Source organism: Capra hircus, chromosome 18, assembly GCF_001704415.2.
Source record: "Capra hircus breed San Clemente chromosome 18, ASM170441v1, whole genome shotgun sequence".
NCBI classification, from domain to species: domain Eukaryota; kingdom Metazoa; phylum Chordata; class Mammalia; order Artiodactyla; family Bovidae; genus Capra; species Capra hircus.
In genome coordinates, this window is record NC_030825.1 from 60118688 (window position 1) to 60190776 (window position 72089).

The 72089-nt window shown below is 42.3% G+C and overlaps 1 protein-coding gene across 4 annotated transcripts; it reads right to left on the minus strand.

Moving 5' to 3' along the window:
* On the minus strand, positions 2860–49030 carry LOC102191785 (zinc finger protein 665-like). 4 transcript variants are annotated; one of them, XM_018062969.1, is made up of 5 exons: positions 48945–49030; positions 47551–47637; positions 21836–21918; positions 16505–16631; positions 2860–6171 (listed from the first exon to the last, which is right to left on the minus strand). In XM_018062969.1, exons 3-5 carry the CDS (start codon positions 21848–21850, stop codon positions 3089–3091), a joined length of 3225 nt encoding a protein of 1074 aa, XP_017918458.1. In that variant the 5' UTR covers positions 21851–21918; positions 47551–47637; positions 48945–49030; the 3' UTR covers positions 2860–3088. The 4 variants fall into 4 exon arrangements, with proteins under 4 accessions (XP_017918458.1, XP_017918460.1, XP_017918459.1 ...); XM_018062971.1 differs by lacking the exon at positions 48945–49030 and adding an exon at positions 48174–48330; XM_018062970.1 differs by lacking the exons at positions 47551–47637; positions 48945–49030 and adding an exon at positions 41166–41255.

Below are 72089 nucleotides of genomic sequence, written 5' to 3' on the forward strand. Positions count from 1 at the left end.
ATGTATTAATGTTAGTCGACAGACATAGGCTTTCATCCTGCCTCCAAAAGAGAACTTCCACACATTGCTTAGACTGTTTACTGCCCTGTCCTTTTATGAGAACCGTGCCAATAGGTTCTTGCCTAGGACAAGGACAAAAGTTGGACTGTAAGGGGTTTACTTATAACAATTTTAAATATACTCCTGTTTATTGAGATAGATGTCAAGCTAAATCATGGAAATTCATGTTTGTGGCCAATTACAGCATTGTTGATTGGTGTAAAACCACCTATGGTATGTGGTTATCTAACTGCTCAGATGATATTAACAGTCCTATGTGTGATTATGTTACTCAAGTAACATGGAAGATTACCAACAGTTCAATGGAACACTTCCATGACAAATGACTCCTTGGCTGACTTGACGGTGAAACAGCACCTCCTCGCCCTCAAATTATCCTCAGTAAACAAACTGGGCCTGAACAATGGGACATCTGGAAACTTTCTACAAACACTGAGAACTTAGAACTTGGACTGGATATTTCACAGGGACGAGTCATAGTCATAACTATTCCTTCCATTATAATCATTCATATTTTATACAAGTTTGCGTTCCCCTTCGTTACTGCCATAGGAAACTTACAATTTAATAAGACTTTACGTTCTGTGATTTGTATAGACTGCAAACTGTACACTTCTCTTAATTCCTCTATTTCTCTAAAAACACAAATCCCTTTTGATTCTTCGATCTCAATGTAGTCTGTGGTTGCCAGCAGATCTCCAACGACCCTGGAAAGAGGATCCCATGTCAAGACTTACCTCCCAGTTACTCACTAAATTACTCTGACGATCTAAGTGATTAATTAGATGCTTGATTCTTGGCATTTTGGGATCAACAGCCATTCGTACCACTGCCGCTGTCGCAGACACTGCTTTACAAACTTCAAACACAAAACTTTACTTAAGATTGGACTAAAGATGCTCATACTATATGGGTCACTCAGGTTCAGAAAGATGAAAAAGTTCAAGATAAAAATCAGGACTTAAAAAACAGCCATCCAATGGGTTGGAGATCAATTAGCAGATTTACAAAAACAAGTATTATTAAATTGTGATTGGAATTTTACTCAATTTTGTATCACTCCTCTTCGGTTCAACCACAGTTCTTACAATTGGGAAAAAATCAAATTTCATTTGCAAGATATGCATAATAATGCTTCCTTAAATGTACAATTGTTGTAAAAGGAAATCCTTGAAACCTTAAGAGTCTACCCTCTTCCAACAATTTGGAAACCTTAGTTGAACAGCTAGCTGATCAATTATCTGGGCTAGACCCTCAAAGATGGTTTCAAGGCATTACACATAGTATTGGATCTGGAACTATAACGGTGATAATTACCCTGGTGATTATAATTGTAACATACCGATGCCTTTCAACTAAAATTGTTGAAACTAAACAAACTCACTTGCTCAGGACCTTTTTCACAAAAGTATCTACAGTCATCCCCAATTATGAAAAAGTAAAAAAGGGGGAACTGTCAGGGGACATTCAACTTTAAAGGACCCAACATGATATTTTCTTGTTTTGTGTGCCAAATCTCAAGGACTCTATTCTTTATCAGGTCTGGAAAACAGGAACAAGCAGAGCTGTATGCAGTTCTCAGGACTGAGGTCATGAGAAAGAGCATCTGCTTGGATTCCCTTCAGTGACTCCCTTCAGTGACCTTTTACTTGAAGGTAATCTATTCAGTTATGCCCCTCTTCCTCAGGATATGGAATGCTTTCTGGCCCTTTCAAGACTCTTATTTGCTTCGCTTTGTTTTTCCTCAATGTTTTTACTGCTTAAAGTTACCTTGTATAAAGATATACAAACATGCGTTTTTGCAAATAAAGCACCCCTGTTCACTCGAGACTTGGGGCGCCTGCTTCCTTCTTCTCGTGGACTCCATTCCTCAGGTCCCGGTCTACAAAGACCATGACAGCTCTGTCTTCAATTTCCACAAATAAGAGTAACTCTTCTTTAATGACACATACAACAGTTATTTCTATCCAATGGAGAACATGACCCTATTCCTATGCATTGTTCCTAGCACACCATCAGTCCCTGGTAACTCTCCCTCTCCTCCTACGAAAAGCCCAGGCCTTTTAACATCTTGCCTACTCTGTTCAAGGTCAGTTGGTAGAACATTATGTTTTATAACAGGCTGGACTATGTACAGAAGGGCTTCCTGATCCTACTGACAGTGATGAGTCATGTCCTATTACATTATTTTCTCCCCTCCCTGTTGCTAATTCACACAAACTATTGAATTTTGTAATTCAGGCTGTGTGCTTTTCCAGGAAACATAGATGTGAATGAATTGTATCTAATGAAGTCGGTCCCTACATCTCATTGAATCCTTCCCAGAGACCATCGGGAAACGCATGTAGCAAATGCATTTGATCAATGTATTACCAAAGCCAAGCTCTTAGAGCTCACCACACAACAGGCCAATAAACTGAGAGACTACTTGTTGAGCAAGGAATAGTGACTTTATTCAGAAAGCCAGGACCAAAAAGATGGTGGACTACTGTCCGAAAGAATCATCTTTGCTGAGGTAGAATTCAGGTTTCTTTTACACAAAAAGATCTCTATAGCTTCTCTTCAAATATGGACTTATTGCAGTTGCAGAGTACCTGAACTAAAGTCATCAGAGAATACATAGAGTGAAAAAGGTAAAGGATTTGCCACAACCACTGAGTCTGGGAAGTATGGCTCCACTATGTTCCTATCTGGTGACTTTTGGGTAAGATCCTTGCCACACACATTACATTGCTGTGTGTTTTCTCCAGGATAAATACTCTGATACTAGTGGTGAGATCTGAGGATCTGAGGATAGGGTTTTTTTTTTTTTAAACATTTGTGGAATTGGTGAGGAATCTTTCATAAATACATTTATATCTCCCTTCTATCCAGTATGAATTTTCTCATGAAGCCTAAGATGTTGCCACATTCATGATATTTGTATGGTTTTTCAGTAAGATGAATTCTCTGAGCAACTGTAGGGTGTGAATTTTGAACTTTGAAATTTCAAGAATTCTACCATATATCACATTCACATGAGTTTCTCTCATGTATGGATTTTCTGATGTTTAGTGAGTGCTGAGACCTGAATAAAGGATTTTCCACACTCGAAACATTTGAAAGGTTTCTCTATATGTATTCTCCAATGTTTTTTAAGGTGTGAATTTTGACTGAAGAACTTGCCACACTCATTACATCTGAAAGGTCTCTCTCCATTATGAATTCTCCAGTGAAGTTGAAGATGTGGTTTTCGACCGAAGACTTTTCCACACTCATCACACTTGTAAGGTTTCTCACCAGTATGAACCGTCTGATGACTTAAAAGGGTAGACTTTAGACGAAAGGCCTCGCCACACTCATCACATCTGTAACGTTTCTCTCCAGTATGAACTGTCCGATGGCTTAAAAGGGTTGACTTTAGACGAAAGGCCTTGCCACAATCATCACATTTGTAACGTTTCTCTCCAGTATGAACTGTCTGATGGCTTAAAAGGGTTGACTTTAGATGAAAGGCCTTGCCACACTGATCACATTTATAAGGTTTCTCTCCGGTATGAACTGTCTGATGCCTTAAAAGGGTTGACTTTAGACGAAAGACCTTGCCACATTCATCACATTTGTAAGGTTTCTCTCCAGTATGAACTGTCTGATGACTTAAAAGGGTTGACTTTTCACGAAAGGCCTTGCCACACTTATCACATCTGTAAGGTTTCTCTCCAGTATGAACTGTCTGATGCCTTAGAAGGGTTGACTTTAGACGAAAGGCCTTGCCACACTCATCACATTTGTAAGGTTTCTCTCCAGTATGAACTGTGTGATGACGAGCAAGCTTTGACTTTCGGCTGAAGACTTTGTCACATGTATCACATTTAAATAATTTCTTTCCTGTATGAATTTTCTTATGTCTCCTGAGGTATGAGCTGTCAGTAAAGGCCTTACCACACTCATCACAAGGTTTCTCTCCAGTATGAACTGTCTGATGACTTAAAAGGGTTGACTTTAAACGAAAGGCCTTGCCACACTTATCACATTTGTAAGGTTTCTCTCCAGTATGAACTGTTTGATGCCTTAAAAGGTTTGACTTTAGACGAAAGGCCTTGCCACACTCATCACATATGTAAGGTTTCTCTCCAGTATGAACCGTTCGATGACTTAAAAGGGCTGAATTTTGGCCAAAGACTTTGTCACATATATCACATTTAAATAATTTCTTTCCTGTATGACTTTTCTTATGTCTCCTGAGGTGTGAGCTGTGAGCAAAGGCCTTGCCACACTCTTCACATTTGTAAGGTTTCTCTCCAGTATGAACTGTCTTATGACTTAAAAGGGTTGACTTTACACGAAACGCCTTGCCACACTCATCACATTTGTAAGGTTTCTCTCCAGTATGAACTGTCTGATGACTTAAAAGGCTTGATTTTACACAAAAGGCCTTGCCACACTCATCACATTTGTAAGGTTTCTCTCCAGTATGAACTGTCTGATGACTTAAAAGGGTTGACTTTACACAAAAGGTCTTGCCACACTCATCACATTTGTAAGGTTTCTCTCCAGTATGAACCGTCTGATGACTTAAAAGGCTTGACTTTACACGAAAGGCCTTGTCACACTCATCACATTTGTAAGGTTTCTCTCCAGTGTGAACTGTCTTATGACTTAAAAGGGTTAACTTTACACGAAAGGCCATGCCACACACATCACATTTGTAAGGTATCTCTCCAGTATGAAATGTCTGATGTCTTAAAAAGGTTGACTTTACATGAAAGGCCATGTCACATTCATCACATTTGTAAGGTTTCTCGCCAGTATGAACTGTCTGATGACTTAAAAGGCTTGATTTTACACAAAAGGCCTTGCCACACTCATCACATTTGTAAGGTTTCTCTCCAGTATGAACTGTCTGATGACTTAAAAGGGTTGACTTTAAACGAAAGGCCTTCCCACACTCATCACATTTGTAACGTTTCTCTCCAGTATGAACTGTCTGATGACTTAAAAGTGTTGACTTTAGACGAAAGGCCTTGCCACACTCATCGCATTTGTAAGGTTTCTCTCCAGTATGAACTGTCTGATGCCTCAAAAGGGTTGACTTTACACAAAAAGACTTGCCACACTCATCACATTTGTAAGGTTTCTCTCCAGTATGAACTGTCTTATGCCGTAAAAGGGTTAACTTTACACGAAAGGCCATGCCACACTCATCACATTTGTAAGGTTTCTCTCCAGTATGAACTGTCTGATGACTTAAAAGGCTTGACTTTACACGAAAGGCCATGCCACACTCATCACATTTGTAAGGTTTCTCTCCAGTATGAAGTGTCTGATGAATTAAAAGGGTTGACTTTACACGAAAGGCCTTGCCACACTCATCACATTTGTAAGGTTTCTCTCCAGTATGAATTGTCTGATGACTTAAAAGGCTTGACTTTACACGAAAGGCCTTGTCACACTCTTCACATTTGTAAGGTTTCTCTCCAGTGTGAACTGTCTGATGACTTAAAAGGGTTAACTTTACACGAAAGGCCATGCCACACTCATCACATTTGTAAGGCTTCTCTCCAGTATGAATTGTCTGATGACTTAAAAGGCTTGACTTTACACGAAAGGCCTTGCCACACTCATCACATCTGTAAGGTTTTCCCTTGCGCGCTTTGAGTTCTTGTGTTGTTACTGAAGGATTCATAAAATCATTCCCATATATATTAGGAACACTGGTTTGGACACAAGGAGGAATTCTTTGAAGTGGTGAAAATGAGAAACTGTTGTTGACAGAACTCTTAACTTGATTATATTCAGAAATTATTCCACCAGTTTGAAACATCTGCAGTTTATCCTGAAAGTTAAATCCAAACCTGTTTGCAAAGGGCTTGATGCCTGCATCCTTTCTATCATGCAAATCTCTTCCAGCAGGCACATTTCCATTAAGGCTTACAGGTGTGCCTTTGTAATTTCTTTTGTCATCTCTCCCCTGACACTCAAAGTCACACATATTTTCCTGACTTTCCCAAAGATGAACATGTTTGATTTCACAGCTTTCAGGTCTTCCCAGCATCAATGTTTGGAATGTTTCTAGTTTATCTCTGTTCGCTTTGGGTTGTAAAAGCTTGATCACATGTGTAGGTGAGATATCTACAAGATAAAAAGAATCATAGGTATCCTGCTCACAATAATTCAAAAATAAATGTTTCATGTTGAATACGTATTACACCAAAAGTAATACTTACATCAGGTTATGAAACACCACAATGATCACCTTAAGTGTTTAGAAACACTAAGGGAATATAATTCTTAACTTAAGAAAGCATAACATAAATTCACCATTACAGTAGCCTAGTATTAAAAACCATATGCCAAACACACTCACATTGGACAATCTTATAGCAACTCTCAAAAACAGAGTGTTTTTCTACCAGGACCCTTAGGAACGTATTGCTGGGAGCCAGCACCAGGAGTCCCACCAGTGACAAAGGTCATGAGGTTAAGGGGTCCAACAGGTAAAAGCGAGTCAGGCCGTAAGGGAGCCTTGTTGGATTTTCTTGAGCATCTACCCCCAAAACCAGAGTCTGCCTGCCGTAGTGCATTATGGTTTTCGCTTATGCTTCTGACATGAACAGGGGCTGTCCCCCACCACCTTCCCCTAAAAAGAATTAACATAGAGTTCCAGTCAATAAGTCTCCTGGGCGTAAAAAGAATGTCTCGGCTCTGATAGCTTTCTAACTTACCTGACCCATCTGTCCTGACTTTTACAACTACGCATGTGATTGTTTACAGCCCCATAACCGCGAGAGGCATGAAGCTTAAAACATCTTAAAGATACAGAGCCTTTTTTGAAGAGCTAAGAATTATATCAGTGTAGGTTTTCATTGTTGAGTTAAAGACTGCTGCCAGGCCTCCATATCCTTTATCTTTTAGGCACCTGGAGGATATTAATCAATGTAATTAGGATGTAGAAAAAAGAACATAGTAGTTTTGATGTTAGCAATACTAGACTTTTGAGTTAATAAATTTTCTCTTTGTTATAAATCACTGTACTACTCTTTCCTTGTTATAAATTGTTGTGTCCTTGCTATGTAAGAATGTAACCTTAATTAGTGCTTTCTGAGAGTGACACCAGACTTTAGTAAGAACAACACTTTTAGGGAAAATAAGTTTTCTGCTTGACGGACCCTTATCAGAAAAGGGCCATGAAATGCTAATAGGCCTCTTGGCCAGATGATGTAAATCACCTAAGACCTGTGTATACAGCTAAGCATGCAGAGAGAAAGCCTGGTGTTGATAAGGGTCAGGGCTGCTGACCCTGCATGACTTTGTATTATCCATTGATATCTATGTACAACTAGAAGTATAAAAGCTTTTCCTGGAAAATAAAGGACGGACCAGTTTTTCGGACCAGTTCCTGGAAAGACTGGCTTCCTTCATGTCTTCTTTTCTTTCTTACTCTATTTTCTGGCTGATTCCCGGCTGGGGCAGAGAGACTCATCATGTCTACTTATTTGCCTGGGCTTCTAAGACCCACATGAGAGCAAGCCCAAGGCAGGGCACTCTCCGCTATTCAGGCAGGCACCTGTGGCCTTACACAGACGGTGAAAGTCCCTTGTCTGAGGCTTTATTGTCTTTCTATGTAAACCAAGGAATACAGCCTCTTTCTCTCCTCTCTTCTCTTAACTGCAAACTCTTCTCTCTCTCTAAATCTATATATCTCTTTCGCCACGGCGTCCTCAGTTTGAATTACCCTGGATCAACTGGGGCTGGTCGCCGGCAACATATCAATCAACAATTGTCTCAAATTGAGAAGAAAAATACAACACTATCATTGTATTCTGCAAACTTACTGTACATAAATACATTCTAAACAATATAATACATATTTTAACAGTAAATAATCCAAAACCAAGCTTACCCAATTAATAATTAACTTTTCATAATTGGTTGTTTATAATTGAAAACAAATGGGAAAATGAAGAATACGACTAAAGCAATTTTTTGGAAACAACATAGTTTTTTAAATCTGCTATAGAAGTACATATCCAAAAAGAAAAGGCATTTTACAATGTTAACAAGTAGTATGTGTCAACTGTATTGCAAGAATACACGCTAAAAGACCATCATCTGTAAATGACACATAAATTAAGATGTAAAATATTCACTGGTTTTCTAACAACCAATAAACAATGCAGTCTCCACCTATGTTGTTGTTGTTCAGTCGCTCAGTTGTGTTTGCCTCTTTGCGACACTGTGGACTGTAGTGCACCGGACTCCTCAGTCTATGGATTTCCCAGGCAAGAATAGTGGAGTGGGTTGCCATTTCCTTCTCCATGGGATCTTCCTGACTCAGGAATCAGGAAGCATCTTCTGCATTAGCAGGCGAATTCTTTACCACTGAGCCACCAAGGAAGGCTAATCTCTAGCCATGTACTATTCTTAATTACCTAGTTTAATGGCACCAAAATATAACAAATAAAAAGCGAGTGCTCTGTGTATTGATTGACCAGGGTCAGACACAATATTGCTGAAAAACGTTGCAAGTGAAATGCATACAAGATATAATGTAGTTGAGGTCTGACAGAAAACAAAATTTGGTAAAGCCATTATCCTTCAATTAAAAAATAAATAAAATTTTAAGAAGATATAATGTAGACCTAGAACAAATAATTTCACAATTTGTATGGAAATACAAAAAACCTCGAATAGCCAAAGCAATCTTGAGAAAGAAGAATGGAACTGGAGGAATCAACCTGCCTGACTTTAGCCTCTACTAAAAAGACACAGTCATGAAGACAGTATGGTACTGGCACAAAGACAGAAATATAGATCAACGGAACAAGATAGAAAGCCCAGAGATAAATCCACACATCTATGGACACCATATCTTTGACAAAAGGGGCAAGAATATACAATGGATTAAAGACAATCTCTTTAACAAGTGGTGCTGGGAAAACTGGTCACCACTTGTAAAAGAAGGAAACTAGATCACTTTCTAACACCATACACAAAAATAAACTCAAAATGGATTAAAGATCTAAACAGAAGACCAGAAACTATGAAACTCCTAGAGGAGAACATAGGCAAAACACTCTACCACATACATCACAGCAGGATCCTCTATGACCCACCTCCCAGAATATTGGAAATAATAGCAAAAATAAACAAACAGGACCTAATTAAACTTAAAAGCTTCTGCACAACAAAGGAAACTATAAGCAGGGTGAAAAGACAGCCTTCAGAATGGGAGAAAATAACAGCAAATAAAGCAACTGACAAACAACCAATCTCAAAAATATACAAGCAATTCCTGCAGCTCAATTCCAGAAAAATAAACGACCCAATCAAAAAATGGGCCAAGAACTATATAGACATTTCTCCAAAGAAGACATACAGATGGCTACCAAACACATGAAAAGATGCTCAACATCACTCATTATCAGAGAAATGCAAATCAAAACCACAATGAGGTACCATTTCATGCCAGTCATAATGGCTGTGATCCAAAAGTCCAGAAGCAATAAATGCTGGAGAGGGTGTGGAGAAAAGGGAACCTGCTTACACTACAGGTGGGATACAAACTAGTACAGCAACTATGGAAAACAGTATGGAGATTCCTTAAAAAACTGGAAATAGAACTGCCTTATGACCCAGCAATCCCACTGCTGGGCATACACACTGAGGAAACCAGAATTGAAAGAGACATGTGTACCCCAATGTTCATCACAGCACTGTTTATAATAGCCAGGACATGGAAGCAACCTAGATGTCCATCAGCAGATGAACAGATAAGAAGGCTGTGGTACATATACACAATGGAGTATCACTCAGCCATTAAAGAGAATTCATTTGAATCAGTTGTAATGAGGTGGATGAAACTGAAGCCTATTACACAGAGTGAAGTAAGCCAGAGAGGAAAATACCAATACAATATACTAACTCATATATATGGAATTTAGAAAGATGGTAACGATAACCCTGTATGCAAGACAGCAAATGAGACACAGATGTATAGAACATTCTTTTGGACTCTGTGGGAGAGGGAAAGGGTGGGATGATTTGGGAGAATGGCATTGAAACATGTATAATATCATATATGAAACGAATCGCCAGTCCAGGTTTGATGCATGATACTGGATGCTTGGGGCTGGTGCACTGGGATGACCCAGAGGGATGGTACGGGGAGGGAGGAGGGAGCGGGGTTCAGGATGGGGAACATGTGTATACCTGTGGTGGACTCATGTTGATGTATGGCAAAACCAATACAATATTGTAAAGTAATTAACCTCCAATTAAAATAAATACATTTATATTTTCAAAAAAGATATAATGTAGATAAAGTCATATCATAAAGAACATGACAGAATATAGATATTACCTTTTTTAGACAAATAAATTTTGAGTATTTACTATAAAACATGTACTACTGACAGCACTAATTTGCTTTAAAAGGCTTGAGGTAAACTAACAAGCTTTCCTCTAATCAGAGTAGGAGACACACCCAATTGGCCCACAAAGTGGTAAGAGGACCAGGATATGAATCTGAACCTACTGGGACGACTGAAAAAACTTATTTGTAAACATGACCACTCACCGAATGAATAGACTAGAAAATATTAAAAAATAAATACAAGGAACTTAGAAAGAAAATATCAAAGAAGATACAAGACAGAAGTAGTCTGTTTAACTATTATTCAACCACCCCATCTCGAAATGGGTTGTGAGTCATCATGGATGCACAGAGTGATTTAGGTCATGTCCTGAGAAACATGTTCAATAAATGATCAGACATTATCTTTACAGTGAGAGTATGTAGAAGGTGGAGGGATGTGATAGGTAAGAACAATGTTTCCATCCATATCAAGGTACTATGTGAGGACTGGTCAGGACTAAGAAAGGGCCTGTGTGGAACATAGGGTACACAGGTTTATGTCAGATATCAGCTTGTGACCGCATGTCTTTGTGAAAATAACGGACAGCGTAAACTTATATACTGACTTTAAAAGAAAAGAACTGGTTCAGCAGGTTTATGGGCATTATACTATGGGTATGGGACAGAAACAAGAGAGATTTTAAACGTGTGATATATGGAGAAAGCAGGATAATACCTGTTATACTATTTACAATGTGATGTATCCAACTCTGATTTTGTAACTTACAATGGAATGCTTATATTCAAGAAAAACATACACAATATTCCAGGATATTGTGTAAGAATCTTATTAGCAGAAATCAGAAGGAAAATCCAGGAAAAGGCTATCTAAACCTGGGTTCCTCTGCCAAGTATGATTAACCTCTCTATTGGACATTTACTTCGTTTCTTCTTCCAGACATGGTCATCTCAAGATCGAGGAGTATCAAACGAAAGGAGGGATTGACACTGACTCTGGAAGGCCTTCCCAGTTAAAAAAGCCTTTCTGAGGCATCCAACTCTTTTTTGTAGAAAAAGGCTTTATTCTCCTAGACATTCCCTGAGTTCAAAAGAGCAGATTCAAACTGTTACTAACACATTAAAGGACATGAAATGATCATACCACGATCAAGTGGGATTTATTGCAGGGATGCAAGATTTCTCAATATCCACAAGTTAATCACTATGATACACCACAGTAACAGTTGAAGACTAAAAACCATATGATCATAAATAGATGCAGAAAAGGTTCTGACAAAATTCAAGTGCCATTTATGATAAAAAGACCCTTCAGAAAGTCAGCACAGATGGACCCTACCTCAACATAATTAAGACTGTATATGTCAAACACACAGCTAACATCATACTCAACAGGGAAAAACTGAAAGCACTCCCCTTAACAACATGAGTAAGACAAGAATGTTCACTATTGCCACTTTAATTGAACATATTTTTGGAAGTCCTAGCCACAACAATCAGAAAAGAAAAAGAAATAAAAGGAATTCAAGGTAAAAAAAAAAATAAAGGAAAAGTAAAACTGTCACTATGATGCTACACACAGAAAATCCCGAAGATGCCACCACATAACTACTAGACCTCTTCAATGAACAGGGTAAACTTGCTGGATACAAAATATATAGAAAACGGCTGTATTTCTATACACTAATAATGATATATCAGAAAATGAAATTAATGAAACAATCCCATTCACCATCTCAGAGAAAACAATACAATTCTAAGGAATAAACCTACGTTAAAAGTCAAAAGAACTGTACTCATGAAACTATAACATGCTGATGACTGATACCAAAGATGACACAGATGGCACAAACATATACCATATTCTTGGACTGTCAAAATGACCATATTATCCAAGGCAATCTACATATTCAATGCAACCCTTATCAAATTAACAATGACATATTTCATAAAACAAAGAAAAACTTAATTTGTACCAAAATACAAATAATACAAAATACAGATACAAAATACAAACACAAAATATCTAAAATGATCTTGAGAAAGAAGTACAGAGCTGGAGGAATCATGTTCCCTGAGTTCAGACTATACTACCAATTGACAGTCAACAAAGTGAAAGTGAAGTTGCTCAGTTGTGTCCAACTCTTTGTGACCCCATCGACTGTAGACTACCAGGTTCCTCTGTCCATGGGATTTTCCAGGCAAGAATACTGAAATAGGTTGCCATTTCCTTCTCCAGATCTTCCTGACCCAGGGACTGAACCTGGGTCTCCTGCATTGTAGGCAGATGGCTTTACGATCTGAGCCAGCAGGGAAGTGGTATAATGATGGCACAAAACAGAAACACACATCAGTAGAACAGGACAGAAAACCCAGAAATAAACCAATTTACTTAGAGTCAATTATTCTATAACAAAGGAGGAAAGAATATAGAATGAAGAAGTCTCTTTAATAAGTGATGCTGGGATAAATGGATAGTTACATGAAAAAGAATGAAATTCCAACATTCTCTAACACCACATACAAAAATAAACTCAACATGTGTTAAACATCTAAATGCAATACCAGATACTATAAAATTCATAGTGGAAAACAAATGCCAAACACTGACTAAATGTCAGCAATTTTTTTTTGAATTTTATCTCTTAGGCTCATGGTAATAAAAGCAAAATCAAACAAATGAGACCTAATTGAATTTAAAACCTTTTAGCAAAGCAAAGGAAAGCAAAAAAAGAACAAAAATTCAACTTGTGGACTATGAGACTACATATGCAAATGATGCTACCTATAATAAGGGATTTATCCAAAATATACAAACAGTTCATACAGCGTAATATCAAAACAAATAACCCAATCAAAAACTGGGCAGAAGATCAAAACAGACACTTCTCCAAAGGAGACAAACAGATGGCCAACAGTCACCTGAAAAGATGCTTGACGTCTCTACTTATGAGAGAGATACAAAACAAAACCACAAAAATGTATCACCTCACACTGGTCAGAATGACCACCATCAAAAAGTCTACTAACAATAAATGCTTGAGAGGGTGTGGAGAAAAGAGAACCCTCCTACACTGTTGGAAGGAACATAAATTGGTACTGCCACTTTGGAGAAAAGCATGGAGGTTCCATAAAGAACTAAAAATAGAGCTATCACATGAAGCAGCAATTCCAATCCTGGGCATATATCCAGAAAGGATGAAAACTAATTCAAAATGATACATGCACCCCAATGTTTTTAGCAGCACTATTTATACCAGCCAAAACACGGCACCTAAATGTTCACTGACAGACAAAGGGATAAAGAATATGTGGTACATATATACAAGGGAATATTGTGAAGTGAAAGTAGCTCAGCCGTATCCAACTCTTTAAGACCCCATGACCTGCAGCTGCCAGACTCCTGTCCATACAATTCTCCAGGCAAGAACATTGGAGTGAGTTGCCACCTCCACAGCATAAAACACAATGAAGTAATGCCTTTTGCAGCAATATAGACAGATTTAGGGATTAGTCTAAGTGAAATCAAACAGACAAAGACAAATATCATAGGATATTATACGTTAAACTGAAATAAATGATACAAATGAACTTATTCACAAAATAAGCTCACCAGAATAAAAAATAGACTTATGGTTACCAAAGGGGATAGTACAGGATGGTGATGGCGGCAGGAAAGGGAGAGATAAATTAGGACTCTGAATATTTACAAACTAATGTATATACAAAATACATAAACAACAAGAACCTACGATATAGCTCAGGGAACTATATTGAATATATTGTAAACTGCTGTATACCTCAAACACAAAATTATAAATTAACTATACTTAAAAAGTGGAGAAGGAAATGGCAACCCACTCCAGTATTCTTGCCTGGAGAATCCCAAGGACAGAGAGGCCTGGTGGGCTGCCGTCTATGGGGTCGCACAGAATCGCACACAGCTTAAGCAAATTGGCATGCATGCTTTGGAGAAAGAAATGGCAACCTAGCCAGTGTTTTTGCCTGTAGAATCCCAGCGACAGAGGAGCCTGGTGGGCTGCCGTCTGTGGGGTCACACAGAGTCAGACACGACTGACGCGACTTAGCAGCAGAGGCAGCAGCATACCTAAAAAGAATGGTTAAAACAAAAACAAAAACACCTCTTGCGGAGATGTTCCTAAAAGATGTTTCACAAGGGTATAAAAACTACTAAATGGGGGCAGCAGTCTATGAAACAAGACATGTTGACAAAACTGAATACCCACCAGCAAAAGAATTTACTTGGAACATTATCTTACACTACAGACAAAAGCGAACTCAAAATGGTTCAAAGACCTAAACCTAAGTCCCAAATGTATAAAACTCCTAGAAGTAAATGTGCAGGAAATGTTTCTGCAAATTGGACCCACAAATGATTTACCAGATATAACACCAAAAGCACAGGCCACAAAATAAAACCAGATATTAATAAATTAAACTGTATCAAAATTATAAACTACTCTGCATTACACTGCAGTGAGTCTGAAAAGACAATCAACAGTAGAAGAGAAAATATGTAGAAATCATACATCTGAGAGTAAGTGAGTACAAAGAATATATAAAGAATTTTAAGAGGGACTGATCACCAGTTCCACCATAGGGACCATTCCCCAATCAAACATCCAACGTGTTGCAAATACAAAACAGAAACACAAAGAGTAACACAGAAATTTGAACTCAGTGATAAATTAAAAAATAACTACAACGCACAGAACAACAGTGCAGCGAATAGCCTCATAGATACGAGAATGTGAACTTGGACAAAGTTGTCCTGGGATAAATTCCCGTGCCATTTACAGAGGCTAAAATATATGGTCCTTGATACACAGCAACAACACTGTCATGGTGCCCTTGACAGAGTCTCCAAAGCCAGAAAATAACCTGGAAAGATGTATCAGGCTCTCGTGATACTTTCTCTCTCATAATCCAAGAACTAACCACTCTACAGGATAGCTTCAAGTGGAGACTTCAAGTGGTGACTTTGTACAGAGCAAGAAAATAACATTAGGAATAGTGTCTCCATCACAGTTTTCTGTTACCTACTAAATCCATTCCACAGAGACTCACCAGAGGCTGACAATTAAACATAGGTGGATTATCAAAGCAAGGAAACCAGATAAACTTTCAGACCCTCAGGAATAGATTTCAAAGAAGTTGAAGAGGTAAAATGATACAAAGTAAGGAGGATGGAACATCAGGAACAGTTGACATTCCCAGACGGGGCAGAGCAGCACAAGAGTAAAACTAACACAACATGAAGGTCAGACATTACAGCATCTTGAGATGGGACCATGCGCTCAGCCTACAGATGGCAAGCTAAGAGCGTGAGAGTCACATATGCTCCCCTTGCAGGATCTAAGATCAAAAAGATGATCTCCCTACCCACTCTTACAATTTACTAAGTAACAACCACAGAGGATCCAATCCACCAACTTGTTCCAGTTCTAAACAGAAAAAAACAGCCCTTTTGAGATACTCGTTTTTCTTTATATGTTGTAGTTTTGGCTACTTTTACATCACTCCCCACTGTCCAGAGCTTTTTCTCATGCTCCAATGTGGAGATAATATTCAGATCAGAAACAGAAATTCTGGGACTCCCCTGGTGATCCAGTGGTTAAGACTCTGCATTTCCAATGCAGGGGGGGAAGGTTTGATCCTTAGGAGGGAACTAAGATTCCACATGTAGAATGGTGCAGCTAAAAAAAAGTAAACAAGTAAGCAAAAACAAACCAGTAGATATTCAGCATTATCAGAAGAAAGAAATCTAAAGTGCTGTGGATTTTTTTAAACCCTGAGCCAAAAGTCAAAAGGTAGAAAATAGGAAATCGGGTTTTTTGGTATTTTTTTGTTAACATTTGCTAGTGAGCTTTGTAGATAATTAACCTCTGGGACAACCTCATATATGACATGAAACAGACACAGCATCTGAAGAGGGTCAGTTTAACTTTGTGAAGTTGTGTCATGCCCCAGTAACCAGAACTCTCAGATGAAAGACATCAGGGCCTCCCAAGGGGCACACAGGGAAAATGAAGATACCCAAGGACAGCTCTGGAAGGAAGTCATCCTCACCCACAGACAGCAGGTTTCTGTAGGTCTCCAGCATCACGTCCCTGTACAAGGCCCTCTGAGCAGGGTCCAGGAATTCCCACTCCTCCTGAGTGAATTCGATGGCCACATCCTCAGAGGTCAGTCGTTCCTGAAATGAAACCACATGTCACCAAAAGGGCCATGAAAAGTTCTCATTTTCATGCAAAAGAGAAAGGGTAGTAAGGGGTACGGATTGACTTGGTTGAAGTGTGTGTTCTAACAGATCCACGCAGGGGTATCTGGAGAAATTATGCATCTCTAATTTTAATTTCTTATGGTTTTTCATATGGCCTTATGAGATCCTCCAATTAATATGGATTTTTCATCACTGTTCAAAGTCCATGAAATATATAAAAATAAAGCTCAACACTGTTTTGGCTATACAGAAGTGTCACATATTATGTTCTACCCAGTGAGTGCAATTCATGATCTAGATGAGGTACAGCATGAGTGGTGTCTTCAGAGATGACAAAGTCCACGGCACTTTTAATGGAAAGGCCAAAATTTTCAGGTATGATGTTGATAACAGCAGCAAGGACTAAAAGTGTCTGAAGGCTTCCTGTTGCTCTGAATTACTATAGTATTACTCTAAACATTAAATAAGTACTTTACAGGCAAGAACCTGTCATCAATATAATAGCTCATTAAAGAACCATCTGTTCCCACCTTAGAGAAGAAAACCTGTGTCACAGACACTCTGAGAAACTTGACTCAGATCAAGAAGGTAAGAAATGTTACATGAAGCACCTGAACTCAGAAGCTTGGGCTCAGCAACTGAAGCTTAAGCATCTAACAGTTAATACAGAGAACATTACAAGTCCTTTGACAGAGGGCTCCTAAAGAAAACTTGAAAGAAGTCCAAGGTGAGCCTTCTCCCTGCCCCTCTGTCTTCTCTGCAGGGGGAGCAGCTCTCGGGCCTCGGGCCTTCATCCCTTGAAAATGGACACCTGTGCCAAATTAGGCTCTACCCCCTCCCTGATCGGGAGAACCTCCCCCCTGTTGAGTGATCACTGTCCACAGTGGTGGTGAAGGACTGGAGACACTGACTGATGAGTGCCACAGCAGCTTGGCAGGCCCAGATCCCCGGACCATCTCACTTATTCCTACCCAGAGCTTCCAAACCAGTGCCATTTCAAAGGACTTTGACACAGCAGCCAAGTTCCCTGGAGCTGGAGCTGCCACAGCAGGGGTGGCTGGCTCCAGGGCTGGAAGTGGGACTGTGTTCGGGAGCTTCATCACTGTTATGCCAGGAACCCTTTTCTGAAACAGTAGTTCTTGTAAGCCACGTGGCTTGGCCCTCTCAAAGGCCATGGGGCTCTTTTGCCTGATGGTGGTCTAGTTCACCTTTTCACGATATGAAGGAGCTGTTTCCACCTCCCATAGTTCTTTCTCCTATGTCTGCCCTGTATGTTCCCTTTCCTGGAACTCCCCAGGCAGCCTGGCCAAAGTGGTGGGCTCAGGGTTTGACAAAAGGAAAACAAATAAATATTGTATTAATATGAAAAAAAAAAGTCCAAGGTGAACAATGTGAAATGGCATGAAAGGTCATTATAGACGTGGATACAGAAACACAACTGTTAGTAATTTACTACTTAAAACACTAAGGATTGTTTAGAAAATTTCAAGGCCACAGATTATACTGATAACATAATTTCAACTGAAAAAAACAGTGATATTTTGTTTTTAAATTATGATGTCTTCTGTCTAAACCAGACTTGCACATGCATGCATACTTATCTATAAAAAATTAACTGAAATGAGAGGATTTGTCTTTTGATAGATTTTTTGGATAATTTTATATTATCATTTTATTCACATGTATTTCAGCATCCTTCAGATGATAAAAATGTATTTTTTGTACTCAGCTGAGGTTGTCAACAGGATTCTATACTAGGCTACCAAAAGAAAACCGGTAAAAACATTAAAAAAAAAAAAGAATACTTGAACTCAATTCATAATAACATTACCATATACAAAGATACAATTTTATCCGTTTAAATTTACACAGCAAGGCATTAACAGAAGCCAAAGACTTTGCTTTTTTTCCCATTAATAAAACTGATTTCAAATTAGAAGAGTCATTAGATTATGACAAAAAAGAATTATCACAACAGCAAAGTAAAAAATTTCTCGGAGAATTAAAAATCTTGGCAAAAAATAATATGGAAAAAAATACAGTCATTAAGCAAGACTATCTGAAGAAACATCATGATAGGAAGGAAACATTCAATACATTCCCTCGGAAATTACAGTGGCACGAAAGGAGCTGTCCAGGGTGCCTGTCTTTCACCACCATACGATGCACAGGAGCAGGGGCCACTAGAAGAAGTAACAGGAGGAAAAAACCAGGGCAAGAGACACAGAGTTCGTCAGAGTTGAAACAGGTAGTACTCACAAACCTAAGGACATGGACAGGTGAAAAGTGAAAGGATGGAAAAAGACAGTCCATCCTAAAGAGAGCAGGGGAGACTGTTATATCAGACAAAATAAACTGAAGAAAAAAAAAGTGCAATGAGATAAATATTGTATAATGATAAAATGGTCAATTTACCCAAAAGCTGTAACAAGTAAAAATATATATACATCTAACATTAGATATCTCAGAAAAATGAAGCAAATATTGAACAGGCATGTACAGATCACACGGCCCAAAAAAAGCAGAAAACACATGTATCTCAAGGACACAGAAACCATTCTCTATGAGAGACCACGTTAGGCCAAAATTAACCATTTTAAGAGACTGATAACATAAAAGTATCTTCCCTAACAACAACAAAATAAACACAAGAAAAAAAGAAACTTTCTCACATGTGGACATTAAACAGCTCACTCTTACACCACAAATGGCTCTAAGAAAAAAATCACATGGAAATTTTAAAATACATGGATCAAAACGAAAAAACAACATTACAAAACTTATAACACACAGAGACCACTGTACTAAAAGGAAAGTCTGAAAGGTTAAATGCTTACAGTAAAAAAAAGAAAATATCTTAAATCTGAATATTTTTAGACCTCTAGGAAGCAAAAAACTGAAAACAAACTAAACTCAAGTTTAGCAGAAGGAAACATGTAAGAAAGAAAGATTAAACCAGAGATACAATAGAAAGTAGAAAAATATAATAATAAGCCAAGAGTTGATGTTTTGAATAACTGTATAGGAAAACCCCCACCTAGACTAAGGACAAGAGAAAAAATGATCCAAATAACTAAAAACAGATATGAAACAGGAGGGATTACAACTGATGTCAAAGAAAGTTTCTAAAGATAGGAAGTACTATGACCAATAATGCCTATAAGTGACAGTATACAGGAGATACTGGCAAATTCTTAGAAACATACAAACTATTTTACTTATTAAGAAATAAAATAATTGAGAAGGGTTGAAAGTGAAAGTGTTAGCCACTCAGTCATGTCTGACTCTTTGTGACCTCATGGACTGTAGCCCACAAGGCTCCTCTGTCCATGGAATTTCTCCAGACATGAATACTGGACTAGACAGCCATTCCTTTCTCCAGGGAAGCTTCCAACCCAGGGATAGAACCTGGGTCTCCCGCAATGCAGGCAGATTCTTTATGATCTGAGCCATCAGGGAAACCAATTATAACTAGAGAGATTTAAAAAGTAGTCAGAAACCTCTAAGGAAAATCCAGGACCAAATTCTACCAAACATTTACAAAAGAATTACCACTAATCCTGCTAATTTTATGAAGCAAGCATGATTCTAATAGTTTGCTGATTTCCCAAAGACACAAGAAAGGAAAACTAGAAACCAATACCCCTGATGAATACTGATGCAAAATTAAAATACTTGCAAACCCACTTCAACACATATTAAAAAGATCTGGAGAAACAGACACAGAGAACAGATGGAGGGGGAAGGGGAGGAAGGAGAAGGTGAGATGTATGGAGAGAGTAACATGGAAACTTACATTGCCATATATAAAGTAGAGAGCCAATGCGAATTTGCTGACTGACTCAGGGAACTCAAACAGGGGCTCTCTAACAACCTACAGGGGTGGGATAGGGAAGAAGATGGGAGGGAGGGGACATATGTATACCTATGGCTGATTCATGTTGACATTTGCAGAAAACAACAACTTCTCTACAGCAACTATCCTTCAATTAAAATAATTTAAATAAATAAATAAAAAGATCTGACACCATAACCAAGTGGATTTTATTCATGTAAGGCAAGGAGAATTCAACATACAAAAATCAATATGACACACTACATTAACAGATTAAAGGGGAAAACAACAGGATCGTCTTGATGCAGAAAAAAACATTCAACAAAAATTTGACAACCTTTCAAGATGGAACACTCAACAAACTACAAAAAATAAATTATACCAACATCAACATAATAAATGCCATTATGAAAAGAGCACAGCAATGGGGAAAGAATGAAAGCTTTTCCTCAAGGATGCACACTCTGCACTATACTTCAACAAAGCACTGAAACCCTTAGGGCAATTAGATGAGAAAACGAAATCAAAGGTCTCCAAATTGAAAAAGAAGGAAATGTATCTTCTTTCCCACATGACAAAGTTTCCTCAGTAAAAATCATAGAGATTACAAAAGAAACATGTAATATCATAAAAGAGTCTTTAATAACCACACAAAAGGTCAAGCAACCAATTAACTCATTATCAAAACTGTCATGGCAATCTTTGTAGAAGCAGAATAAAATATGGTGAAAGTCACAGAAGTATTCAAAGAGCAAACAGCAAAACTCTTGAAGGAAGATGGACGTCTTTCTATTTCAACACCTATTATAAGATAATCAAGGTGATGTGGTACTGATATAAAAACAGACAAATAAGCCAACTGAACAGAACACAGTACTCAGAAATAATTCTTTCTGTATATATATGTAAGGTATATTCACAAGGATGTCAAGATACACAAAAGGGAAAGGACAGGCTCAACTGCTCTGATTCCCAGATTTTACCAGCTATTGTGCATACTAACACCTGATTTCCAGGTGCAGTTTCTTTACCCTGGTTGACAGAGAGCAGACAGCTCATCCAGATAGGCCCTAAGCAATCCCTGCTGCCAACAACACTGAGACCCCATCTCCAACCTGTGGGTGAGAAGCCCTGCCCTGGACAGTGACCAGGGGAGCCTCCTCACAAGTGCCACGTCACTGGGCCATGGGGAGATGGGATCTAGGTGGTGACGACAGGACCTGAGGGAAGGCCCCGGGTGAGTGTGCGTGTACAGGAGTCACACCGGACACTCCAGAGTCAGACACAATTAGCGAGTCCAGAGAAGGGCATTTCAGGAAGGACAGACTAAATATGACCTTACCTGAGAAATAGCCATGCCTCACTCCTTTTCTTTCCTCGTCCTTAACTTCAGGGCTTCCTCCGGCAACACGAGTCTTCAGAGGTCTATCATGAAAGTTGAAAACATGCTGTTTAATGCTTAGAGTCAACACATCCCCTTCTGCCTGGAGCCAGCATGGGGAATCCTGCCCATGGCAAAGGTCATGAGGAAAAGGCCTAATGGGCAAAGGCGAGATCAGGTCTCGAGGGGACCCCCTTCTCGAGCATCTATCCCAAAACCAGAATCTGTCTGTTTTACTATATCATGCCTTTCACCAACTCTTCTGACATTAACAGAGGGCTATCCCCGACCACCTTTCTCTGGAAAAATCAACTTAGGACTCTAGCTAATACGTCTCCTGGACATGAGAGGAATATTTCAAATCAAACCCCCTCTGTCAGCATTCTAGCTTGCTGGGCAGGTTTATCCAGACTCTTACAGCAGCTACGCATATGATTGTTCACAGCCTCCCAGCTGTGAGAGGCACGGGAAGCCTAAAACATAGAGCCTTTTAAAGAGTTAAAAGTTTTTAGAGTAGTCCTGGTGTAGGATTTCATTATTGGGCCAACGCTTGTTGCTAAATTCCCATATCTCTTATCCACTGCGCACCTGGGACTGCATTAGTTAACATAGTTGGAATGTAAGAAAAACAAGTATAGCCTTGAAATTAACCACATCAGACTTCTGAGCTAATTGGTTCTTTCTTGTAACTCACTGCACTTTTGCTCTGTGAGAAATGTAACTCTGTTTAACATTTTTCTGAGGCTGACATAGATTAGAAATATAAAGAAAAAACATTTCAAGGGAAAATAAGTTTTCTGGTTGAACTGCCTTTATCAAAAGAGGGTCATAAAATGTTCACAGGCCTCCAAGGCCAGAAGATAACATACACAACATCATTTGTGGGAAAGGTATAAAGTCCCTTTTGAAAATAAAAGTAACGGGCCTTGCTAGAAGAAGCTTGGTCACCCTGTGTCTTTTTTTACTCTCACTTACTCTTTTTTCTGGCTGATCCCTTGGAGCATAGAGGCTCCCTGCGTTGACTTAATGCCCGGATTTCTAAGATCTGAACAGGAAGATGTTCTGTGTCTTCACTCCCTCAGGAGACCAGGAGGGCACCTGTGGCTTCCGTGAATAGGACAAACTCCTTGTCTGGGATTTTATTGGCTTACTATGTAAACCAAGGCATATCAGCCTCTTTCTCTCCTCTATTTTCTTATCTACAACATTCTTTCCTTATCACTCTCTAAATCAATCGCCACTCTGCCCCACTTCGAATTACCCTGGATGCACCAGGGCTGGACCCCAGCACCCTTCCTGAGACCCAACCACACACACAGGGAAGCCCTCATAAAGAGGAACAGACAGTCCCCTGTGGCCACTGTCTCAGGAGGGACTCAGGACGGTCAACTTCTGCAGAGAGACCAATATGGGACTTTCCCACAATTTCCCTCAGATCACACTCCCCTCCTGGTGAGGCCTCATGTACACAGCTCAGGAGTCACCTCGCTGACCAGGCAATTGCCTTCAGGTCACACAGCAGGCCCTGATCCATCCCGACTCAGAACAGCGCACCCCCTCCTCAGCCCAGATCTCAGCCCTCAGGACTCGGAGGACTCAAGAGTCCTGATCCTCAGTGAAGGATCCAGACTGAAATCAACTGGGCCATCTTAAACATTCTTGAGCTGTGGACCAACACAAACTACCTGAAGGGGAATCTCTGGTCAGAGGGTACAAAACATGTGTGTTGGGAGCCACATTAGGCATTACTGAGAAAATGGAGGCATGGCCGCAACCCCCTCTCCTTGTCCCGCAGTCACGGACCCGGGACGAAGGAGTTAGGTCTTGTGATTGTGACTTGTTTCTGCTTTCCTTGGTTAAGTTGACTGAAAGAATGTTAAGGTGCTTACTGTCCTTGAGAGGAGCAGAAGGCACAAAGCCTTCTGCAGTTGTGCCCAGAAATAAATCCATAAAGTTAACCATTGACATTTGTTCAAGGATCTTTACAAAGAGTGTTCCAGGTTGAGCATGTAGGACGCAGCTTGAGGCCATGGGAAGGATGGTCATCTGAGACCTATTTGTGAGGGAAATGTTCATGGCAAAGGAAGTTTGTGGAACTTAGGGTTTAGGAATAATTAAGAAATGGAGTGGCCATCATGGTCAACAAAAGAGTCCGAAATGCAGTACTTGGATGCAATCTCAAAAACGACAGAATATCTCCATTCGCTTCCAAGGCAAACCATTCAATATCACAGTAATCCAAGTCTATGCCCCAACCAGTAATGCTGAAGAAGCTGAAGCTGAACAGTTCTATGAAGACCTACAAGACCTTTGAGAACTAACACCCCCAAAAGATGTCCTTTTCATGATAGAGAACTGGAATGCAAAAGTAGGAAGTCAGAAACACCTAGAGTAACAGGCAACTTTGGCCTTGGAATGCGGAATGAAGCAGGGCAAAGAATTGTAGAGTTTTGCAAAGACAATGCACTGATCGTAGCAGACACCCTCTCCAACAACACAAAAGACTCTACACATGGATGTCACCAGCCGGTCAACACCGAAATCAGATTATATTCTTTTCAGCCAAAGATGGAGAAGCTCTACACAGTCAACAAAAACAAGACCAGGAGCTGACTGTGGCTCAGATCATGAACTCCTTATTACCAAATTCAGACTTAAATTGAAGAAAGCAGGGAAAACCGCTAGACCATTCAGGTATGATCTAAATTAAATCCCTTATGATTATACAGTGGAAGTGAGAAATAGATTTAAGGGCCTAGATCTGATAGATAGGATGAACTATGCCTGATGAATATGGAATGAGGTTCGCGACCTTGTACAGGAGACAGTGATTAAGACCTATCTCACATGGGAAAAGAAATGCAAAAAAGCAAAATGGTTGTCTGGGGAAGCCTTACAAATATCTGTGAAAAGAAGAGCAGGCGAAAAGCAAAGGAGAAAAGGAAAGATATAAGCATCTGAATGGCAGAGTTCCAACAAGAACAGATAAGAAGGACTTCTTTAGCGAACAAGGCAAAGAAAAGCAAGAACAGATAAGAAAGACTTCTTTAGCGATCAAGGCAAAGAAATAGAGGAAAACAACAGAATGGGAAAGACTAAGATCTCTTCAAGAAATATAGAGATATTAAGGGAACATTTCATGCAAAGATGGGCTCGATAAAGGACAGAAATGGTCTGGACCTAACAGAAGCAGAAGATATTAAGAAGAGGTGGTAAGAATACACAGAAGAACTGTACAAAAAAGAGCTTCATGACCCAGATAATCACGATGGTGTGATCACTCACCGACAGCCAGAAATCCTGGAATGTGAAGTCAAGTGGGCCTTAGAAAGCATCACTACGAACAAAGCTAGTGGAGGTGATGGAATTCCAGTTGAGCTGTTTCAAATCCTGAGAGATGATGCTGTGAAAGTGCTGCACTCAATATGCCAGCAAATCTGGAAAACTCAGCAGTGGCCACAGGACTGGAAAAGGTCAGTTTTCATTCCAATCGCAAAGAAAGGCTATGCCAAAGAATGCTTCAAACTACGCACACAATTGCACTCATCTCACATGCTAGTAAAGTAATGCTCAACATTCTCCAAGCCAGGCTTCAGCAATACGTGAACCGTGAACTTCCTGATGTTCCAGCTGGTTTTAGAAAAGGCAGAGGAACCAGAGATCAAAGTGCCAACATCTTCTGTATTATGGTAAAAGCAAGAGAGTTCCAAAAACTTCTATTCTGCTTTATTGACTATGCCAAAGCCTTTGACTGTGTGGATCACAAGAAACTGTGGAAAATTCTGAGAGAGATGGGAATACCAGACCACCTAACCTGCCTCTTGAGAAACCTATATGCAGCCAGGAAGCAACAGTTAGAACTGGACATGGAACAACAGACTGGTTCCAAAAAGGAAAAGGAGTATGTCAAGGATGTATATTGTCACACTGCTTATTTAACTTCTGTGCAGAGTACATCATGAGAAAAGCTGGACTGGAAGAAACACAAACTGGAATCAAGAATGCCGGGAGAAATATCAATAACCTCAGATATGCAGATGACACCTGCCTTATGGCAGAAAGTGAAGAGGAACTAAAAAGCCTCTTGATGAAAGTAAAAGAGGAGAGTGAAAAAGTTGGCTTAAAGTTCAACATTCAGAAAACGAAGATCATGGCATCCGGTCCCATCACTTCATGGTAAATAGATGGGGAAACAGTGGAAACAGTGTCAGACTTTATTGTTTGGGGGCTCCAAAATCACTGCAGATGGTGACTGCAGCCATGAAATTAAAAGACACTTACTCTTGGGAAGGACAGTTATGACCAACCTAGATAGCATAGTCAAAAGCAGAGACATTACTTTGCCGACTAAGGCCCATCTAGTCTAGGCTATGGTTTTTCCAGTAGTGTTGTATGGATGTGGGAGCTGGACTGTGAAGAAGGCTGAGCACCGAGGAATTGAAGCTCTTGAACTGTGGTGTTGGAGAAGACTCTTCAGAGTCCCTTGGACTGCAAGGAGATCCAACTAGTCCATTCTGAAGGAGATCAGCCCTGGGATTTCTTTGGAAGGAATGATGCTATAGCTGAAACTCCAGTTTTTTGGCCACCTCATGTGAAGAGTTGACTCAGTGGAAAAGACTCTGATGCTGGGAGGGATTGGGGGCAGGAGGAGAAGGGGACGACAGAGGATGAGATGGCTGGATGGCATCACTGACTCGATGGGCGTGAGTCTGAGTGAACTCCGGGATTTGGTGATGGACAGGGAAACCTGGTGTGCTCCGATTTGTGGGGTCGCAAAGAATTGGAAACGACTGAGTGACTGAACTGAACTGAAGAATAGTTAGAAGCTAAAAATTTAAGGAATGTGGTAGTGCTAGCATGTTTTAGTATAGCTTATACAGCTTAGGAATTTCAGAGATATTAATAGCTAGAAGCCTTTTTAGGTGATAATGAGTTTAGGATGCTAAAGGCAAACAGGATTTAGAATGATAAGAAATAAACTGAGGAATCTGGTTTGCAGCCCAGACGAAAGCATGAGTTACAATGTAATCACACGTTAAAGTAAATAGGATTCTGAGAGAATCGCTGAAGCAGAAACTCTGTTCGAAGGGCAACAGTGTTTTCTGGAGACAATAAATCTGGGTGAGGGGAAACTGAAAATGCCAAACCTCTGACCTAATGCTTTTCTCATAGTATAAAACAGAACCTGAAGCTTAAAATAAACATGCAGTCCCGTACCTTGAGTCAGAGGCTGCATCATTCTCTGCCGACACCGCTTATCTCTTCAGGATGATTCCCTGGCTGCTGGCGCTGGACTCCAGCACATGTGTATGCAAAATGCGTCATCAATGAAATGTGAAGCCTGGACTGAGCACCATTCAGAAGAGAAAATCATCGCCCCCCAACTCTCTTTTTCTTTCCCAGCCTTACTAAGGTGTAACTAACAAAATTGGTATAAATGTACTGTGTACAAAGTAATCATGTGATAGACTCATACACTGAATAATTATTATAGTCGAGGAAGTTACACGTCCACCTATGACTACACTGTATTATTTCTCTCTGGGCAAATTTCAAGGATATAGAAACACTACCGGCAGCATGCAGTACCTCAGATCCCCAGAACTTACTTATTTTACAACGGAAAATCTCTACTCTTCCACTACCAGTGCCCCATTTCCCCATCCATCAACCTTGTGGTAACAGCCTTATTACTCGATGGCTCTATGAGTTTGACAGTTCTAGTTTCCACATAGGGTCTGTCCTCATTTGTCAGGCTTATTTAACTTGGCATAATGTTCTCTAGGTTCATTCATTCTGGCATAAATGCAGGATCCTTGATTTTTATATTTATATACAGAGAAACAATAGTTCATGAATATACAGGATATAATAAGTATTTCTATACCACACTTTTGTAACCTATTCTTTCGTTAAGAGACATCTGGGCTGTGTCCATGCCTTGGCTACTGCAAATCCAGTCACACTCATGAGACTATGGACATATCCCTCAAACACTGATTGCTTTTCCTTTGGATATCTGTCAGAAATGGGTTTGACAGTCTGAAGGCCTGTTCTATATTTGTTAAGGAACTTCCATTTTATTTGCCAACATAGCAGCACCATTAACATTACCACCAACAGTGCAGTTAAGATTCCGTGTTTTCTGTACTGTGTTGTATGTGTGCTTATTTGGGGAGGGACAGGAGTGCATAGAACCCAGCCTGGCAGCAAGACAGTTGCAGCTGCATCTTCTGGAGGACAAGCTTCCAGGATAAAGATCACTGTGGCATCGCTGCGCTCTGATTATTTGAAGCCATCCTCTCCTACATCACAGGACTTTATGACTCTTCTCAGGTTGGGCCCAGAGATTCCTACCGAGCAGGACCACCTTATAACAAGAATTCTGTGATCTTAACCTTAGTACTCCTATTTTCCCAGCGGGACTCAAAAGAAACTTGCAAACTTTCATGGTGTCCAACAGAGTGTCCAGAGCCCATAATCAGCCTCTAACCCTTATACAAATACAAAGCATTCCAAGCCCTGAAGCTCATGCATGAGGCAAAATACAAAAGAGGACACCCAAGGATCCACAGACACAAGACACCATATTTTCATCTACAGTAAGTGATCCAGGTCAAACATCGAAATCTCCAAAGTCTATGAAAAAGAGGGATAATTCCAATGATGCATATGGACCAGTGAGACCTCAGCATCTTCCAAGGAAACACTCCAGATTCTCTTGGTATCTTCCCAAATGCACAGGAACCTTTCTGCACTAGCAACCCCAAGTACACAATGATACCAAAGTTGATGCAAAAGATGACCTGAGATTTTCCCTGTTATTCTATGGTGCCTGCCTGCTAAAAGAGCCAACAAAAGCCAGGGCATGGAGTGGATGCTGGGGGCACCTGCTAGAACCAGCCCCTCAAGCCCAAGGCTCCCATCCTCCTGCACCCACAGCTGCCTGCAGGCTCAGCCCAGGCCACAGTTCTAACAGTGGAAAACACTTCTCTTGGCTGAATTCCACGTCCTTCATTGCTGCTCACCTGAGGTCACGAGTTGTCAAATCAAACCTGTGCAGGCACATGTCAGCCTCAGCACTGCTATCCCAGGGAACATGAGCTCAGGCAGTACAACCTCAAACCACTCCATGCAGGCTCTCCAACAAACCCGCTTCCAGGTGCTCCAGCCTGGAACGGAGCCATTCTCTTCCAACAGATCCACACACCCCTTGTCCCTGCAACTACACTTGGGATGGGCACACTCCATTCACTGGGCTCACCTTGATGCCCCTACATACTGCCACAACCATCCTGCAGACCCCACCAGGCTCCCTCTGCTTTCCCCATTTGTCTACCTTTCCTCCCTGATGACCGGACTAGGCAAGACTAAAGTGCACAGGGGTTTCCTGGCAAAGGTGGTCACAAGAGGAGTGCCCACTAGCTACCACCCAAAGGACACTGCACATGGAGTATGAAAATCAAGATGCTGGCCCTCCTGCGAAAGTCTGCCACCACCTGGGGACATTATAAGAGTCCACGTACAAAGGCATTTGAGATGAGGAAGTCTCAAAGGAAGGGTCTCCAGGTCTCACTCTCTCCTGTTTTCTCCACCCACACCTACTTGGAAGATATTCGAGCTCTTGGGGGGCACACGGGGCAGCGTCTCCTTCCTGCCCCATTAGGCTTTGGATTTCTGCTCATCCTCAGTGCACTGAAATCACAACGCTGATACTGAGCACATGAACTCCAGATGGCAAAGCTGCTTTCCACGATGGTGACTGGTCCCTGGATGGACAGAGCTTAGATCTGGGGGCTGCAGAGGATGAAACCCAGCAGACTAAACATGGGGACATCTTAGCTCACTGCTTGAGGACCACCAGTTCTGTAGGGCTTTTCAGGACTTCCTATATTTCTTGGCTCATCTTTTGAGTAATTAAGTAGTCACATGGGGTAAAGATCAATTACAGCTGAAATGTCCAGAACACATGGGAAATATCTTCATCACCTGCCCTGTTCTCTTGGTCTTCCCTGAGGATTATTCAGCCCAACCCACAGTCCTGTCATCTACAGACATTTCCAGTAACAGGTACTGCAGCCATGCTGGGAAGAAGAGGAATACTATGAGCCCTAAAAAAGGGGAACCAGGAAGGACTCAAAATAACCCATGAAGAAGGGCATTAATTTCTGCTGATGGCAACTGATACAGAGGCAATAAGCCTGGGTAACATGAGACTGTTAGGAGGGGATAGAGACCTCTCTGAGCCTAGACTTGAAGGGTGACAAAGGGCCTGAGGCACGGTGACCTGAAGGTGAGAAAAGGAACTACAATGTCAGACAGAAATGGTTTGGGTATTTGGAAACAAGAGAAAAGGTAAATGAGACCAGGACAGGCTGAACTACGAGCAAAGGGTCAACTCCCAGAATGAGGTTGGAGACACTGACAGGGCCCTGAGCCTGACAGATGGCTGTGGAGAAACAGTGAGGAGTCAAGCTTTTGACCCAAGAACAAATGAAAGCCAGTGGAGGTCTGAATGTCAGGATGTAAAAAAAAAAAATCTCCCTTCAGATTTAGCCTTATTCATAGAAGTCATCTAATTCTGAGCCTGTGATCCTGCCTCCATCCTACAGTTTTCCTGTTCATTTTTCATTCAGTAAGGACTGGGATCTATTTCAAATTCTCATTACTACCAGAAACTCCCTTGAAACCAGAACTGCCACACACAGACACACAGCCAATTAACTAATCATTTAAGGGGTCAGTGTTGTTCATACTCAGAGATTCCGGTCTAGTCTCTCATCTGCATGTTACAAGTGGGCTCCCTCAGGCCCGTTTATGAGAAGGTCTGAACTGAGTGAAGAGAACCGGGTATAACTGAATAATGAAATGGGAGACTGAAGGGCAATTGGGCCGTTTGTCCTTAATGCCCATCCCATTTAAGACCAGGAACATCTGTCATGTATCTGAGCAAAAGAAACTTTTCTTTCAAGATTGGGTCAAACTGATACCAAGCAGGTAATTCTTTATTATACGACTGCAGTAAAATATTTTTAAAATACAGAATTGAAATATATATCCACTGGTACAACAAACACAGTAAGGGGTCAGCTTGGGAATAGGATCTGAGCAATCTTTTTCATTATGAAGAGAGAGGCTCTGTTGGAAGGTTCCAGGTCAATCCAGCCCATCCTTCCTCATTTGCACAGTAAAGTCACAAAGGGACCTGAGGGAAACAGCTTCATATCACCACACAGCTCACTTTTTTTCACTGATCATAGAAAATGGAGAAAACAGACCATTAGACTAACCAGTTAAACTAGGTGTTTTTTTTTTTTTTTTTTTTTTCATTTTTTGAAAGGAAAGAATGAAGCATTTTGTTGGTTTTATCATGTTAAATGCTCCTTTATTTTTCCATTTCTCAAAGAAATGCCTTTAATTTCACAAGATCTAATGTCATACCTCCGTCATTCTCTGGTAAAGAGCTGAGACCAGAAATATCCATTTGTGTGTGCACACATAAACACATACACACAATTCATGTCTTTGGTAAAACCACAGTTGAAAATAAGTCTATTTTATTACACGATGTGGAGAGGGTAACAGGCAGGAAGGCCAGGGGTCTCCAAATGGAGGAAATAGGCTGCAAGTGTCAGACATTTTTATCTCTTTTAAGCGGCAGGAGGAAACAAACTGGGTCTCCAAAGAGATGAAATAGGCTGCAAGTGTCAGACATTTTTCTCTCTCTTAAGCAGGAGGAAACAAACTAGTGATATTTTTTCCTTCCCTATAAAATCTAAAAGGATGTTTCTCTTAAAATACTGTGTTGTCATGACACCTGGGGTCAGACTCTCAAGACAATCAGGACTGAAGGTGCCCGGGGGTCCCCACACAAGCTCCTGTCCTAATTACACCTGAGGAACCCCGGGTATTAATAACTGTGGGGGGGCCAATCCGTCGATTTCCTTTTAGATACTGGGCAACTTCCTCTGTGCTTACTGAAGCCCATGGCCCACATCCTTCCCAATCCGCTTCCATAATAGGACTATCTGGACTAGCCAAAGGGTATTATTTCAGTTATTCTTTAGGTTGAAACTGAGATTCTGGGCTATTTTCACATGAGTTTCTGATTGTGTCAGAGTCTCCCTCACCCCTTTTGTGGAGGAATATACTGAACAAGGTCCATGCCTCTGCTTTCATAAATATGGAGCCCTCCCTTTCTCTCCCTTTAGTTGAACAAAATGTAATCCTACAGTATGGGCTGATGGAAAATCTGTGGGTCGAGCACAAAATGCTATTCCTGTAGTTGTCAAGCTCAAAGACCCACTTATTTCCACATAAGAAACACTATCCACTGAAACCTGAGGTTAAGGAAGGATTAAAACACATCATCGAAAATTTTAAGGAGCAGGGACTATTAGTTCCCTATAACAGTCCATGCAACTCTATTTTGGGTATAAAGAAATCAAATGATAAATGGAGACTAGTTCAAGATTTGCAAATAATAAATGAGGCTGTAGTTCCTTTACACCTCATGGTGCCTAATCCTTATACTCTATTGTCTGAAATTCCTGAACGAGCCAAATATTTCTCAGTAATTGATTTGAAAGATGCTTTCTATTCTGTGTCTTTGGCAGAGGAAAGTCAATTTCTATTTGCCTTTGAAGACCCTATGCAGCCAGCTTCTCAGTTAACCTGGACAGTTTTGCCCCAGGGATTTTGTGACAGTCCTCACTTATTTGGACAAAGTTTCTCACAGGATCTCAAAACTTTAATAGCTCCGAAGCAGTCGTGTTACCATATGTAGATGATATTTTGCTCTGTGCTGAGACAGAGGAAGCTTGTTCCGGAGCCTCAGATTTCTTAAACTTTCTGGCAGGCTGCAGTTATAAGGCATCAAGAGAAAAGGCTCAGCTTTGTCAACAATCTGTTAGATATCTGGGCCTAATCATATCAGAAGGGACTAGGGCCATAGGCCCTGAGAAAATTAAACCCATACTAAATCATCCCCTACCTATGACTTTAAGACAACTGAAACGATTTCTGGGAATCACAGACTACTGTCATATTTGGATTCCGGGTTATGGGGAACTTGCCCGGCCTTTATATAAACTTATAGCTGAAATTCAGCAGGCCCGAACAGACAAACTGCTTTGGTCTCCAGATACTCAAAAGGCTTTTAAGGTTCTTCAGACTGCCCTCTTGCAAGCTCCTGCTTTGAGCTTGCCCACAGGGTCAGGATTTAATTTGTTTGCCACTGAAAGAAAAGGTGTGGCCTTGGGAATTTTGACACAAGCCTGAGGGCCTCACCAGCAACCTATTGCTTATCTAAGCAGAAAATCAGATGTAATTTCAGGTGGGTGGCCCCACTGCCTAAGAGTAATTGGGGCAGCGGCTTTATTAGCACCTGAAGCTTTAAAAATAATTAATCGACGAAATCTTACTGTCCTGACTTCTCATGATGTGAGTGGAATCTTAAATTCTAAGGTTAATATTTGGATGATAGACAGTAGGCTTCCTAAATATCAGTCACTGTTGTTAGAAGGACCAGTAACTAACCTTAAAGTCTGTGGACATTTAAATGCTGACACTTTCCTTCCTGAGAAGGCAAATGAAACACCTGATCTAGATGGTTCCCAATTCCTAACTTTAAACTATGCAGCTTGGGAGGATCTAATGGATATCCCATTAGACAATCCTGACATGGAAGTATTTACAGATGGCAGTTCTTTTGTTCGGGATGGAAAGCATAAAGCAGGTTACGCCGAGGTGACTGCTGAACAGGTTTCAGAAACAAAATCTCTCCCCCAGGGAACCAGTGCTCAGTTAGCGGAGCTTGTGGCTCTGAACCGAGCTCTAGAGTTAAGCAAAGAGCAGCGAGTAAATCTACATGGATTCTAAGTATGCTTATTTGACTTTACATGCTCATGCTGCAATATGGAAAGAAAGACAGTTTAAAACAGCAACAGGAGAACGTATTAAGCATTTCAAAGAGATTGAGAGACTTTTAACTGCTAAGCTGCTGCTGCTGCTACTGCTGCTATGCTAAGTCGCTTCAGTCGTGTCTGACTCTGTGTGACCCCATAGATGGCAGCCCACCAGGCTCCACTGTCCCTGTCTTCTCCAGGCAAGAACACTGGAGTGGGTTGCCATTTCCTTCTCCAATGCATGAAAGTGAAAAGTGAAAGTGAAGTCGCTCAGTCCTGTCCAAGTCTTAAGAGACCCATGGACTGCAGCCTACCAGGCTCCTCTGATTTTCAAGGCAAGAGTACTGGAGTGGGGTACCATTGCCTTCTCTGTTTAACTGCTATATATTGTCCTAAAGAAGTAGCTATTTTGCATTGCAAAGGGCACAGCAGGGATGGGAGTAAAGCAGCTGAAGGTAATCAGCTGGCTGACTGTCAAGCCAGAGAAGCTGACACTTTATTAAACCCCTTCACTGTAGATGCCTTTGATCTGGACAGATCCTGTGGAACAGGAAAAACCACAATATACTGAGGAAGAATTAGAAAGATATGAGAAAAGAGGAGCAAAGATTACAGATAAAGGATGGTTACAGTCTGAGGATGGACGATTAATAATTCCTGAAAGTGCTCAAAGGAAAATTCTTAAGGGTTTACACCAGAGTTTTCATTTGGGTGCAGAGAGTATTTACCAGATGGCTTCTCGTTTGTAATGAAAATGTAATGAAAACTTGTAATGTAAATGTAAAAATGTAATGAAAACTTTAAAGAACATTACCAAAAGGTGTGAGGTTCGTCAGAAACATAACCCAAAGACTGAGAAGCTAGCAATATCTGGATTACAACGAAGTGGAAAGGATCTTGGAGAGGGCTGGGTAATCGATTTTACTCATATGCCAAAAGCTAATTGATATTCTTGCTTACAAGTTTGGCTAGATACTTTTACTGGATGGATTGAGGCTCTTCCCTGTCATATTAAGCAGGCTAAGGAGGTTATAAAGATTTTAATCCATGAAACTATCCCCAGGTTTGGGCTGCCACGGAGCCTTCAGAGTGACAATGGCTCCGCATTTAAAGCTGCTGTAACTCAGGGAGTATCTAAAGCTCTAGAAATAGAGTATCACTTACACTGTTCCTGGAGACCCCAATCCTCAGGAAAGGTTGAAAAATCTAATGACATTATCAAAAGACATCTGCGCAAATTAACTCAAGAGACCCAGGACAATTGGATTAAAGTCCTACCCATAGCTTTAATGAGGGCCTGAACTGCCCCCAAAAGGAGGGACTGTCCCCCTTTGAATGTAGTTATGGAAGGCCTTTCTTATGCACAGACATTGTTATAGACCCTGAAGCCTTGGAATTAACTAGTTATGTAACTCAGCTCTCAGCTTTTCAACAGGCAATAACAGAACTCTGGGAGACGACTCCTGACCCAGCCTCTGAGTCAAGCAAGCCTTTATTTGAGCCAGGAACCGAGGTCCTCATAAAAACATTGGGATTTGGGGACCCCTACCCTCGACCTCTGGGAAGGCCCTTACCAGGTTATTCTTTCTTCTTCCACAGCTGTCAAAGTGCCAGGAATTGATTCGTGGGTACACCACACTTGAGTTAAGAGGTGGCAACCTGACCAGAACTAAGTGACTTCATTTTATGTCTTTACTTTCTATGCTCTGACTTTGTACTTTTCAGACGGGCTTGAAAATCTATGTGAGCCTACTTCTGCTGACTCCAAAAATCCCGAGTGTGCCGTTTGATCCTCAAGACAATGCCTTCCTGTCCTGGGCTCACTCCTACGCTGCATTCCACAATTGGTCTAACTGCTGGATCTGCGGAGTGCTCCCCTCTTCATCATGAAAGGCTTTTGCGGTGGACATCTCCACTTCAAGAAAAAGACTTTCTCGAAGTCTCTGAATACCTTCGACAACAATCATATGTGATGCCTCTTCTTCATCTGATGACATCTACCAACCCTAAAATGGACTGGTGCAACACTTTGTACTTTAACTACGGACATAAGGTGACTTTTGATTATACATTGTTTCGGTTTAATGACTATTTCACTACACATAAGGCAAATAGGTCTGGATCTAATGGTTTTTTACCTGACGTTTATCAAATATGAGATGAGGTTACATGGCTAACTCCTGAAAAAGGATGTCTAGTATCTACTGCCCCTATATGCTGGGAACAAACAGAGCCATCCCCAAAAGTTAGCCAACAACTTCATTACAATGATTGGAAACAATAGGGATTTTTGCCTCAGGAAGTATGCAATGTAATCATTTCCATGTCTTCCAACCCCAATTCAAGTCCTCCCTTTGTCTGGCCAGGCACTAATTGGGACTGGATATCTCAGTCAGCTGCCTTGCTCCAAACGGGACCTACGGGATATGTGGCTCTTACCTATGGGCATGGCTTCCTCTTGGTTGGATAGGGAGATGCACTCTGCGTCTAGCCTTTATTCATGGCTTTATATTTTCAGAGCTTCCAGAAAAGCCTGCTAATTTACCCCACCTTAAAACTCGGTGGGCAAGGTCTGTATTTCACTGGTATCATTATTTGGCTGCAGTCTTTGTTCCCTCTTTTGGAACTACAGATGTTATGCTACGAGTGGATCTTTGACAAATTTTACTCAACAGGCATTACAGGATTCTCAAAAACCTATTTCAGCTCTTAATGCTGAACAAGCACAAATTAGAAAGGTGGTTTTACAAAATAGATTAGGTTTAGATATTCTGACAGCTGTGCGAGCAGGAACTTGTGCCATTATTCATACCCAATGCTGGACATATATTCCTGATATGAGCACTGTTATTCATTTGACTATACACATGAAAAGATGATTGAGGCTATGGATATTCCTGAAGCCTCAATTACCTCATTTTGGGAGATGTTAACTAGTGCCCCATGGTGGAAAACTATCTTACTTACAATAATTCTGATTGTTTTGTTTTTGCCGTTTGCTCCCTGCATCTGTAACTGTGTAACTGGATTTGTTTCTAGTTGCATGAAAGCTTTTAAGTTACAAATGGCTGTGTTAGGGGAAGCACACTGATTGAAACCGCCTACCCTGGCCAGGCACCATAGTAACCATTTGCATGACTTGTTTTATGACAGGAGATCCTGATAAGGAATACAGAACTAATGAGCCACCTCCAACCTGAAGAGTTCGGGAAAGGTTGAAAGGAGACACGGAGTGTCTGTCCACTTCCCAGAATCTCTCTGGCTAGCATCCATCTTGGCTGAGCCATGCGTGCGCCACCAGGAAAGACTCTGAATTAGAATGACTGGCCAAACACCACCCTGAAACTAAACTCATCACCATAAAACCCGAGACTCCGACCCACATGGCTGAGCAGTTCTCCTGGGTTCCCTTACCCTACTGCTCTTCACCCAGGTGCCCTTTCTCAATAAAATCTCTTGCTTTGTCAGCACATGTGTCTCCTCAGACAATTCATTTCCAAGTATTAGACAAAATCTCAGTTTCAGAGCCTGGACGGGGTCCCCCTTCCTGCAATAGTTGCTCTAACTCCTGCTACTGCTGCAGCTGCTTCCAACTACTATTTGGGGGCCCTGGATCAGACATCTTCGGTATGAGGGTTAGGAGAATATGTTGCCTCACCAATTTAAGGACAACGCCCCTCGTCAGCTCGGAAGTAGTTATGGAACAAGAATGATGCCCCTTTTTCCTAGGCAACATAATTCTTCTAAAAGAAAAGGGGGGACTGAAAGGGTAACAGGCAGGAAGGTCAGGGGTCTCCAAATGGAGGAAATAGGCTGTAAGTGTCAGACATTTTTATCTCTCTTAAGTGGCAGGAGCAAACAAACTAGTGATACTTTTTTCCTTCTTTATACAAATTTAAAAGGAGGTTTCTCTTAACATACTTGTTGCCATAATGACACCTGGTTTCACCTGAAGTTAACTATTCTAAACCTTGACTTAACCAATCCATTTTTCTTATGGAAATGTTTGTCTTAAGCTATGTGAATGGACTATGCACCTACCCCAGACTCTGTCTTCAAGTCGGTTCCGCCTAATGGCTGAGAACCTACTTCACAAACCAGTATGTTATACTCAGATACTGTTCCCCTAACCTATGTAAATAAAACTATTTGTGTGGTAATCTGCCCTTCTACAAGATTCAAGTTAATCATTGTATGGCCTGGGATGAATCATCTGGTGCCAAGATTATCCCAAAATGCATTTTATGGATGAGAGGCCTGGTGCCATTCTGAGTTTTAAAACCTTCCTTTTCTTCATTAACAGACTGCTAGTGACTATAATGGCACCCCACTCCAGTACTCTTGCATGGATGGTGGAGCCTGGTAGGCTGCAGTCCATGGGTTTGCTAAGAGTCTAAGAGTTGGCCACGACTGAGCAACTTCACTTTCACTTTCATGCACTGGAGAAGGAAATGGCAACCTACCCCAGTATTCTTGCCTGGAAAATCCCACGGATGGTGGAGCCTGGTAGGCTGCAGTCCATGGGGTCACTAAGAGTCTAAGAGTCAGACACCACTGAGCGACTTCACTTTCACTTTTCATTTTCATGCACTGGAGAAGGAAATGGCAACCCATGCCAGTATTCTTGCCTGGAGAATCCCAGGGACAGAGGAGCCTGTTGGGTTGTCGTCTATGGGGTTGCACAGAGTTGGACACGACTGACATGACTTAGCAGCAGAAGCAGCCCCTCCATTCTTAACCCTCTTCCACCTCCCTCCTCACCAGATCTCTCTGGGTTGTTGCAGAGCACTGGCTTTGGGTACCCTGCTTTGTGCATTGAACTTGCACTGATCATTTTATTTTACATATGGTAATTTACATGTTTCAGTGCTATTCTCTCAAATCATCCCACCCTCACCTTCTCCCACTGAGTCCAAAAGTCTGTTCTTTACATCTGTGTCTCCCTTTGTTGCCCTGCATGTAGGATCACTGGTACCATCTTTCTAAATTCCATATACATGCATTAATATACAGTATTTGTCTTTCTGACTTATTTCATTCTGTATAATAGACTCTAGGTTCATCTACCTCATTAGAACTGATAAGCGAGGTGACATTTCTGCTAAGTATGGCACAAAATAGTCTAAGATGATTTACTACTTACTAAAGAAAATTTCAAATGTATGAGATGAAGGGAAAAAGCACTCAGGCAAGGAATGAATCTGAAGAAAACTTGAAAAAAAAAAACCCCAAAAACAAATATTTCTAATCTAAAAATCTGGTGTCAAAGTTTAAAATATGTGGAGAATAATCATAGTTAGAAAAGGATGATAAGAGTAGTATACTGGAAACTAAAAAAGCTTATTTCTGAACTTAAAAGTGAGTACAGAAACTGAATGAATTAAGACCTATTCCAAGCTACAAAAAGCACCATACATAAAGAAAACAGAAACTGTGAATCCGTTTTTAAAACAAAGTGTTTCTTTAAAAATGTTATCCAATAATGATACAGTGGATAAGAGTCTGCCTGACAATTCAGGGGACATGGGTTCTATCCTTGGTTCAGGAAGATCCCACAAGACAAGCAACTAAGCCTGTGCACAACTACTGAGCCTGTGCTTTAGAACTTGGGAACCACAACTCCTGAGCCCATGGCACAATACAGCCAAAAAAATTCATCAAAAACACACAAAAATGCGACCACAGACTGACACTCTAGAGTCAGTCATTTCTTGCCCCAGGTCTCTTCTTCCCTGACCTCTATCTTATGATAGGACAAGGGAAGGGGGTCACTCACAACTCAGTGAATCAAGCCACTGCCCCAGGCTCAACAGGGTTTGCAAATGAAAGTCATCTTCTGCCACAACTAATAAAAAAAGACACAAGCCTTATAGACATGAGTTTTGGGAAATTCTCATCCTCCTCTGCATAACTAAAAAAATCATCTGTATCCAAATAACTGGCCACACCTGGATCGAGCTTACCCCTCTGTTCACCTAGCTCCCTATTTCATCTGGGTCTGGTGTCTCTTTTTCTCCCCCTCTGCTCTCCTGCTGCTCCTGTCCTATTTCCTCCCTCACACGTGTCCTGTCCCAGGCTGCTGCAATTCGTTTCCCCTCGAAATGCTCTCTCCCCAACCTTCCTGAGTCTTTCAAAAATCAATACCTATGTCTGCCTCTTTCTTCCCCCATTTCGGCTCTCTCTCTGCGCTCCAGATTACTCCTCTTCTCTCGCTGTGACTCTCCCTGCCTCCCCACTCTCTGGCAGGCCATGTGGCTATGCTTCCTTCCAGCCCTTTCTTCCTCTGCTCCTTACCCTTTGGCCTCTTTCTCCCCTAGCACCATGATAAAACCGGCCACCTCAGATTGAGACTTGAACCCTTGTGGCGGGACTCCAACCGGGTGAAAACACAATCGGGACTTTAACCCAAGAGGCCTGGACTCAAACCCGGCCAAAACCCTGTTAGGGACTCTCCACCTCTGACGTCCCTCATTGCCCTTTGCCTCCCGGCTCCCATTACTGATACAGGGCGGTGCTCCCTATGCTGTTTTCCAGTCCCTGGAGATCTGGCTTTCTAAATTGTTAATACTTCTCTATTTCACTCACTTGGCTATTTTCAAGGCTTAACCTCTTTGACCTGACTATCCCTTTGCAAATCCCTCAGCCAGTCTCAGTTTTCCCATTGGTTCTCCCTGATGCTTTTCTCCTCAGCTTCAGTTATTTCTCTCAGTCCTTCTGACTGAGGACCTGCTTCTCCTGATCCTCCTGCCTCCTGAATTTACTGAGTGGGCGACAGAACGAGACGCCCCCGGACCGGAAGATCACCTTTTCCCCCGAGTTGAACTGGGCATGGAACAGCACTGGCTGTCACATGGCTGGCCCAGGTCACCTACCCTATGAGGGGTGAGGGGATGGGCTGACAGGAAAGGAGGCTGCTGCGAGGCAGAAGGACCGGAAGGACCGGTCTCGGGAGACCCGAGGACAGAGGACTGGGAGGGAGGGGGCTCGGGAGCGGGGCGGCCTCTCCGGAATCCCAGGACCGGGGAGAGGGCGCGCGGCCTATCTGGGCTCTGCCTCCAGCGGTCGAGAAGGTGACGCGGCGAGCGCGACTCCAACTCGCGAGAGAGGGCTTTACTTGGCGAGGCAGAGGTAAACAAGGGTTTTAAGCAGGAAAATGTCGCCAGAGGCGGTGTCTACGCGCACCGAGGGCCGAAACCGCCTCAGCAACACTTAAAACACAAACGAAAAGATAACTGGGCCGCAGCGGCAGCGGCAGCGGCGGCGTTTATTCGGGGCCGAGCACCGGGTGCCAGGGTGTTCAGGTTGCTAGCAATTCCCACATCATGAGGACGAGTGAGCGGGGGCGGAGGTGGGGACTGGAAGGGTGGCGAGCTCTGCAAACTTACTCTAGAAGGAAGCGTAGGCGCCGCTCGGGGACCTCGGCTCCGCGCTCTCCAACTTCCGGCTCTGTGTGAAAGGGCTTTTGGTATTAGAGCCCAGGCTTCCGACGAGGGGCGGGGCGAGCATTCGCTGTGCGCAGAGTTCGTGTGAGGGGCGGGGCTCGGAGGGGCGGGGCCTGTTACCTTGACAGCATTAAGTTACCCTCTGTAACAGTGCTCAGGTAAAAGCTTCAAGTTATGTTGGAAGACAAGATACTTCCTCTTAAAAGGGTTTATTCTCAATAAAAAGCTTTTTTTCACAGCATGTCGTGCTCAGATCCGGCTAGTGAGGCTGAAGCAATTCAGGGATCGGGGAACTTGGGCAGTTTAAGAAACAAGAATGGGACTAGTCTCTATATTACAAATACAAAACTCTGCCTGGGTAGAAATGGGCCTTTCCCTACTCACACGCTACAAAACAGCAAACTTAGAATAGGGCTGAGTTCAACAAATTCAGGGTCAGTACCTGCGTGTCTGAGATGGAGGACTTAAGGGAAGTGATCATTTTGGTCACTAACCACAGACTTTTAAGAGCAAGACACTTTAAATGAGTATAAACTGCATTATTGTTTCTTTAATCCAACGTGTTTTAATTATTTCCCCTTTCTAAACCCAACTCTTTAAACAGTGACATAAAGGGGGTTGTATAAGCAACTCTTACAATGACAAATATCATTGTTTAAGTTTAAGCTAAAGAGAAAAAATTAACTGATACCTATACTGTGAAACGATTATCACAATAAGTTTGCCTAGCATCCATAATTTCGTATAGATAACCTAAAAATGATTCTCGACAGTGGATTCACCAATGATTTATCAGATACAACGCCAAAACCTCACGCCAACAAAACAAAAAGAGGTAGATTGCACACATCCTAATTATCAAATATTGTGCAGTAAACCATCCTCAGCAGTGAAAAAACAATGTACACTATAATACAAAAAAATTGCCAAGCATATATTCAATAATAGTTTAACATTAAGAATACATAAAGAACTCTAAAAAGTACAGATCACCAATTCCATCATAGGAGTAGAGGAGCTTTCTTAACCAACCATCCCACATACTGCAAATAAAATACAAAGAGTAACATAAAATAGAAACTTAATGACAAAAATAAAAGATAATCATTTATAATGCATACAAATATAAAAAAAAGGAAAGTAGCTATGCCTTGAAAAAAAACAAATGATGGTTCATCACTGAAGTTATCACTGCGCTACATAAGCTCTGTCATTAAGTTGCTACAAAATTAAATGTGGAGGCAGAATGATCAACAGCACCCAAGTGACAAGCATGCAGCATCAGCAACAGTTTAGTCAACGGCCTCACAAATATGAGGGTGTGAACCTGGACAGTACGCTTGTCAGGAGAAGTTCCTACACCTCTTGGTGAGGCTCAAAGGGCATGGTGATAGTACACGTGAACAACACTATCACAGTGCCCTTCACGCAGGCTTCTCTGACATCACTCAAAGCCAGAAAAAGATGTACAGGTCAAGGTCTTCAGATACTTTCTCATATCACAGAACACGCTGACCTCTATACTAAGTAGCTTCAAGTGGTAATTCTGTATGCAGCAGGAAAATATTACAACCAATAAGGGAAAGTATTCTCCTTTAAAACTTTTCTCTTACCCAGTAAACCCACACCACAGAGAGTCCATGAGGAGCTGCCCTGTAAACACAGGTGGATTACCACAGCAAAGAAACTGGACATGACTTCGGACCCTAGAGCCACATATTTCCAAATCAAATTTAAAAGGAAAAATTATACAAACTAAGGAGAAGGCAAAGTCAGGAAGAGTCTACACTCCCAGACTAGATAGAACAGTACAGTGCTCGCTTCAGCAGCACATATACTAAAATTGGAACGATACAGAGAAGATTAGCACGGCCCCTGCGCAAGGATGACACACAAATTCGTGAAGCATTCCATATTTTTGAAACGATGCTCAACATCACTCATTATCAGAGAAATGCAAATCAAGACCACTATGACGTACCATTTCACACCAGTCAGAATGGCTATGATCCAAAAGTCTACAAGCAATAAATGTTGGAGAGGGTACGGAGAAAAGGGAACCCTCTTACACTGTTGGTGGGAATGGAAACCAGTACAGCCACTATGGAGAACAGTGCGGAGATTCCTTTAAAAACTGGAAATTGAACTGCCTTATGACCCAGCAATCCCACTGCTGGGCATACACACCGAGGAAACCAGAATTGAAAGAGACACGTGTACCCCAATGTTCATCGCAGCACTGTTTATAATAGCCAGGACATGGAAGCAACCTAGATGTCCATCAGCAGATGAATGGATAAGAGTGTGGTGGTACATATACACAATGGAGTATTACTCAGCCATTAAAAAGAATTCATCTGAATCAGTTCTAATGAGGTGGATGAACCTGGATCCGATTATACAGAGTGAAGTAAGCCAGAAAGAAAAACACCAATACAGTATACTAACACATATGTATGTAATTTAGAATGATGATAATGATAACCCTGTATGTGAGACAGCAAAAGAGACACAGATGTATAGAACAGACTTTTGGACTCTGCGGGAGAGGGTGGGATGATTTGGGAGAATGGCATTGAAACATGTATACTATCATGTCAGAAACGAATCACCAGTCTAGGTTTGGTACAGGATACAGGATGCTTGGGGCTGGTGCACTGGGATGACCCAGAGGTGATATGGGGAGGGAGGTGGGAGGGGGATCCAGGACTGAGAACTCATGTACACCCATGGCGGATTCATGTCAATGTATGGCAAAACCAACACAGTATTGTAAAGTAAAATAAAAAAATAATTAAAAAAAAAATAGACCAGTACAAGAGTGGAAAACTATGAGATATGGGGGTCTTATATCCTAAGACCTTGAAATGGGACTGTTTGGTTCACCCAGAGATGCCAAGCTAAGAGCCTGAAAGATTCACACGTATTCCCTTTGTTGGACTGCTGTCCTTACAGTTTTCCCAAGTAACAGGCACAGAAGATCCAATCCACCAGCTTATTCCACACACCCTGACATGTATGGCAGCAAAAGGAGAACAGCAGAAACGGCTGAAGGATCTCAAGAGGCAGACAGGGACTAAGACAGTTCATTACAGGTTCTGAGGTGCCAGATAAAATTAAAGAGCAGCCAGTACTTTCCCATTTGCCGATTCTATCTCCCAAATATGACAACTGTGATGAAAGCGGCACCGGATCAGGGGTTAGACGCTCGGGGCATCAGCTCTGATCTATATGGACTAAGAATTGAGTAGCCAATAGATCCAAGCCCACAAAGAGAGAAGAGGGGGCAAGGCAGCCCACCTCATGCTCCTCACACTCAAGAACAACCAGCTCACAGCAGGGGGATGGCGAGTGTTGTGGATACAAACCGTGCCTTTGTGTCTGATGGAGCTGCAGCACCACTGGCAGGTGGAAGAACACATGATACATGTTGAAGGACAGGCTGAGGACTTGGAGAAAGGTTAAGCTTCCTCTGGGACTTTAATAAAGAAACTTCTCTTTGGCCAAAGAGCTGAGAGAGTCAGTTCTGAGGTAGGTTGAGAAGTCCGGGGTACCCGAGGAGGAGAAAGGGGTCTGGGGCTCTCGAGGAGGATAGAAAGTGGTCTGGAATTATCAAGGAGGAGAAAAGGACAAACTTTTTTCTTTAAGCCCAGAGCTGATGATTACACAACAAAATAACTCTATTAAACTCTGTACTAAGCAGAGACATTACTTTGCCAACAAAGTCTAGTCAAGGCTGTGGTTTTTCCAGTGGTCCATATGGATGTGAGAGTTGGACTGTGAAGAAAGCTGAGCACCAAAGAACTGATGCTTTTGAACTGTCGTGTTGGAGAAGACTCTTGAGAGTCCCTTGGACTGCAAGGAGATCCAACCAGTCCATTCTAGAGGAGATCAGTCCTGGGTGTTCTTTGGAACAGAATCTATGTCAGATTTTAAAGCTGAAACTCCAATACTTTGGCCACCTCATGTGAAGAGTTGACTCATTGGAAAAGACTCTGATGCTGGGAGGGATTGGGGACAGGAGGAGAAGGGGACAACAGAGGAATCGATGGCTGGATGGCATCACCGACTCGATGGACATGAGTTTGAGTGAACTCCGTGAGTTGGTGATGGACAGGAAGGCCTGGCATGCTGCACTTCATGGGGTCACAAAGAGTGGGACATGACTGAGCGACTGCACTGAACTGAAGATAATAGAACAACGTTTCCTGCTTGAGGACAGGTTTCTCCTTCTTGAGAACCTTCTGACTAATCCTGTCATCTTGAAATGTAAATTCTGGGAATGGGTCTGGTAAGAGCTTTACAACCTTGAGACCTTCTTTTGACTTACTGTAATAAGCAGTTGAGAAACTATATAGCTCCCTTGCTAAGAACAGCGAGGAGGGGCATTCTCCATCCCCCTTCTGATGTGTATGTCAGAAGCTTTCTCTGTCCCATTTCATACTTTAATAAAACTCTGCTACAAAAAAAGCTCTTGAGTGATCAAGCCTGGTCCCTGGTTCCAAAGCTATATCTTCTTCTTCGGAGATCATGAATCCGATGTTGTTCACCATAAGCTATCATTTCTATGTACCATTATAAGACATTTCCAACCACTATTAAAGCTGTGCTTTCCTCCCTGCCCTGAGATCTCATGTCTGTTCGAACTTTTGATACATTCCCGTCCATTTCGGGTCTTGTTTTGTTTTCAAAACAAGTATCTCAAACTAAAATATATGATGTATGAAAACAGCACACCTAACATTGTTCTCAATGGTGAAAGACTGAAAACTTTGCCTCTGAGATCGGGAAGAAGGCAAGGACACACACTCTGCAACACTGTTCAACAAAGGACTGAAACCCCTAACCAGAGCAATTAGACAAGAGAAAGAAATCAAAGCTTCCCAAAGTGAAAAATTAGAAAGTTACCTTCTTTCCTAGAGGACAAGGTCTTTTATGTATAAACTGTAGATTCCACACAGACACAAAAAACCCCCTGCCACATCAAATAGCAACTTTAGCAAACTTGCAGGATACAAAAGTCAATGTGCAAATCAGCTGCATTTCTATACACCATGAACAATGTTAAAAGACAATCAAATAACAATTTTATTTACTATTATACTAAAAATGGATGAAATATTTAGGAATAATTCACCAAGGAGGTGAAACATATACACTGAAAACTACTTAACCATTTCTAAAAGAAATCCAAAATAAATAAATCTAGTAGTCATGGACTGGCAATCTCAGTACTCTGTATTTCCAAGTTACTCAAAGTGTTCCACAGATTTAATGAATTCATTATGAAGCGTACAATAGAAATGTTGGCAGAAATAGAAAAAACTTGCCAGAAATCATAAAGAACCTCAAGGCGATGACAAACTGCAAAAATACTCTTCAATAAGTACAAAGATGAAAGATGAAGGCCACCCTTTTTAAAATTTCAAGCCATATCACAATATCATCCAGACGGTGTAGCACTGGCATAAACATGGATTTATACACCAAGGGAACAGAAGGGAATGTTCAGAAATAACCATTTGCATATATTTGCCTGTATTTAAAATATAACCATACGCATATAAATATTTGCATATATTTAAAATCTAATGACAAGGATGCTAAGAAAACCTAGCGGAAAAAAGACAGTTGCCATAACAAATGGTGAATCCATGGGTTAAACAATGAAGAGGAAACCTCACCTGCATTAAAAGTAAAAACATCTCTGTGCCAAACCACAAAATAAACACAGTGAAAAGACAAAATCTGAAGAATGAAGGCGATGAAAGTGAATTTCCAGCTCTCAGAGATTTAGACTCATGTTACAGTTTCAAACAGATGATGGAATAGCACACCCTTTATCACTGATACCTGATTCTGAACTTTCCATCCCATTTCCAATCAGGATTTTGAAATCAGTGACTCACTCACTTCGCTTCAATTACCTTAGAACAAATTTCCCTTTTTAGGTCTACTTCCAAATTTTACCAGGTACTGTGCATGTTAATACCTGACTTCCACCCACAGCTTCTGAATCCTGATTGACAGAGAGCAGACTGCACAGCTAGAAGGACCGAGGCAATCCCTCCTGCCCAACAGCACTGAGAGCCCTTCTCAAACCAGTGGGTGTGAAGCCCTGCCCAGGATGGTGCCCTCCACACAAGGTCCAGGCCACTGGGTCATGCAGAGATGGGATCTAAGTGGAGACGACAGGCCCTGAGGGAAGTTCCCTGGTGAGTGTGCATGTACAGGCCTCAGGAAGGATACTTCAGAGTCAGAGGTGATTAGTAAGTCCAAAGAAGGGATTTCAGGAAGGACTGAGAATCAACTAGGAATACGATTTTACCTGGGAAAGAGCCATTCCTCTTTTCTTTCCTTTTTTCCTCCTCTTACCAGCTTCTTCCTCAGACAATGTAAGTTTTTAGAAGTTGATCTGGCAAGTGGAAAACAGGCTGCTTTAGGCTTAGAATCAACATTCCCCCTTCCTTCGCCACAACCACAAAAACAGGAAGACCTCACTATGTGGAACAGTCCTTTGGTGTCCATTGCCTCAGGTGGGATGCTGTTTCTGCCCTCCTATTTCTTCCCTCACACCTCTCCTGCCCTCCTCGGCAACTTGTTTCTCTTCTTACTGCTCTTCTCCCCACCCCAACCCTTTTAATTGTCCTAAACATCTATACATCTGTCTCTCTTTCTCCAACTCTGCTCCCTCTCTGCTTTCTAGTCACACCCTTTCTCTCCCTGTTACACTCCCACTCTGGGGCACTCCAGGTGTCTAGGCTTATTTCCTTCTCTTCTCTTCTAGTCAACACCTATCCCTGTTTCTCTCCTAGGATCACCCCTGTCAGCCCTCCTACCGCAGACGCGCGGCCCCTGACTCCTTGTCTCCAACTCCTGGAGATCCCACGCCTTTGTCCATTATTCTTTCACCCACCCGCTGCTTTAAGGGCTAACTCTATTTCATTTCACCATCCCTTTGCAACTGCCTCAGCCATCCTGGGCGACCCCGTCGGTTCTCTCATTGTTTTTTCCACTTCTGAGTTTGCCTTTCACTCTGTCACTGCTTCTTCTGATCCCCCTCGCCCACGTATCTACAGAAACGATAAGTAAATGAAACGCCCACCTATCAAAAGAGCACCTTTTCCAACGAGACGATTCGTGACGGAAAAACACTGGGTGCCACATGTCCAGCCCAGGGGTGAGGAAAAGGGACTGACCAGGAAGGGAGGCGGGCGGGGCAGAACGATCGGCCTGAGAAGACGCGAGGGCAGAGAGGCTGGGAGCCAGGGGGGCTCTCCAGAATCCCAGAACCGGGGAGAGGACGCGGCTTCTCCGGGAGCGGGGCTGTCCTCGCGACCTCCAGGGGCCGACAGAGGACGCGGCTTCTCTGGGAGCGGGGCTGTCCACGCGACCTCCAGGGGCCGACAGGGTGAGGCGGTGGAGGCGGGCGTGCCCGAATGCCCCTCGCGCCCGCCCACCTTACAGGGCACAGGCGTAGGTACTAACGGTTAAGTTTCAAGCAGGAAAATATCTCGAAAGGCGGTGTCTCAGGGGCCGAAGGCTGAAAAGCCAACCGCAAGGACAAGCCTTAGAGCGATTTCGAACACTCGACGTGCAACCGCGGCCTCTGGGTTTATTTGCTGTGGACGGCGCGGTAGTGGGATGTTACTTCCGCAGAACCAGCGGGACCCTTAAGATGGGCTGGCGAGGGCGGGTTGGACGGCTAAGCGGACATCATACCTTCACACTACGAGAAAATATCCTCAAGGGCCCCCCAGCGACCTTCTCTCGCGGCCTTCCGCTTCCGCAGGAAACTGCGCACACGCGGATTCCGAGGCGGAGCTTCCGGGTCGGGGGCGGGGCGGTCGCTGCAGGCGAGGGGCGGGGCGAGGAGCGTCCAGGTCTCCAGAGCGAGAGCTAGGCGGGGCAAGGGGCCGGGAGGTGTTTAACAGTCCTGTGATGCCCGATGAATTACAGCCTGTTTTTTTAAATTTGTTGCCTTTAACATCTAAATAGATAGCATAGTCTTCTATAATTACAATATGGAAATGTCGATGAACAAAATAAACTTTTTGTCATATGTTGAGGAAAGAACGGTGCTAGTAGTGAAAGTTGCTCAGTCGTGTCCGACTCTGCGACCCCATGGTTTATACAGTCCATGGAATTCTCCAAGCCAGAATACTGGAGTGGGTAGTCTTTCCCTTGTGCGTGGGATCTTCCCAAGCCAGGGATTTAACCCAGGTCTCCCGCGTTGCAAGCGGATTCTTTACCAGAGAGCCACAAGGGAAGCCTCTGTTAGTAAGACTCATCCAGTGTTTTAGCAACATCTAAGCAGCCAGGGTATGGGGACAGACTTAAAAATCTGCAATCCGTGCCCACCTTTGAGTTCTTCTTTTCGTGCCTGTTGGCTGCTAGACAGTTCTCTTCTCCTTAAATTCTTCCGATTTAATTTGAATTTTATACATTCCGCACAGCCTCCTGGAAATTTTGAGGACTTGGGTCACTTTGAGCTCCCCCTCGGGATGCGAGGAAAACATGCACTAAGCACAGTGGAGAGGAAAAAGTTGGTGGGTTCCGCGGACCAGAGGCACCGCTGTGGTGGGGCTCCACGCGGCCACGCAAGCAGAGGCGGCCTGCCTTCCCAGGTCGCTGTGTCACCCCGTTACACTTTTAAGGCAAAAGCCTATAACTTTGTAGACTGGTATGCTGGAAACTAGGAGATGTCCTCCTAACAAGTAAAAAAGTTTCAATAAAGATTTTTTTTTTCAATTTTTTGAAATGACAAAAGTATGACAACGCATTTACATGAGGCTTTCAAAATAGTTACAAACAGTTCCACTATATATTACAATTTTTTCAGTGGACAAATTAAGAGTTTTCGTTCGAATTTCAATATTAAACTCTCAAAAATTTATAGAATGGACAGGAAAGTAGGGTATACTAGACCTGAAAAGAATTGTGAACTAATTCAACATAATTAAGACTTATACAATTTTCACACAAGAGCAGGATACAAATTTTATTCAAGTTCCCATAGACTATTAACCAGGAGACACTGGAACATGACGTAAAACAAGGTGCAAAAGTTTCATGGCTTACATAAAGAGTACTGAAATCATACAGGGCCTGCTCTCTTATTACTGTGAAACTATGTGAGAAATCAATACCAAAAGGTATTTGAAAACAACCCACATATTTTCAAGTGCAATAAATAAATAAAGAAATGGTTTTGTCAGCAGGTTCTTGCCTGTCCTGATCTTGGCAATTCAGGGGTTGGGAACCTGGTCTCCGAAGAGTTCCTATAGGGTGGTAATTGGATGCACATCATTTCCGGCCATTAGAGTAATTTAACCATCTTAAGAAAACAAGAAAATTTTCTGGATTTCTCTCTGTACTGCAAACTAAAATAAGAAATACAAAACTATCCCTGGGGAAAACGTGCCATTTTACAGTGATATCCTGTATAACAACTTTTCCTTTTTCCACATGGGTCAGTTCCAGAGACACAAGGTCAAAACCTACTGTCTGAGACTGCAGGACTAAGGTATGGGATGGGAACTTCTGGCGGTACCTTGTTTTTTTTTTTAATTTTGACAATGACAAAGTTTACTAACCATTGCTTTAAAAAGAGCAATTTTCGTTGATCAGTTGCTAAGTCGAATCTGACTCTTTCCAACTCCATGAACTGCAGCACACCAGGCTTCCCTGTCCTTCACTATCTCCCAGGGTTTTCTCAAACTTGTGTTCATTGAGTGGATAATGCCATCCAACCATTGCATCCTCTGTTGCCCTCTTCTCCTGCCCACAATCTTTCCCAGCATCAGGGTCTTTTTCATTGAGTCTGCTCTTTGCATCATGTGGCCAAAAAGAGCAATACATCTTTAAAAATTGATGAAAACCTCATTGTTCCTTTAGTACACATTCTAAACTTCTACTGGGAGAAGGCAATGGCAACCCACTCCAATACTTTTGCCTGGAAAATCCCATGGACGGAGGAGCCTGGTAGGCTGCAGTCCATGGGGTCGCAAAGAGTCAGACATGACTGAGTGGCTTCACTTTCACTTTTCACTGTCATGCATTGGAGAAGGAAATGGCAACCCACTCTAGTGTTCTTGCCTGGAGAATCCCAGGGATGGCGGAGCCTGGTGGCCTGCTGTCTATGGGGGTCACACAGAGTCGGACACTACTGAAGCAACTTAGCAGCAGCAGCATACATTTGGTTATACAAGAAACAATAATCTTGTGAAACAGGCAAAATACAAATAGTATAGCTAATAACGTTAGTGGAATTAAAAGTAAATAATTTAGCCATGAGCCTCCCACACCAAACCAGTTTTTTAAAAGATCATCAAAACTGGGGAATGGTCACTTAAAGCAGAAATCTGGTTTTTCATATGGTTCATCAAATGTGTTACATTAAAGGATTTATCAGGTATGAAATTATAACATTCACTTTGAATTGTAGCACTGATATCTCCCTGAGATGCTGTAAGGTGTCAAGGGCTTTGGAGTGGTGCAGCATGGTCTTTCTCATCATAGAGATCTCAGAATTCAATAGGTTAATAGCCCAGTTACTATAATTTAAAGCTTATGTAAGTTGTCAAGGCTTTGATATGGCAAATTACATCCTCCAGTCCCACTGAAGGCACACACACACACAAAGAAAACAGCTGCTAAATGGTCATACCAGTAGAACACAGATATTTTGACCCTTTGGGATCATACCAATGGTAGGTTTGGTTGGGGTTGCCTCTAATTTGTTAATGTGTATGACCTTAAATTCATGGGAACCCCAGGCTACACCTTTGTACCCATCCCTGTAGATGTCAAGGCCATAAATTAGTGCCGCAAATCCACTGAGTTTTACACCAATCTCTCTCTCTAAGGGTAATAATAGGCGTAGTTCATAAGCACCTGGCTGTGTCTCATAATATTACTAGGTTGATCATTTTTAGCATGATTTAATTGTTCCCAACATACAGGAGCTTTTAAACTTAAATAACCATAGCCTTGTGTCAACCATACAGAATACATCCCATAATTGTGAGAGTTTTCCTTTTAATAGATGAGAGGTTAATTTTGAGACTTAGCTCGTCACTCTGATTTTGAATGACCTTAAGAGAAATTTAAGCTTGAATGACCCTAAGAGAAAATTAAATCTATGGCCAACATCACTCAGTCGTGTCCAGCTCTTTGCGACCCCATGGACTATAGCCTACCAGGCTCCTCTGTCCATGGGATTTTCCAGGCAATAGCACTGGAGTGGATTGCCATTTCCTTCTCCAGCAGATCTCCCTGACCCAGGGATTGAACCCAGGTCTCCTGCATTGTAGACAGACGCTTTACTGTCTGAGCCACCAGGGAAGTAACATCAGAGCAGGTATTATTAACTGGCCAGGTGAGAGGATCCTATTTGTAATATCATGAGTAGACAGAACAGGACTGAACGTTCATCTAAAATGATTTCCTAGGTGGTATCCAATCAGAGCCCTGAAGAACAGAACTCCAGCAAGGTAACCCAGAAGTACTAGACACAGATAATTGGCCACAACCCAACAATTGGATTGAGGTTTAAACTAGCATAGAATTGTACCTATGATAGGAAACATTTGACTGATACGCACAGGTTCAAGGAATCATGAAAACATTATAAATGATCATACAAGTCAGGTCAGCATCTTGGGCAAGCTGTCTACTGATGTCGTCGTTTTCTCATCCTACTGTAGTGCAGTTTCATCTGTTTGAGCATTGCTTTAAGGTGAGTTTGAGGTCAACAGGCCTCTCTATAGACTAGTCCAGCTTAGGGGCCTTTGGAAGTAGGAATTAATCTAAGAGTCAGTTTCCCTTCAATTTCACCATGCATGAGCTAGTTAAGAGTAACTATAAAAAGGTCCTGCCATCCAGGTTTGAGACAGTTTCTCAACTTAAGTCTTTTTCCAGTCTTGGTTGCAGGTTGTGCATGAGACATCTGATCTTCATCCAAAGAGAGATTACTGAGATAACCTTCAGAGACAAACCAAGAGTGTCCTTAATAATTTAATTAAAATTTATATTAATATACCCTAACAGCAAAGAACTATCCAGGGAATGAGTCTTACTAGATACAGACCACCAGAGGAACCAGAGATCAAATTGCCAACATCACCTGGATCATGGAAAAAGCAAGAGAGTTCCAGAAAAATATCTATTTCTGCTTTGTTGACTATACCAAAGCCTTTGACTGTGTGGATCACAATAAACTGTGGAAAATTCTGAAAGAGATGGGAATACCAGACCACCTAACTTGCCTCTTGAGAAATCTGTATGCAGGTCAGGAAGCAACAGTTAGAACTGGACATGGAACAACAGACTGGTTCCAAAGAGGGAAAGGAGTATGTCAAGGCTGTATATTGTCACCCTGCTTATTTAACTTCTATGCAGAGTACATCATGAGAAACGCTGGACTGGAAGAAACACAAGCTAGAATCAAGATTGCTGGGAGAAATATCAATAACCTCAGATATGCAGATGACACCACCCATATGGCTGAAAGTGAAGAGGAACTACAAAGCCTGTTGGTGAAATTGGAAGAGGAGAGTGAAAAAGTTGGCTTAAAGCTCAACATTCAGAAAACAAAGATCATGGCATCCAGTCCCATCACTCCAAGGGAAATAGATGGAGAAACAGTGGAAACAGTGTCAGACTTTATTTTTTGGGGCTCCAAAATCACTGCACATGGTGATTGCAGCCATGAAATTAAAAGACGCTTACTCCTTGGAAGAAAAGTTATGACCAACCTAGATAGCATATTCAAAAGCAGAGACATTACTTTGCCGACTAAGGTCCATCTAGTCAAGGCTATGGTTTTTCCAGTAGTCATGTATGGATGTGAGTGTTGGTCTGTGAAGAAGGCTGAGTGCCGAAGAATTGATGCGTTTGAACTGCTATGTTGGAGAAGACTCTTGAGAGTCCCTTGGACTGCAAGGAGATCCCACCAGTCCATTCTGAAGGAGATCAGCCCTGGGATTTCTTCGGAGGGAATGATGCCGAAGCTGAAACTCCAGTACTTTGGCCACTTCATGTGAAGAGTTGACTCATTGGAAAAGACTTTGATGCTGGGAGGGATTGGGGGCAGGATGAGAAGGGGACGACAGAGGATGAGATGGCTGGATGGCATCACTGACACGATGGACATGAGTGTGAGTGAACTCCAGGAGTTGGTGATGGACAGGGTGGCCTGGCATGCTGTGATTCATGGGGTCAGAAAGAGTCAGACATGACTGAGTGACTGAACTCTACTGAACTGAACCAAGGTAGTTGCCAACGAGTGAACGGCAAAAGTATTTACCCTCTGCCTCCATGGAGATTGAACCCCATTCTGCTAAAGCTGTTGACTTTCAACAGCCCTGGAGGGACTTCGGAGTGGAGTGAGGCACTCTGTTCCAGGGACTGGTAGAACTGGTCTGTAGATAGTTGGATGTTTTTAGGAACACAGTTTATGATCTCAATCCTTGTGTCTCCTCCTATCTAGAGAAGCACTAAATCCCTTCATGGTGACATCAGATCCTCATGACTAACAAAAAACCTTCTGTGAAACGAGTGCTTCATGGTATTGAACTTCCCCTTCACCAAAACCTTATATATTGAACTTCCCCCACTGTTGCTTTGGAGCAGTCTCTCAGACTGCTCAGACTATTCTACTGGTATGAAAATGAAGTTGCTCAGTCATGTCTGACTCTTTACAACCCCATGGACTTTAGCCTACTAGGCTCCTCCGTCCATGGGATTTTCCAGGCAAGAATATTGGAGTGGGTTGCCATTTCCTTCTCCAAGGCATCTTGCCCACCCACGGATTGAGCCCGAGTCTCCTACATTGTAGGCAGACGCGTTACTCTCTGAGACACCAGGGTCCTGGTGATATGATCGTTTAGAAAATATGACCCTCCTTGGGGGGCATTTCATGACCATTTCATCCTGCATTGCTGGGAAGGCTCATTCCCAGTTCTGAAGAAGGTTTTTGCTGATACGCCACTCAATGTGCTATTACTGGACTAGGTCTTAATAGTCAAAGATCTCTGGACACCTGTCAGAACTGTCTGAGATGATGCCTCCCTGGCTGCAGTCCTCATTTTCCCCAAACAAAACTTAACTTGCAACTCTCAAGTTGTACATCTTTTTTAGTTGACACACCCTCTTCCGACAACACGAGATGACTCTACACAAGGACATCATCAGATGGTCAATACCAAAATCAGATTGATTATGTTCCTTGCAGCTGAAGATGGGAGAGCTCTATACAGTCAGCAAAAACAAGGCCAGGAGCTGACTGTGACTCAGATCATGAACTCCTTACTGCCAAATTCAGACTGAAATGGAAGAAAGTAGGGAAAACCACTAGACACCATTCGGGTATGACCTAAATCAAATCTCTTATGAATACACGGTGGAAGTGACAAATAGATTCAAGGGATTAGATCTGATAGAAAGAATGCCTGAAGAACTATGGACAGAGGTTCATGACATTGTACAGGAGGCAGTGATCAAGACCATCACAAGGAAAAAGAAATACAAAAAGGCCAAATGGTTGTCTGAGGAGGCCTTACAAATAGCTGAGAAAAGAAGAGGTGTGAAAGGCAAAAGAAAAGGAAAGGTAAACCCATTTGAAGGAAATGTTCCAAAGACTAGCCAGGAGAAATAAGAAAGCCTTCTTAAGTGAACAATGCAAACAAATAGAGGAAAATAATAGAATGGGAAAGACTAAAGTGAAGGGTTAATGCAGCCACAATAGGGAAAGTGGAGATGTGCCTGCAAACGGGGTTCTCTGCTCGGGCTGAACGTGCTTGCAAACGAGGCGTTCTGCCAAGGAGTCTAGACACAGCCTTGAGTTTAATTGTCCCTTGCAAACGAGGGAACATTCCCTTCTTGTGATAAGAAGAAAGAAAGGGCTCTGGACAGACTCTGCAGTAAGCAGAAATTTCACTCCCTTTTGCTGTACGATAACATTTATGCACATGCGCTATACTGAGAAGGCTTAGTCATACAGTCTGGAATTCTGCCCAGGGGGGCTATATAAAAGTAAACCGCCAGCTTGCTTGCTTGTGCAGTGCTTTTTCCTCTGGCCAGAGTGGTGTCTGTCTCTTGTGTGTGTCTTGTCTTTGTGTCATTTCACTCGCAATCTCCGACATCTGGCGCCCAATGTGGGGCTCGAGTGAAACTGAAAGGGTGAGTAACCCTGGGGGGATTTTAAATCCATAGCAGGGGAACTTTCGGGAAAATCATGGGGAATTCCTCACCCTAGCAGGGGAACTTTCAGAAAATCATGGGGAATTCCTCCTCATCATTACGGACACAATACATGGAGTTAGTCAAAGGACTTCTCCACTCCATAGGCGTTAAGGTCTTGACTTGTCGATTGAGTGAGCTCTTTCGCTTGGTGGAGAAATATTGTCATTGGTTTCAATATCAAACTAAGTTGCAGTTAAATTTCAAGGAATGGAAAATAATTCAAAAAGAATTGAGAAAGCAACATCAGAAGGCTAATGTGATCCTTTGGAGTTATGGACTTTATGTAATGCTATAACACAGGCTTTGACTTTGCTATCTACTGATAATGAGACTAAATCTAACGCTTCAGTGAAGGAAGAGGCAATTTACGAGGATGTGCCAAAGGTTGGTGGGGCTTCTGCATTGCCTGAAGGCAAGGATACAGGTGAACCTCCTCCTGTAAATGGTGAAACATCTGATAGTTCAGAATCAGAATCGGAGGCTTCTTCAGTTTCATCAGAGGAGGGCAAAGAGATTAAAGAAATGACCCATCTATTCCAGGAATGGTGGAAATCCCATAGGGAGTAGAAGAAGTCTGCGCCTTCTGCTCCTCTTTATGCTTCTCTTTTCCCCACTGCAGTTGATCGGCCTGATGTGGGCAGGGAACATTGTCAGTTCTCCTTTCCTTTGTCTATGCTTCATGATGATGACTTACCTGCTCCCCCTGTTGGTTTTATCGATCCTCCACAATTATTTCCCATCCAGAGACAGCAAAATGACAATGTGATAAATGTTCAATACACTCCTTTGGAATATAAATTTTTTAAAGATTTTAAAGCTGCAGTAGCGCATTACGGTCCTTAATCTCCCTTTGTTTTGGCTATGCTGGAATCATTGGGAAAAGGCAAATTAATCATTCCGTTAGATTGGGAATCTATTGCCCAAGCTGTCTTGGAGGGTTCTCAATGGTTGCAACTTCGTAGCTGGTGGGAAGAAGAAGCTAGAAAGCAGGCTCAGATTAATGAAGGACAGAATCCCCCTGGTCCTCTCGAGAACAAGTTAATGGGAGCGGGCCGTTATCGGGCTTTAAGAGAACAGGCTCAGTACTCTGATCAGGACTTACAACAAATCCACCAGGTCTTTTTACGAGCATGGTGCCGTGTGGTGCCTACTGGCCACGCCCAGCCCGCCTTTGTTAAAACAATGCAAGGCCCCAATGAGCCATATACTGATTTTCTAGCAAGATTGAGGGTAGCTGTGGAACGAGCTGTAGGGAGGGATGAAATTTCAGAGATATTATTACAAACTTTAGCATTTGAAAATGCAAATACTGAATGCAAATGTATACTGGGACCATTAAAGGGACAGGGTGCATCTATAGCTGAATATCAGAGCCTGCTCGGGAGTAGGAGGAACAGAGCATCAGGCTAATGTCTTTGCTACAGCCTTGGCCAAAGCTATGAGACCACAAAAGGGAGGTAACTGCTTCCATTGTGGAAAACCTGGTCATATGAGAAGAGAATGTCAGAAATTAAAAGCTGATCAAGGTGCAATTCCTAAAGACAGATCTCTTGCTGGGAGGAATAAGACTCCTCCTGGACCTTGCCATCGATGGGGAAGGGGCTTCATTGGACTAATGAGTGCAAATCTAAAACAGACAAAATGGGCAACCCAATACTGGGAAACTATCTTGCGGGCCTAAGTCCTTGGGGCCCAGGAACAATACTGGGGACTTTTCCTTCTTGCCCTCCTGCCATCCCACCTGCCCCAACCCTGTTCCCTCCCAGCAACAGTTACCAGTCAAAGCCTCATTAAAAGGACCTCAACTGATGATTTCAGACTTACAGTCTGCTACTTCAGGGAGTGCTGCTGCTGATTTGCCACTAGCTGAGAATGTTCTTTTGTCACCAGGAGGAGGCATTTACAAATTAAAAACAAATGTATTTGGACCACTGCCTAAAGGCACCTTTGGCTTAATATTAGGCCATAGCAGTGCGGCTTTGAGAGGTCTAACCATAATTCCTGGGGTAATAGACTCCGACTATGTTTGGGAAATTTTGATTATGGTTTCTGCTTCTATCACGCTTTCATTGTTAGCTGGGGAACATATTGCTCAAATACTTCTCCTACCTTATCACCCCTTTTTGGCTCTTCCTAATGAACGAACAAGAGGATTTGGAAGTACTGGGCGACATATATTTTGGGAAATGCTTATCAAAGATTCTCGCCCTGTTCTCTCCTTGATTATACAAGGAAACAACTTTGAGGGACTAGTAGACACAGGGGCGGATGTTTCAGTTATTTCTTCTCAACAATGGCCCCAAGATTGGAAAAAAGAAAAAAGCCCTCTAATGCTGACGGGACTGGGCTCTGTTGCAGATGTCTGGAAGAGTACCCATCCCTTGCAATGCCAATTCCATAATGGAAGATCAGTGTCTGTTACCTTTTATATTGTAAACATACCTATTAATATATGGGGAAGAGATCTTCTCTCTCCTTTGGGGGCTTCTGTAACCATTCCATCGGAAAACTAGTAGCCACTGCTCAGATTCCTCGAGCACTCCCATTAAAATGGTTAACTAATACTTCAAAATGGGTTGAGCAGTGGCCATTACCACAAATGAAGCTCGAGGCATTAGAACAATTAGTACAAGAACAACCAACTTGGTCATATAGAGCCCTCTACCTCCCCCTGGAATTCTCCTGTTTTTCTTATAAAAAAGAAATCTGGAAAATGGAGAATGTTAACTGATTTACGAGAAGTTAATAAATGTACTGAACCTATGGGAGCATTACAGTTGGGACTCCCCTCTCCAGCTCTTATTCCTCAGAATTGGTCCTTAATGGTGCTAGATCTTAAGGACTTTTTTTTTTTTTTCCGTTCCCCTACAATTGCAAGATAGAGATAAATTTGCTTTTACAATTCCTGTTTGCTCAGCCTGTTAAGCATTATCAATGGACAGTCTTACCACAGGGAATGACAAAGAGTCCTACTTTATGTCAAGAATTCATAGCTCGCTCTTTACAATCCCTGCGTCAAGAATACCCCAATTATATTCTATATCATTATATGGATGATCTCCTATTAGCAGCTCCTAGTATTGCCGAACGTGATGAATTCTTTCTAAAAGTACAGGAGGCTTTAAGACTATACAATTTGCAAATAGCCCCGGAAAAAATTCAAAAGGACTTTCCTATTTCGTATTTAGGGACAATATTGGAACAACATAGAATAAGGCCCCAAAAGTTGCAAATCAGAAGAGACCACCTCAAAACCTTAAATGATTTTCAAAAGTTATTGGGTGATATCAATTGGCTACACCCGGTACTTGGGATTCCTGCTTATCAATTATGACATTTGTTTTCTACTTTAGAGGGAGATACAGCTGTGGATAGCCCCCGAACTTTAACCCCATTGGCTTTACAGGAACTTCAATTTGTTGAGCAACGACTAAATGATGGTTTTTTGACTTACTTACATGTGTCTCAACATATTTCGTTTATAATATTTCATACCCCTTATTCTCCATCTGGTGTAATTGCTCAAGAAAAAGGATTAATAGAATGGGTTTCCTTACCTAACAGCTTTTCCAAAAAATTGACTACATATGTGGATAAATTAGCCTTCCTTATACAGAAAGGTCGCCATCATATTTTACAACTGTCAGGATGTGAACCACACCAGATTGTTACTCAGTTAACAACTGCTCAAATATCTCGATGCTTACAATTTAATGAAAACTGGCAAATTTCTCTTGCCTCATTTCCTGGTTCGTTTTCTAATCACTATCCGTCATCTAAATTGATTGATTTTCTTCGGACTAAGTCTATGATATCTCAATCCCCAATTTCAGATGTTCCAGTTAAGGGACCCACTATTTTTACAGATGCAAATAAAAATACTGCTGGATATTGGACCCTGGAAAGTTCCAAGGTTCTCCCCCACTCATTTTCTTCTGTACAGCCCACTGAATTGTGGGCTATCTGTTTAGTTTTGCAAGATTTTCCGCAACTTCCTATTAACATTGTTTCAGATTCTCGATATGCTGTTCTCTCTTGCCTATAGCTTCCCCATGTCTCCCTTCCACTGACCCTTAAAACAGCAATTGATAAATTGTTTTACCAAGTACAACAATTGCTCTTGCAGTGTTCAGAATTAATTTTCTTTACTCACATTCACGCACATTCCACCCTTCCTGGACCCTTATCATTCGGAAATGCTACAATTGATGCCTTGCTTTATCCTATAGAAGCAGCAAAACAAGAACATTTCTTACAGCATACCAACTCCAAAGGGTTAAAGAAATCTCATGCTATTACTCGAAAACAAGCTCAAAATATTGTTCGTTCTTGTTCCATATGTGCACCCTTTACTTTGCCATTTACCCCACCAGGTGTCAAAATGAGAGGACAACAAGCAAATCAGATATGGCAAATGGATGTAATTTACATTTCTTCTTTCGGACAACAAAAATATGTGCATCATACTATAGATACATGCACACATTTTCAATGGGCCTTACATGGGCCTTATGGGATTACCAGTTGAATTGAAAACTGATAATGCACCTGCCTACCAATCCGCAAAATTAGCTCACTTTTTATCCCAATATCATATAACTCATACTTCTGGTATTCCTTATAATAGTCAAGGGCAAGCTATCATTGAAAGAGCTAATCGTACGTTGCGTGAATATTTTGAAAAAATAAAAAAGGGGGAGATGAAGGGTTAATGCAGCCACAATAGGGAAAGTGGAGATGTGCCTGCAAACGGGGTTCTCTGCTCGGGCTGAATGTGCTTGCAAACGAGGCATTCTGCCAAGGAGTCTGGACACAGCCTTGAGTTTAATGGCCCCTTGCAAACGAGGGAACATTCCCTTCTTGTGATAAGAAGAAAGAAAGGGCTCTGGACAGACTCTGCAGTAAGCAGAAATTTCACTCCCTTTTGCTGTACGATAACATTTATGCACATGCGCTATACTGAAAAGGCTTAGTCATACAGTCTGGAATTCTGCCCAGGGGGCCTATATAAAAGTAAACCGCAAGCTTGCTTGCTTGCGCAGTGCTTTTTCCTCTGGCCAGAGTGGTGTCTGTATCTTGTGCGTGTCTTGTCTTTGTGTCATTTCACTTCCAATCTCCAACACTAAAGATCTCTTCAAGAGAATTAGAGATACCAAGGGAGCATTTCATGCGAAGATGGGCACAATAGAGGACAGAAATAGCATGGACCTAACAGAAGCAGAAGAGATTAAGAAAAGGTGGCAAGAATACACAGAAGAACTTTACAAAAAAGTATCTTAATGAGCCAGGTAACCATGATGGTGTGATCACTCACCTAGAGCCAGACATCCTGAAAGGTGAAGTCAAGTGGGCTTTAGGAAGCATTACTGTGAACAAAGCTAGTGGAGGTGATGGAATTCCAACTGAGCTATTTCAAATCCTCAAAGATGATGCTGTGAAAGTGCTGCACTCAATATGCCAGCAAATTTGGAAAACCCAGCAGTGGCCACAAGACTGGAAAATGTGAATTTTCATTCCAATCCCAAAGAAAGGCAATGCTAAAGAATGTTCAAACTACCACACAATTGCACTCATCTCACCCACTAGCAAAGTTAAGTTCAAACTTCTTGATTAGAAGTCAGCTTCCATCATCAGCTCCTCCTCCTCATCGGGTTGGGGAATTTTCTTGTCATTACATGGTCAAGCTTGGACTCTCATGGCTCAACGTAAATGTCCCAAAATTTGGTAAATCATCTCAGGTTTCAAATAATGTCACCTTTTCCTTATATTTTTGTTTTTAGTGCAGACAAAGAAGCATGTCCTAGGGGGTCATTAACTTACTGAGCCCACTGGGCAGGAGGTGGGGCTCATGCCACCGCTGTTTTATTATTTGGGGGCAGGTCCTGTGCCTTTGCCACATGGTTTTGTTGCTGAGCAAACCTGCTTTCTTGACTGATCCTTTAACTTACAGAGTCTCCCATACTTTTCTCTTTACTTACAATCCCCTAGTGGCATTAACTGTTTAGTCACCTACTCTGTCTCTTTTCTCTGTCCTTACCAACTTGATTTACTTTAGTCTACTTGGCAGTCCTGGGCGACCAAGGTTCCTGTGTTGGGTCCCCAGCTGGGGAGGCCTGACAGCAGCCTTTATTTTTAGCATGAATCGTGCAAGTTTGAGGGGCTCACTGGATGGTCTTCCGCAGGTTGGGCTCCATTATGAACATGTGAATCCGTTGTGGCATCTCTCCTGGTGTGGGTGCTGTTACTGTGGTGTGGCACAGTGTACAAGAGGGCCTCAGGAGTCAGGACAGTTCCATATGCACACATCTCCCCCGAGTGTGGTGTGGTCCAGAGTGAATCCCCACTCCTTTTCTGGATACACCACCTGGTATTTTGACAAGTTGATCTGTAGTGACCCTCTCATGGCTTGAGAATTGCCTGCCTTTGCTGCCTGCCTTTGCAGCTTGGTCAGCTAACTGGTTGCTTTGGATTATATGAATTTCACCCTTCTGGTGGCCTGGTCAGTGCACTTCGGACACCAGTGAGGGCTTATGGATGGCTTCTCATTGTGACAGGATCTCAATGCATGTTTTCTGTCTTTATTGTCTGAAGTGAGGAGCCCCCTTCTCTGCAGATGGTCCTGTGAGCAGGCACCGCAGAGAAAGCAGAGCAGGAGCCTCTGTACGTATCACTCACGTGCCTTCAGGGAGCAGTAAGGCTATTGTCAGAGGAGTGACTTCTACCTCCTGAGCTGAGCTCCCTAGGGGCAGGGCTTTTGCTTCTACCACCTTTTCAAGGGTTAGCACCACAGGACTTCCCTGGCAGTGCAGTGGTTAAGACTCTGCACTTCCACTGCAGGGAGTGTGGATTTGATCCCTGGTTGAGGAACTAAGATCTTGTAGGCTATGTGGCAAAAAAAAAAAAAAAAAAACACACACAAAGGGTTTTCACTACATACCGAATATGTCCCCTGCCTTGGTCCATGAACCTGCTTCCATCCATGAACAGGTCCACCTCCAACTCAGCCAAGGGTTGTGTGTAGAGCCCAGTCTGCTCGAGGCAGTCATGCTCAGGGGGTTGTGCAGCAACCGTTGGGAGCAGTGACGCTGGATTCAGGGCCAAAGTGACCTGAAGTTTTAGAGTGGAATTGCCTGAGAGAATGGCTTGGTACTTCCCCATTCTCCCAGAAGTCAGCCAATAGCCCCCTTTTTGTTCCAGTGAAGAAAGGACATGAAGTGAAAGTCACTCAGTCATGTCCGACTCTTTGCAACCACATAGACTATACAGTCCATGGAATTCTCCAGGCCAGATTACTGGAGTGGGTAGCCTTTCCCTTCTCCTGGGATCTTCTCGACCCAGGAATCAAAGTCGGGTCTCTTGCACTGCACGCAAATTCTTTACCAACTGAGTTACCAGGGAAGCCCGAACAAAGGACATGGTGAGAGATGTACACAGTGGTGGGTTGCCCCAGGGTGAACTGCTCAGTTTCCTGAAGTCTGGAACAAGGACTTGCCACAGCTCGAAGGCTAGGGGGCCACCTTGAACACTCTGTTTCAGTTGAGAAGTAAGTAGTGGGCCGAGGGATGTTCCCTGGAGCTTGAATTAATATGTGAGACTCAGGCCTTGTCTCTCATGGACCTACAGTGTGAAAGGTTTAAGTCTGCTAGTTCCAAAGCTGGAGCCGAGTCTAACCTTGTTTTTATCATTTCCCAGGCTGTTTGGTGTTCTTTTGTCGAAGTAAGAGCTCAACATATGTTCTTTTAAAGCCGGAATTCGAGATCCTAATTGGACAGAATTCTGCCTTTCCCCGAAGCCCCTCAGCTCTGTGTGTCTTGGGTGTTCCCAAGCTGGCAGTTGCCTATTTTCTGTCAGGCAGCGGATAAAACCCAGGTATGTGATTTGTTACTTACATACTTGAGCCTTCTTCTGGGAGCCATTCCATCCACAATTGGCTGAGTTCAGGGTTCTTATGGTATTTTTTAGACACTTTGCTTGTTGTGAGCAAGTCATCCACACACATTGGAGTAAGAGCCCGAGCCAACATTTCCCCAAACAAGGTAGGGGAAATCTTCAGTCCCTGAGGCAACGCTGTCCAGCAGTACTGTTGGACTCCCTGTGTTTCTGGGTCCTGCCACCAGAAGGCAGACAGCTGCAGTGGTTCTTCTGCAGTAGGAATGCAGGGAAACATATGCTTCAAGTCCAGAACCAGCAGTATTGTCCCACAGTAGCTGTGAGCACAACATATATGGATTACTTACTACAGGCTGCCAATCTTGGGCTGTCTCACAAATGGCCCTCACGTCTTGGACAATGATTCATACACTGCTGAGTTCGGCTCTTTGGGAGGATAGGAGCTTTATATAGGAATCTACAAGGTTTAATTAGTCCCAGTTAAGCCAACTTTTCAAGAATTGTCTGAATTATCTTTGGGGTCTCTTGCCTCAGAAGGTATTGTTTTAAATTTGGTGTCCCAGTGTCCCTTTTTTTGTTTTATTTTGGCTGTCCTGCACAGTTTGCAGGATCCTAAGTTCCCTCACCAGGAACTGAACCCAGGCCACTGCAGCAAAAGTGCCAACTTTAACCACTGACCCACCAGGGAATCCCTCCAGTGTCCTTAATAACAGGATTTGTATTGGCCACACGTTTGTTGGGCTTCCCTGGGGTGCTGTCAGTCCACACTTCCTGCCTTACCTTTTGTATACCTGGGGAGGGGGAATCAGTCTCCTTCTCCAGAGTGTCCACAAACGTCATCTGCCTGCTTACTGGGTGCCCTGACAGGATGCAGAGGTCAAGCTGTTCTGGTGAAAAAATCATTTGTGCATTTAATTTACAGAAGAGGGATTGGACATGTTGGCATATATAAGAAATTGTGTTTCAGGTTGAGGTCCCCTAATCGGCATTGCAGAGGTTGTAAGAAAGAACAGCTTTGCACTTCTCCAGAAACTCCTGTGACCGGGATGGACTGAGTTGTTCTCTGCGCCATCTTGGTATCTACCACAGTATGCCGCACTGTAGCTATCAGAAGGTCAGTCAGCTTGTCCCCACTGTCACAGGTACCCGGGGCTCCCGGGGCATCATAAGAGTGTCCATCTCTTTCTACTGCAGTGACAGGCTCCTGTCTGTTACTGCTTTCCTTCTTGCTCCTTAGCCAAGGACAGTCTGTTTCCCAGTGCCCTCCTTACACTAAGCATGTTGTTCCCTCCCCCATGGTGGCTCACCTCTCCTCAGGTTACTCGTGCTCTGGGAATCCACTGCTGCCACCACGTAATGCGGCTTTCAGTCTTGCATCTTCTTGCTTCTTTTGTTGTTGTTCCCTGTTGTTGAACACTTTTAAAGCAACATCTGCCAGTTGAGAAGGGGTCATTCCAAGTGGACCATCTAACGTTTGTGATTTTCTTAAGTCTGGGGAGCTTTGTCCAATAAAGGTTATGTTTACCATTCTCATTATTTTCAGAGGCCTCAGGGTTTGCTTCAGAGCAGTGCCTATAAGTATGATCAACTCTTTCTAGAAACTCTAATGGATCGTCATTGGGTTTTTGGTGTATCTCTTGAATTTATCTAAGCTCTTTTGCCTGGATACTCCTTTTCAAAGACCTGCTCAGATACACTTACTGTAATGCTCTCAATTCAGTTCATTTCAGTCTCTCAGTCATATCTGACTGTCTGCGACTCCATGGACTGTAGCATGCTTGGGTTCCCAGACCATCACCAACTCCTGGAGCTTACTCAAACTCATGTCCATTGAGTCAGTGATGCCATCCAACCATCTCATCCTCTGTTGTCCCCTTCTCCTCCTGCCTTCAATCTTTCCCAGCATCAGGGTCTTTTCCAATGAGTCAGTTCTTTGCATCAGGTGGCCAAACTATTGGAGTTTCAGCTTTAGCATCAGTCCTTCCAATGAACACCCAGGACGGATTTCCTTTAGGATGGACTGGTAGGATCTCCTTGCAGTCCAGGGACTCTCAAGAGTTATCTCCAACATCACAGTTCTAAAGCATCAATTCTTCAGCACTAAGCTTTATTTATAGTCCAACTCTCACATCCATACATGACTACTGGAACAACCATAGCCTTGACTAGACGGACCTTAGTCGGCAAAGTAATGTCTCTGCTTTTTAATATGTTGTCTAGGTTGGTCATAGCTTTTCTTCCAAGGAGCAAGTGTCTTTAATTTCATGGCTGCCATCACCATCTTTAGTGATTCTGGAGCCCCCAAAATAGTGTCTCACTGTTTCCATTGTTTCCCCAAGTGTTTGCCATGAAGTGATGGGACAGAATGCTGTGATCTTAGTTTTCTAAATGTTGAGTTTTAAGCCAGCTTTTTCACTCTCCTCTTTCACTTTCATCAAGAGGCTCTTTAATTCTTTACTTTATGCCATAAGGGTCGTGTCATCTGCATATCTGAGGTTATTGATATTTCTCCTGGCAATCTTGATTCCAGCCTGGCATTTGGAATGATGTACCCTGCATATCAGTTAGATAAGCAGGGTGACAATGTACAGCCTTGACGTACTCCTTTTCCTATTTGGAACCAGTCTGTTGTTCCATGTACAGTTCTAACTTTTGCTTCCTGACCTACATACAGATTTCTCAGGAGGCATGTCAGGTGGTCTGGCATTCCTATCTCTTGAAGAATTTTTCATAGTTTGTTGTGATTCACACAGTCAAAGAGTATTCAATGGAGCAGAAGTAGATGGGAGGACTATTCTATTTAAGGGGCAGGGTTTCTGGGATTTGGGCCTCTGCCTGCATTTGGCCTTTTGTGGTTATCCTGTGAACTATCATTGTGCCTGTGTGTGTGTCGTTTAGGTGATGTGTTACAGTGAGAGTGTAATGAGGCTTAAGGTCAATTGGAAGTAGACTCTTCCACCATCTCGTGCCTAGTTTTTGTCATATCCTTTTTTTCTCAATGACTGTGGCATCCCGTCCCCTCACTTCTTTTAATGGTTGTGCCCTGCCCCCTTCCTTCTGTCTCATTGTGATCCTTTAGAATATTGAGAATGTTGTCTTCTAAGGAGTGATGTGGCTTGGTGCCAGAGGAAGAAAAATTGATCTTTATGGTTGAACAGGTTCTTCCATCAAGGTCTGGTTAACAGAGGGCTCATGCGAAAGGAAGGAGGGGGCAAAATGGGCAGAGGGAAAGTGTGCATTTAATTTTCCTGTCTTGCCTTAAACTGTTGAGTTTTCATTTCATCAGTGCTCTCTCAGGAGGCAGATATCTTACTGCATCCGACCTACTCTGAATATGTGGGCAAGAGGGATCAGGAGACAGAGTGACTGAGAGAAATAGAAACGTGAGAACAGAAGAGTGGGTGAGATCAGAGGGCAGTGTGGAGGATGGGTGTTTCACAAAGAGATGGTAAGAACGAAAGAATAAACAGTGAAAGAAGCAGATGATAAAAAACAAAGTGAAAGAAAGCTGGGATCTCTTGGGACATGAAGGAGTAAAGACAGAATAGGAGAGGAGCCCCTGATCAGTATGCAAAGGGAAGGTTCGTCCCTTAGTCGTGTCTGACTTTTTGTGATTCCCATGGACTGTCGTCCACTAGGCTCTTCTGTCCATGGAATTCTCCAGGTGACAATACCGGAGTGGGTTGCCATTTCCTGCTCCACGGCTGATCAGTATAGTGAGGGTATAAAAGGGTGGAAGACATGACCTAGGGAGAGACTTGATGCTGGGAGAGAAGGGCTGGAGTCGGGACAAAGTGAGCAGAGGAAGAGAGGGTGGAAAGGTAGTTCGGCCACCAGAGGCGGGGCAGAGTGGGGTTGAAGGGCGTGTCACATATTCAATGGTGGTAACCTGGAGGACTGAAAGAGAGGGACACAAGGAAATAGGTCAGAAAGGTTGAGGGGGAACAATGTGCAGAGAGGCAGGACAGCAGAGGGGACCAGAGAGACAAACCAAATGAAAGGGAGACGTGGAAGTGAGGGGGTGGAGATCTGGACCCAGATGAGTGCTGAGCTGTTTGCTTATGCATGATTAAGTTGTGATGTATTTGATTTGTGGCTTTGGACTCCAAAAAATACCTTGTAAAATTATTCTGATAAGGATGAGAATTGAAAATGTCCTGTCTGTATGTGTGCATCTTGTAACTATTTGTATCATAATAGAGTTTCCATTTGCCATCCTGTTCAGCCCAGGGGACAGTGACTGGACTCAGACAGCTGTGGGTCACCCCTTCTGTTTCCTGGTGTGGAGTAGAGGATGGGGAGACTGGTGGAGCCAGAAGTGACATCTGTCACCATGTGGTGCCTCTCTGAAGGAATGTTAAAGGTGCTTTTATTCCTTGTGGTGATGGTTTTGCTTTTTGCTTTATATTGAATTGTTTTCTATAAAGAATTATTCTGAAATGTACTTTGCTGGCTTCCTAGAATCCACTCATATTCTTATGCTATATTCTAAAAGCTTTTAAAATATTTGGCTATACTGGGTCTTAGTTGTAGCATGTGGGATCTTAGCCACTGGACCACTAGGGTAGCTGTAATTATGTGATACCAGACTTGTTTTTTTTTTCAATCATTTCAAGTTTAGATCAGGACTTGCATGCTTTCTCCTCTTTATGTTACATGTTGAAAAAGTTCATTGGTAATAACTTAATAATTTTACACTTTTGATGAGTACTTGGAAAGAAGTATTACCAAGTATTACCAAGTACTTGGACTGTAGTCTGCCAGGCTCCTCCATGCATGGGATTTCTCATGCAAGAATGATGGAGTGGGTTGCCATGCCCTCCTCCAGGGGATCTTCTGGACCCAGGGATAGAACTGGGGTCTCCAAATTGCAGCCAGACTCTTTACCATCTGAGCCACCAGGAAAGCCCAGTAAAGAAAGTTGATGATCATTTAACAGTCTCTTTTCTTCCCTTTTTTATACTGTAAAACAGTGAGCTGTGAGGTACTAAATAGACATTCACCTAAGTCCGTTCTGTAAATGAGAATCTGTCTATTCACGATGAGATAAATAGATATGCCTGTTCAGCATATTTCTAACCTAACTCCATTTCAGTGTTTTCCTGAGGAGTAGCTATGTCTTTGCAACTCAGTATTTTTTTAAAGTATTTTATTTAGATTTTTCTGGCAAAGAGGAATTACATGGTTGTTATCTATGTGACTAGGGATTCCTTGTTTGCTCAGTGGCAAAGATTCCACCTGCCATGCAGGATGCGCAGAAAGACCCTCTAGAGAAGGAAATGGCAACCCACTCCAGTGTTCTTGCCTGAAGAATTCCATGCACAGAGGCGCCTGGCAGGCTATATAGTCCGTGGGGTTGCAAAGTGGGACACTGAGCAACTAAACCACCACCAGTGTGATCAGATCTTGAAAGAGAGCTTTCCTTTGTGCTTATGGACACAGAAGATGGCCCCAGTGTTTTTAAGTGGGATGCACACTAAGGACAAATTGCCCACTGACTAGCCCATCATGTGACCTGTCCAGAATTCAGTTATACCTGGTTCTTTCACTCAACTCAAGACAGTTTCAGAAATGTCTCCCTGGTGGGCCTGAGGGAGATTGAGAGACCCCTGAAGTGATTGGCTCAGTTGGGTGTGTGTCTGTGTGTTCACGAGGGTAGTGCCTACTTCTAATTCAAATTTTGAACGGATCCCAATACATTCTCTGGTGGTCCCGTGGTTAGGACTCAGTATTTTCACTGCCTCCGGCAGGAACTTGAGGAACTAAGATGCACAAGTCGTGTGGAATGCCAATCCTTTCAGAATGAAAAACAAAAAAATGTCAGAGTGCAGGCTGGTGGAGTCATATGTCTTTCTCTGCATTAGGATAAACATGAAAAATTATGTGCTCCACGGGCTTCTAGTTGTCTGTCCTCTGGACATGTAGTCACATCCCCACCCTAGGCATGGACCGTTTTCTCATGGTTGATTCTGCCCCGGTCACTTTCACCTTTTCTTTCTCAAAGCTGAGGTTCCTGTTCCTCTCCTTTGTCTCTCAGATCTTCAGGTCTAGGCTCAAAGATAACTTCCCGTCCATCATGTACTTTTACCATGGTTTTCTGGCCTCCCTATCAACAACCTATCAACAACCTATCAACAACCACATCAGAACTGCCCATCTCCTTTGACTGAGTCTTCCTTCCTTTCTCTTCATCGATGGGCACACAATGTTTATTTTCTTCCCCGAATGCCTGCAACATGTCACTCTGGGGATGTGTGTAGAGGTGTGTATAGTGGTTAAGACTGAGTAATCCTTAGGAAAGACCAAGGGATCAGGGCAGGTCTGGATGGTTCCATCTTCGTTCTGCAAAGTTCAAGTGAACAACCAGTGTCCTTGGATTTGCAGCTTGTGTGCATTCCTGTTGAGACACCAGTGCCTGGAGGGAGGAGAGCATGGAGCTCTAGCGGAACCCAGTGAATGGTGTGCATCGCAGGTGACTGAGGGATCAAGCAGTGTGTGGAACTGCTGGGCGTCTCAGGTCTGATTGGAAGCCTGAGGCTGAGTTTATGGGTAGTTTCCGGATCAAGGAATTGGTGTGAGGTGCCACAGTGGGTGGTGAAACTCAGATTTGCATGCCTGGGGTTTGAACTGGGTAATTGATAATCATATCTGGCACAGAAAGGAAGGAAGTGGGATTAGGCAGAGAGAATATTATTAAAAACCAGCCTTTAGCTGTGCTCACATGCAGTGTGCTCAGTGAAGAACAGGGATCTTGGCCCTGCGGTATTTATTCTTTTTGATATGGCAGAGTGGGAGTTAAGGAAAACTCCCATTTGCCTGCCATTCCTTAATTTCTCTTTCTGACTTTTAGTGTACAGAAAATGCAACAGATTTCTGTATGTTTAATATCCTGCAACTTTTATCAAGTTCACTGATGTGGGCTATAATTTTTGTTTTGGTGATATATATTTATAATGTCCCCAGACAGTGACAGTTTTACTTGAATAAAAGCGGTATTGGGCATCCTTGCCTTATTTTTTGATCTTAGGATGTTCAGCTTTTCACTCTCAACTCTGATGTTAGATGTGAATTTTATGAAAAGGTCTTTTTCTGCATGTAACATTTACTTGACTGGAGTATTTTCTTACGAATGCCATAGGTGTTACTTAGTTTGTGCAAAAATCCCACAATCAAAATGTTAATATGGTCTGGTATCACATGGATGAATTTACAATTATTGACTGTCTCTTTGTGACCATGGGAGATCCACTTGATCATGGTGCTGATTCCTTTTAACCATTTTTTTAAACCAGGGTGTTTGGTGGAGGCCTTGTTGAATAAGTCTTAGAAGCATCCTTCTCTCTAATTTTTTGGAATAGCTTGAGAAGAATCAGTGAAGTCTGATTTAGAAATCATCCTGTAAGCTGATGCGGTATTTTCTTTCTGGTTCATATTCGTCCGTTTCATTGCCCCAGAGTTTTTTTTATTCTTATGTATTTTGTGGTGTTGATTGTAATTTCTTTATTATTTTATAGGTTTTGACCCTCTTTTTTTTTTTTTACTTCATCGATCTTTTTTCTTATCTTCTAAAGTTTCATTTCTGTCTGTTCTGATCTTTTTGGGTTTTCTTCTTTTTCTAGGTATAAAGATTCTTTGATTTTTCCTTATTTCCTGAGGTAGGAGGTAGGTAGGTATAAGTTTCCCACATGTGAATTGTGTTTTCCTTTCATTTTTGTCTCAGTTCAGTTCAGT

Coding starts and splice junctions, on each gene's coding strand:
- LOC102191785 (XM_018062969.1), bottom strand. Junction 6,172..16,504: donor CAGAAACCTGCTGTCTGTGG/GTGAGGATGACT, acceptor TTTATCTTGTAG/ATATCTCACCTACACATGTG.